Source organism: Emys orbicularis, chromosome 11 (assembly GCF_028017835.1).
Source record: "Emys orbicularis isolate rEmyOrb1 chromosome 11, rEmyOrb1.hap1, whole genome shotgun sequence".
Lineage (NCBI taxonomy): Eukaryota > Metazoa > Chordata > Testudines > Emydidae > Emys > Emys orbicularis.
Window position 1 is genome coordinate 9,748,806 of NC_088693.1, and position 71,903 is coordinate 9,820,708.

A 71,903-nucleotide genomic window follows, 5' to 3' on the forward strand; every position below is an offset into this window, starting at 1 on the left:
GCAGGAGGAGTTTGGGGGTGTGTGTGGGGGCTCAGGCCTGGGGGTTGGGGTGCAGGAGGGGGTGAGGGCTCTGGGCAGTGCTTAACTTAAGGGGGGAGGCTCCCTGGAAGCAGCAACATGTCCCCCCCTCCCTCAGCTCCTAGCTCCGTGCGCTGCCTCTGCCTGCAGGCACCACCCCCGCAGCTCCCATTGGCCACGGTTCCCGGCCAATGGGAGCTGCGGAGCTGGCAGCGTGCAGAGCTAGGAGCTTAGGGAGGGACATGTCGCCACTTCTGAGAAGCTGGGTAGGGAGCCTGCCAGCCCTGCCAACTCCCCCTCTGCCCAGCACCAGTGGGGGTCCCGGGCTGCTCCCACCCGAGCACTCGCGATGCCCCTCAGACCGCCCCCTCAGCACCTGCAGATCCTCCTAGCACCCATGGTGCCCTCTGGGCCACTCCCCATAGCACTTGCCCCCCATGGCACCCCAGAACCCCCTGGGCCATCCCCCCCGCAGCACTCGCAGCCCCCCCATGAGCACCTGCGGCACTCCCAAGATTTAGTCAGGGATATATAGTACAAGTCATGGACAGGTCATGGGCCATGAATTTTTGTTTACTGCCCGTGACCTGTCCATGACTTTTACTAAAAATACCTGTTACTATTACGTAGCCTTATCTATGTGCATTGTTTCTAAATGGGATTTCAATGCTAATTTCTAAATGGGATGATTTTTCAATGCACTCTATTAGAAATGAGTCTTGTCTACATGTGGACATTCAGGAAAGTTAATCTGAATTAACTAAAGGTGTGAATTTTTGAAGTGGATTTGTTCAACCGCATTAGGTTTTGTGCAAACACCCTAATTTAGAATTAAAGTGGCCTTAATTTGGCTTATCTTAATTCAAAAGTGAATTAAGATAAACCAAATTGAGGCCACTTTAATTCTGAATGAGAGTGTTTCCACAGGGGCTTAATGTGGTTTAATAAATCCATTTTCAAATTCACACCTTTAGCTAATTCAGATTCATTTTCATGAATGTCCATGTGTAGACAAACCCAAAGTGACTAGGGGTACGTCTACATGGTAATAAAAACCCATGGAACCAACTCAGTACCAAAGCATGTGCACAAAATTAATGTGTTTTAAGGTCTGTCCAGAATTGGGATGGTTTCCTGAATTGGGACCTTAACCAGATGCATAAATCCCATTGACTTGTATGGCTGGGGAGAGGGGGCGGGAAAGGGAGGAAACAAAAGCACCCCCAACTTTTAACTGGGCTTCTGTCTATCACCGATCTGTTCACTTTGCTTGTATGCTCTCTCTCTCCCCCTCCCCCCAACTCAACCCCCGGCTCTGTCTTTGTCTCTGTTTTTAGACTATGTGCTGTGGGGACAGGGGCTGTCTTTGGAAATCACCTAGCTCATTTTGGGCACTCCTGCAATTGAAAAATAAACAGAAGTTTCCCCCAAGCATTTGTTCTGTGAACCTACTCTTGACTTCCAAGTACTTTCATTTGCTTAATGAAGAGTTGAGATTCTAAAGCCCAGAGTTTTGCAGAGATGTGATTTTTTTTTTATACAAAACTTTAGTGAATAATCACTGAAAAGCCACAGTTCATACATTTATTTTTAAAAAGTTAAAAAATACATCAGGCACATAAATACATATTTACAATTACTGTACTTGAATCCTGATTCTAGCATCAAACTGGATATAATTTTACCTTGAAGACAGCGTAGATATCAGGTTCTTCTGCAAAAGGAGATTCCTATAAGGATTTTTTATTAAGAATAACAAACCCACTAAAATTAAAATGCCTTTTGATCCTACCTCATGCACAGGCTGGAATGTTTTCTTTCCATACAGTACATACTCAACATGACTGCATAGTATGGCATATGAGTCTGGGTCACTGAATTACAATTTCTTCTGCCTGCTAACTAAGAGGATTTACTTCCACCAATAAAGAGAGTTCCAAATTCAGTATTGAGAGCATCATCAGGAATCATATCATCATCCATGAATTCATCTCCAAGCTTCTTCCACCATGGCCACCGAGTATATTTCAGCATGGTATTATGGGATTGTCTGGCTTTGCATGCTACAGGGACTGACCGACTCATAAAGACATCAAGATATTTTTCTGTGGCCTCCATGAGACTTGGAGCACCTGTAACAAAGAGGAAAACTGGTGTAATTCTATCTGTGGAAAAGGAAAGACTAGCGTAGGTCATTATTCTTGGCTCTGTGCTCCTTGGTGCACAGGGTGACCTCTACTGCAGTGCTTTCAGTGCACCCCAATACCTGCATCACCTCTTCCTGTTGGTCCCACCACAAACTGTGCATACAACAGTTGCTGATTTCCTTGCTTGTGTAGTACTATTCTACAGTTACAGAGTAGGTGGCAGATCTAGCAATATTGTTCAATAACTTATTACATTTTGCTCCACCTGGGTGCTAAGTGGTGTCTAGACTGTGCTATTCTAACCCTTTGATCCCAGATTGCCTTCCTGGGCCCCACCAGGACAGAAGAAAAATCCTACTTGTTCTCATTCAGGTGAGCCTACCCTCCTTGCCCAACGCATGACACCCTCCCATCCCAGAATAGCCCTAGCTCAAAGTTTTCAGCCTCTAAAGCGCCTCACCAGTAGGGATGGGGTTGCTTCCACCATCAGTCCATTTTTGACAAACAGAATGAGGAAAAACAGTCATCCCCAATTCTGCAGGGAAGATGACTATGCAAAGATCCTCATCCTTGGTGACTTAAAAGCAACAGAGATGGCTCTGTGAAAGGGCTTGTCAAGGCTGCTTCCCCACTCTGAACTTTAGGGTACAGATGTGCGGGCCTGCATGAAAACTTCTAAGCTTAACTACCAGCTTAGATCTGGTCCGCTGCCACCACTCCCAATGTGCTAATTCCCTTCCCTGGGTAGCCTTGAGAGACTCTTCACCAATTCCCTGGTGAATACAGATCCAAACCCCTTGGGTCTTAAAACAAGGAGAAATTAACCATCCCCCCTCCTTTCTCCCACCAACTCCTGGTGGATCAAGATCCAACCCCCTTGGATCTAAAAACAAGGAAAAAATCCATCAGGTTCTTAAAAAGAAGGCTTTTAATTAAAGAAAAAGGTAAAAATCATCTCTGTAAAATCAGGATGGGAAATAATTTTACAGGGTAATCAAACTTAAAGAACCCAGAGGACCCCCCTCTAGCCTTAGGTTCAAAGTTACAGCAAACAGAGGTAAACACCCTAGTAAAAGGTACATTTACAAGTTGAGAAAACAAAGATAAAACTAACACGCCTTGCCTGGCTGTTTACTTACAAGTTGAAATATGAGAGACTTGTTCAGAAAGATTTGGAGAGCCTGGATTGATGTCTGGTCCCTCTTAGTCCCAAGAGCGAACAACCACCAAAACAAAGAGCACAAACAAAAGCCTTCCCCCCCACCAAGATTTGAAAGTATCTTGTCCCCTTATTGGTCCTTTGGGTCAGGTGTCAGCCAGGTTACCTGAGCTTCTTAACCCTTTACAGGTAAAAGGATTTTGGAGTCTCTGGCCAGGAGGGATTTTATAGTATTGTACACAGGAGGGCTGTTACCCTTCCCTTTATAGTTATGACAGGGCTGTCATAAAATAACAAAATAAAGCCTTATTACAAATATGTTAGACATCAGCATTATGAACAGAAGGATAGGGCATGTCAATGTACTTCTAGTAATGCATGTCAATGTACTTAACCTATAGGGACATTTAAAAATATACTACTTGTATATATCGGAGATTTCAGTTTTGAAATGTGCTTTCACCATTATTCATGGTATAATCCTAATTTTCTCTACATTAGTTTTGTGACACTGGCAAACCAGGTGCCAGCTTAGGTCAAGGCCCTCAGGCCTCACTTGAATACTGACAAACACATAGCTGGGATCAGTCTGGTTCACCTGTGTGTTAGTATTGTTAAAATAGGTATTCGAATTATAAGAATGTACTTAGTGTTTAGACTTTTTTAATGCTTGTAAGATGCTGCATGCATTAATCCAGGGGTACTCAACAGGCGGACGATGGGCTAAATCTGGACCGCCAGATGCTTTTGAACGGACCGTTATCGTTCTTGTTATTGAGGTGTAAAAATATAGAACTTGACTATACCTTGACCAAGAAATTTGGACCTTGACAAAAAATAATTGACTGCCCCTGCATTAATCTCACTTATGACTTCTGTATCCCATATCATAAGGTAATATCTTAGCATTTGCATTGTAAGCTTCGGTAACTGTGTAAATCACCAGACAGGAGAGACACATTAACTAGTGTGAAATACTAGTCTCCAACAAAAGGTGTTAGGTCCTGCCTAACAAAGAAGGCCCATCAATACCAGACAAACTGTATAGTGGAACATCAGAGGACAAAGGAATTTGACTGCTCTCCCCACTGCTGCATGAAGAGAATATGCGCAAGTAAATTTCTCCCATCAGCCGAATTTGCTACTCGATGCAGCAGCGGGGAAGGCATAAAAACCCCCAACGAGGAACTGTATCTCTATTCTTCTTGGACTCCCGAGCTCAAGATTTCTAGGTTTAAGCAAGGAATCCTCAGCTGTTAGCCTGGGTTAACCCTAAGGGACATACAGAGCTTGCTTATTATACAAGCTTCTATTAGGGTATGTCTACACTACCCACGTTACAGTGTGGCCACAGCAGCGCTGTGATGTGGGCAGTGTAGACACACTTTATCGCTGGGGGAGCACTCTCCCGGTGATTTAAAAAAAAAAACCACCTCGAATGAGGGGTGATGACGCCGGGAGCCGAAGCGCTGTGTATACTGGTGCTTTTCAGCACTAAAACTTTTGTCACTCGGGGGTGTTTTTTCACACCCCTCAACGACAAAAGTTTTTCACTGAAAGTGGCAGTGTAGACACAGCCTTACTTTTTGAAACTTAAGATTGGAACTCATTTGTGTGTGTGTATATATGTTTACCTGCTTTAACCTTGTAAATAACTCTCTTATTTCCTTTTCCTATATAATAAATCTTTAGATAGTTTATTATAGGATTGGCTACAAGTGTTGTCCTTGGTGTGAGATCTAAGGTGCAATTGACCTGGGGTAAGTGACTGGTCCTTTGGGACTGGGAGTAACCTGAATATTGCTGTGGCCTTGTGTATAAGGGACCATCTATCACAAAGGTAAGCTTACCTAAGTGGCAAGATAGATTGGAGTCAAGGGGCCAGTCTGTGACTCCATGATAAAGGCTGTTGGAGTATATGAGGAGTTTACATTGATAATTGGTCAGTGAAATCTACACGAAATCCCAGAACTCACAATCAGTTTGGGATTTGTGCCCTGTTTCCTAACAGTCTGCCCTTAGTTTGGTACCCACGCTCTTGAGCCACAGCAGGATAGCTTGGCAAGTTTAATCCATGTAGTGACCAAAGGAATGAACCTAGAGACAGGCACATACTCATCAACAGCTCCATGTCGGTGTTGACCTGAGCTAGTAACGCCTCTCTGCGCTGTTCTGCTCTGCGATCCAGACTGCTCCTGAGCAGGTACTGTGCCAGCTTTTCCTGCGCCTGCAGATGTAGTTCCTTACTCATTTCTTCTGACATTTGGGAAGCCTGGAGGAAAATAACATCTGTCACTGTTAAGGAACGGTTATCATTTTAAATCCTTTGTGGGCAGATTAATGTCTACAGAACAACATTTGCATTCCTAGTCTATATGTAAATTTAATAATTCTGCTTCCTTCTAAGTTTTCTCTGCAAAGTGATCCATCGTCAAGCAGATACAGTTTTCCAATTAGGCTTTACTTAACCTGTTTTATTACATTAATGGTAAAAAAAATGATCCTAGTATATTACTCTCAAAGACAAATAAGCAGGTTTAATATGCACGCAGCTCACATGGGTTATCCTGAGCACTCCATATATTACTGCATATATTTCATCCCTCTAATGCACTACGGTGGGTGAGGAATGCCGAGCTACAAAAGAGACACACCGGGTGCAGTCTGATGTAGTCATCCATCTTTTGCTGTAATGCTAGTTTCTGTGCACTGGTGAGTTCCTTGGGTTCCTTCCAGGGAGAGAGAGCCTTCCGTTTCCTTTGACATTTCCCCAGGAATTTATGAGCCTGCATGAAAGAAGGTATCAGAGTATGCCATTTACAGGTTAGGGGCTTGTTTTCATGCATCTTTTAAAAAAACCTCCAAAGAAAAATGTCTCAGCACTGCAGCTAGTAAGGTGCAGCTTTCGATTTCACAGTGCAGAGGCAGTACATGAGAGGGCATGATCTGACATAAGCCAATAACTTATTGTCAGTGTTACTGCTTATACGAGCTGCATAGAGAATCCAGCCTTCGTTCCAAAGTAACAGCTCTTCTCACTTTTTCATATGGACTGCACTGCATGTTGCAGTTTACACAGGGTTCTTAACAGCTGATGAAGTTTGGGGCTCTGGTTTGATTTGCCTGATTTTTGACTATTTTAATATTTGGTTGCTAAATTCTGGCAAAGTTGTCATTTCTAGAAGTAAACAAGTTGAGCCTCATAAGGAATTGCAGTAATCCAGTCAATCTTGTCTAACACCCGTACCGAGTTTATATACTTACTGCTCTCTGAATGGTGACAGCTGCCTTATGCTGCTTAAGAGATTGTCTTTGTTGATGAACTTTTCTCCTTGCCCTATATCCCCTCCAGTGTCTCTGGATAGTTAATGCTGCCTTCCCCTCAGTTTCCTGAATGTACCTATCTACCTGACCTAAGGAGATGACAGAAGTTCATAGTTATACAACTGTGGGTGTGATTTCACAAGCACAACAAGGTTTGGCTTTTCAGTCCTTGGAGGAGAAACCACCACTGAAAAGTCAGGCATTGCAGTAAGTAGCATTGGTGGAACAGTAGGTGGCACTCTTTCTTCTGAACCAAAACCTCAGCACACTAATCACGGACACTGGGCTACTGGAGGTACAGTTCTCAGCATAGACATACCACTGCTGTGGGATCTTTAATGAACCCAAAGGGACAGGATCTCCCTTTTACCTCACACCTCTGCAAAGAGAAGAGATTTCAAGCCACCACATCTTTTGATTACCAAGAATTTGAAGAGTTTAGGCTGTTCTCCACCAGGCACTTCGGTCATAAAAAGAGATGGACATGCGAGATTGAGAAATACTTTTGTTTGTATGAAAGATGGTTTTAAGGAAACCTGAGCCCTTAATGCTTTTGATACAGTTCAATATAAATCCTACCAGCATGGACTATTTCCAGTAAAGTCAGTTGCCGTTCATGAAAGAGCCTCATGGCCCTTTGTCTCTGAAGCTGCAATTGTTGTCTGAGGGTCTCGTCTTCTTTCAGCCTCTTTAAATGTTGCAATTCCTGTTTTCGTTTAGCTCTGCAATAGACACACACATTAAGAATTGGCCACCTATAAAACTAGCTATGCATTTCAAAGTTGCCCATCACTATCTAGCAGGTGCCATACACTGTACAAAACAAGATTAGTGCCTTTACTGTCTCTGCAAAATAATTCCCCCCTCCTTCTCTTTAAGGCTGATTTTCTTAAATTGGATAACTTTTGGTGATTGACTTCCAGGAGAAATGCTGACAGGTCGTTCTTCTGCATCAACATTACTGATGGAAGTCTAGGACATAGAGGTATCTTACATTGTGCCTTAAGAGCAGCAAGGCTCTGATTCTTCTTGATCACAAGTTGTAAGGAACATCACAGACGAGGACGCTGCACTGACAGCTCCCTAATGAGACCCTAAAAGTTTAACCGTAGGGACTAGCAATCCTCATTTTCCCCTCCAGTACAGTCCTGTGGAGAGGAGGGCATTCTCTAAGAGAGTGAGGCCCTGGATTTAAAGCTCAGAACCCTGACAGTAACTGCTCAAGGCTGCCTCCTTTCCCCATCATGAGTTAAAGGGCCACATTGCTATTACACCCCTAATTACATTCAATATGATATTTGTAACTTTCCTGTATGTAGCAAAATGGTTTCAAGAAAGGCTGCAATCAGACTGTCCACAGAGGTTTCCAATCCCATGTATCTCTGCTTTAAACTGTCTCTTTGTGTTTCTGATCCAGGAAAGCACACGTTATTTCATGTCTGAGCAGTGTGAAATCTCAGGATAAAAAGGGACTCATGGCCTTCTCCTGACAAAATCTTATCCATGCTCTTTTTCTAGAAATCCTTATCAACTCCACTAGTTGGGAAGCCACACGAGTGTAAAGTCTGCCCTCTGATGGATTCCTCCAATGTATGCCTGTTACACTGTCACTGTTGTATGTTATGCATTTAATAGGTTTCTATTATACTGACTCTCCCCTTTTCTATTACTATGTGTTTTGCAGAATGCTGGCTCTTCATCATTCAGAGGGATATAGAATGAAAAGCCACATCTAGGTTACACAAGAGCACCTCTCACAGGAAAAAACACCCACAGACTGAAAGCTAAACTTCCTCTTACTGGGCATGATTGAAAAGAACTCACTTCTGATCAATAATAAAGGTATCGATAGATACTGATGTATGCACGATTAACACGGATTTACTTCATTGTAACAAATGTAAGATGAATTGGTTACGTGACAGCCTAACCAACTTTGAAGGCAGATTAGCATTTTTTTAAAGATACATTAAAACTGAAAAATCTTTCTGAAACCATACCGTTTTCAGAAGCATACAGCTGGCAGATTTTAAGATACCCAACTGCTATTGCATGTGAGCCACACTCAAGCTATGAGTTTCAGCCCCAACTAAATTTAACCATATTTACTGAGATCAGAGCTTTCATAAAACTCCATAAATATAGTTAAGCCCTGAATTCACAGCCACAGCTGCTGACTGCTGAAGCACCTCAAGTATGCTATATTGACATTCTAGGATGCTTTCAACCAGCAATGCTGACAGGATTCTAAGCAGTATTCTTACTCTTTGGCATAACACTCTAGCTATCGTTTTGAATTAGACTGTAAACATTGTGCGGAAGGATTGTATTTTTATTATATTGTGCCTAGCACACTTGGTCCCTCACACTTGTCCTGATCAGGGCCTCTATGCGCTACCAGAATAGAAATAATTACCATCCCTTCTGATCTGAAACTAACATACACAAAACTGAGAAACTGCTTCAACAAATGACCTAAATTAATATTTGCAACTACTAAAATGCTTGCACAACAAATGTAGGCAGCTAGAGATCCCATCGTTCCCCTTGGCCTCCCTTCAAGTTAGTGCTAAACTCAGACTGTAAGCTTTTGGGGGTCGGGTGCCTGATTTGTTCATGAATACTGGCCCAAAGTGGCCAGTAAGTAGTTGGTGGGAGTAAGTGAGGGAGCCAACATAACCAGAAGCATTCCATCCCCAGTGAGGCCATAGAGAAGACTGGGGTTCCATGGGGTTTGGAGGTCTGGCTGGGCAGGAGCAGAACTAACAAAGCAGCTCTCTGTGGCATAACCCCTCAACTAATCCACAGGCAAATACCCATGAGAATGTATGTAGCCTCCATCAGTATAAACTCTTGTGGGTTCCTCTCCTCCCTCAAAAGGTGGTTTTGGCTCAGGTGTGGAGGAAGTGATAGTGTGAGGGAGCTGTGCTGACAGGCAGGATGTGTGTGTGTGTGTGTGGGGGGGGGGGGTCACCGAGAAGCAGTGTAAAGTGGGTGGCCCTCCACAGATGCCTTGTTATCTGTGATTTCATAAGAATGGCCATACGGGGTCAGACCAAAGGTCCATCTAGTCCAGTATCCTGTATTCTGACAGTGGCCAATGCCAGGTGCCCCAGAGGGAATGAACAGAACAGGTCATCATCAAGTGATCCATCCTCTGTCACCCATTCCCAGCTTCTGGCAAACAAAGGCTAGGGACACCATCCTCCATGAATTTGTCTAGTTCTTTTTTGAACCCTGTTATAATCTTGGCCTTCACCACATCCTCTGGCAAAGAGTTCCACAGGTTGACTGTGCGTTGTGTGAAGAAATACTTCCTTCTGTTTGTTTTAAACCTGCTGCCTATTAATTTCATTTGGTGACCCCTAGTTCTTGTGTTATTTCCCCACAAACTTTGGGACAGCCACACAGTTGAGGGCAGAGGTAAATACCTTCCAACCCAGATGAAATGGCAAATCAGAGACTCTGTTTTCACACCTTGTCTAGGATTTAAGGAGTGTTGTTAGAATGTGGTAGCTAACACATTTCAAAAGTCTAGCATAGACTTTAAAACATGCTAAACTGGTTGAATTAAAGCCTAGTGGGGAACCTCAGTTTTAATTCGATCACTTTAGCATGTTAAAGTCGATGCAGCCTTGTCTACACTAGACTTTTCAGATGTGTCAGTAAGAATGTATTACCTACCATAAGCGAACATCACACCTTAAATCCTGATCTAGCCAGATAAGAATGACATTGATTTGAGCTTCATTCTTTGTGAGCAGAAACAAGAAACCAGTGGGGGGAGGGATGGCTCAGTGGCTTGAGCATTAGGCCTACTAAACCCAGGATTGTGAGTTCCATCCTTGAGGGGGCCACTTAGGGATCTGGGGCAAAAAATCAGTACTTGGTTCTGCTAGTGAAGGCAGGGGGCTGGACTTGATGACCTTTCAGGATCCCTTCCAGTTCTATGAGATAGGTATATCTCCATATATTAAGTATCCTAGATTTTATTCCATGGTTTGCTGGAGGGACCTGAGATACAGCCCTTAGCAAGTCAGTTTGTTACCCTTATTGTTTCTTTTTTTCCATCTGAGAAATGTCAGGCATATTATACAAAATGTGTATAGGAACTTACAGTGCTTTGTGGTTTTTTAAAAATATCTGGATGTTCATGAAGCCCAAGGAGATGTACTTACTGCAACTAGAAATGGATGGTGAAGACTAAATAATCCAACCGAATGAGGTAATCTAGTGCTCAAAAAGACAGAGAAAACTCTGACATTGTGGACATTCCATATGTTGCTACTATGTGTTGCAGTTTGTTATAATTCATAACTGATTTATACATATTTAAATACAGTTAAGAACAATATTGTGTGCAATTTTGTTATGTAGAAAAATCTATTTTGTTTGTTAATATACAGTGTCCTGCATAGCAGTTTCTGAGAGTAGAAACCCTGTTTTCCTGATTCCTGCTTACAAAGGGATGTTTTTTACCTGAAACTTCTTTGTAAGGCAGTCACTGCTATAGGAAGCGTCTTTAATCTTTTCCTGGTCTGAAATCCCCTCCACACAGCCTGGATTAAACAAGCTGCTTGATGCAGTCTCTGAAATTAACAAACCAGTTGACAGAATATATTCTCAGCATATATAAAACGTTTTATTGCTACTTGCTCATTTGGCATAAACTCAGTGTTTGATCAAAACTGACTTCAGTTTTCACATGCCCTGCAGTTCACTGTTTCCAAATACTTGGGTAGATTTACACTCCCATAAATAAATTACTAGCATGAACCCTATATTTGTTACCAGGGCAGCTGCTCAGTTCATCTGGTTCAATTTTCTATCTGTAGTACATAAAGGACTTCACAAAGCAAACTCATTAGCTAAAAGTCTTTTTTTTTTTTTCATAAGTGGAAGGAAGCTGGGAAAAATAATCCAGCTAATGTTTGAATCATAGAATCGTAGGATTGGATAGGACCTCAATAGGTCACCTAGTCCAGTCCCTTGAAATGAGGCGGGACTAAGTATTATCTATACCATACATGACAGGCGTTTGTCTAACCTGTTCTTAAAAACCTCCAATGATGGAGAATCTACAACCTCCGTAGGTAATTTGTTCCAGTGCTTAATTACCCTTACAATTAGGAATTTTTCCTAAAGTCTAACCTAAATCTCCCTTAAGCCCATTGCTTTTTATCCTGTCCTCAGTGGTTAAACAGAACAATCTATCACCTTCTTCTTCAATTATATTTTTACTCAATTACTTTTCAGACTAGAACTGCGCTTTATGATTAAAACAATCCTTGTACAGTTGTAGCTCTTGGAATAACATCTCTGAGAGATCTGAATGTGTGACTCTTGTTGTCCAGGTGGATAAAACATGTACTTACACTCGTCTCCACTAAAGAGCATCTCTTACTGGTCACTTCTTTTACCTAGGCATTTACATGGCCCCCATCTCTGAAGTATGCAAGTGTGTCCTAGGTTAGATCTGTACATTCTTTACACATCTCTGTGAGGTAGGGAAGTATTATTTTCCCTAGTTTAGAGAGGGCTGAACTCAAGTAGAAAGACATTAAGTGACTTTCTCAAGGTCACCCAGGAAATCTGTAGCAGAGTTGCTAAATGAACCCAGATCTCCTGAGTCCCGTCCAGACCTTAACCATGAGATCATTCTTTCTCTATTTCTTGATGGGCATATATCTTTACTGCTGGCAAACTTAGAAGTGGTAGAGTAGAAAATAAAAAGGGGGTAATTTCAAAAAAAAAAGAAGACGTGTCTGAGCAAATACTGTTTGGGGAGTTTGAAAGGTGGGACAAGAGTAAACCCAATATAAGCAAATATAAATCCACCAAAGAGAAAAGTCTCATTAAACATTCAGCACCTGCATTTCTCCTTTCCTGCAGGATTCTGAGTAAAGAAGGTCTGAAAGTTGATTGAGATTCCTGTCAAATCCTTTGCCAGCCCATTGCTTACTTAGCAGAGTTCTCAGTCCTAGGTGAGAGAGAAAAAAAATAAGCATGTTACATTGTTAGAGCTAATTTTTCATTCGCTTGCTTACCAAACAGATTTCAAACTAGCAAACATAAAGCAGAATATCAGACAATCAAATCAGATTGTACGTGTGATGGGCTTTGGAAAGGGACATTAAATCAGAGCTAAATATGAGTACAGGCAGTTACCTTTAAGTTTCAATATAAAATGGTTTTGATGAAGAGCTGATGGTATAGACATCACTGCAAAATGTTATACAATAGTTATAGCTTTGTAGGTACAAGTCATTGACTATCTACAGACACATCTATGTGACAGGCAGATAAGTTAAGTTTTTTGTGTCTGATCAGCTAATCTCTGTAAAGTACTTTGAAGATCTAAAGCACTACATAAATGTTAGGTTTTATTACAAGTGCTTTCATGTTCACCACAGTGAAACTTGCTCTTTCAGGACCTGTCACTAACCACTCATATTATTCTTGAATTTTTCTTCCCTGAGACAAGAAGTAAAGAGACAAACCTTTGTAGCGGGTACTGAGTAACTCCACAAGTTGGGGGTGAGATTCTGCCACTGACAGCAACACTTTTGTAGCAGCATTTCCTGTGACAGGATTGGTGGTAGATGAAAGTTTATAAACAAGTTCATCTAAAACAGAGTGAAGGATCTTTTCATCCACATGGAGTAACACAGAACTAACAAAAAGAGACAAAAGCAGGAACGTTACTGAGGGATGCATATTTCAACAATGGCTTTCTTCTTCTGAAGCATTGGGCACAAGGCAATGCGGGATACATGACTCACTTGACCAATGGCCCAACCCAGTATGGGAGCCGAGGGGACTGGATGACCTACTGGGCCTTTTCCAGCTATGTGTTTTTACATTAAAATGTAACTCTAGCTCATGTAAGGTTTAAATCTCCTTTAATTATGGCTTTGATCCAAGAATGAAACAGACATTTTTGTATTTAAGACTAAAACAATTCCTAGGGGTTGATCCCTACAAGGTGTTGGGCATTCTAGCTCCCATCCAGCACTACACTTATTCACACGCCATTCACTACTATAAGCATGTAACTATTCTCATCGACTTGAGTGGGATTACACGTACACTAAACCGTTTTACTGCAGCGGGACCAGAGTGCTTAGGACCTCGCGGGATTGAGCCCTTAGAGACAATTCTATCCTCAGCTGAACTGCTCCCACTCCTATTGTCAATGGAAGCTGTATTTACATGTCCGAGGGCAGAAATGGGCATTTATATAGCAGTTTACATGTTTGAAACACTATGCAAATTTAGCTAATCCTCACAATACCCCTCCATAGTAGGTTTAAGTATTATCAGCCTTTTACAGAAGGGTAAACTGAGAAGCAGATGTTACTGACTTACCCAAGATCCTAAGTAATTCAGGGCATGTCTACACTGCAATAAAACACCTGTGGCTGGCCGGGCTTGCAGGGCTCAAGCTGTGGGGCTATAAAATTGCAGTGTAGGCTGGGCTTGAGCTGGAGCCTGGGCTCTAAGGCCCAGCGAGGGGGAAAGGTCGCAGAGCCTGGACTCCAGGCCAGGCCCAAACATCTACACTGCCGTTTTATAGCCCCGCAAGCCCAAGTAAGCAGACTCAGGCCTGTCTTGGGTATTTTACTGCCTCAGTGGCAGACCCAGTACTACAACTTGGGAGATAGTCCAGTCCACTGGAATCTAGTGCTGTTCCAGGAACTAAAACAAAAAAAAGTTTATATTCACAATAAACAAAGCAATTTAAGGATAGAGAAAACTGCCCATTTTAAGACTTCTCCAGCAGAGCCTGGTATAAGATATCTTAGGCATGCAGAGACTTTGCTTTTACAAACCCAGTACCAAACTGATCTTTAAATCTAAAATAAATAAATAAAGGAAAATCAGTTGAATGCTATAAAAGCAGCAAACCTGTTGGCCCTCAAAATATTCTGTAACACAGACATCATTGCAGTTGCAGTTTCGACATCATCTGTGATTAGCAACTGCAGGAAATGGTTACTCTGCAGCACTGCAATGAAGGAAAAGGAAACAAAATCAAGAAATAATCAAAGCCAGGGATTTAATGCCAGTTCATTTGTAGTTTACCAAACAGACCTATAAAACACATTTCCAAGCAAGTGAAACGAGGGTCACTGTTTTTTTAGTAAATATTCTTTGCCTTTCTAACTTTTACAGCGAGACAGAATGGGAAAAGAGAATGAGCCTAAGGACTTGTCTATACTGGGGTTTTTCTGCACGGGTGGAAACCTCCTGTGTACTAGTGCAGAAGTGGTGTGAAAAGTTTCAAAGTAGGGTAAGTCACACGGGCACACGTCTTTTTACAGTGGGGCAGAAGCATGGCGCAAAAGTTTCCAGTGGAGAGGACTCCTGAACCTTCACTCTCTTATACCAATTTTATGTCAGGATAACTTCATTGACTTCAATTAAGTTACAATGGAGTGAAATAGATGCTAGAGATTCAGACCCACTGTTTTTATTTAATAATTATCCAGTCATTTGTATTTTTTAAACCCATGTGCTGAAATTTTTGTTAATTTTTTTTAATGTCAAATACTGGGCAAACTCTCTCTGTTACGTTCTGAAGTCAATGGAATTTATACAGGTATAACCGAGAACTGATTTTTGACCGAGTATAGGCCAATTTCTCAGATGTTTGTAAATTTGCCAGCATTGCAGTAAAATGAAGTAATACACTGTAAAGCTTTTTGTTTGGTTGGTTTTTGTGAACTCTGTCTAGGCAATCTCTTGAGCCCATATACAGCTCATTTTAGGACAGAGGTGTGAAAGTTTCAACTATGCATTTATATTAGGAAAAACTCTGATTTTTGTTAAGATCTATAATTAAAAATGGAAGCTGCAGGAAAAAACCCTGTCCAAATCAACAACTTCAAAATGGAAAGTGGCCTCTTTCTTTTATTTTTGCTTTTTGAATGGCCTAGATTGCCTGTTTCATATGCTTATGCTTCTACTGTATAATGCAGAGGTTCTCAACCTTTTTCTTTCTGACCCCCTCCCCCGCCCCAACATGCTATAAACACTCCATGGCCCACCTGTGCCACAACTGCTTTTCTGCATAGCCAGTAGATTAAAAGCCAGGGCCGGCGACAGGGGGTAGCAAGCAGGGCAATTGCCCAGGGGGCCATGGGAAGCTACGTTGCTTGGTCTTGGTCTTCAGCCCTATGCAGCAGGGTTTGGGCTTCAGCTTCAGACCTGCCTGGCGGGGCTCAGGCTTCAGCTTTCTTCACTGGGCCCCGGCAACTCTAACGCTGGCCCTGGTCTCTGGTTTATTTTGGCGGCCCCCCGGTTGAGAACCATGGTTGAGAACCACTGGTACAATGGGTTATTTCAAGAGCTCATTTAAAAGTATGTGATAACTGGATAAAACCAGGACACAGACTGGTTTCAGAATCACTTCTGAACCCGTCACTAGTCATTGTAGTTATATTAAAATTCAAAATTTTTCAGTTATTTTAGGATGCAATGAATTTCCAACCCTTTCTCTTACCACACTCCGTTAGCTGAATATGCCCACCAAACAGCCAGCAGATGGCATCAGTTACTGTCCGGAAACACCGTAAAAATTCACTCTTTTCTTCATCCTGAACAAAATAAATTAAATAAATTATAAATGTGGTCACATATAATCCCAATCTTAGGCCTGTATTTTGTGCTATATCCACAACTCTCAATCAGGATGTTGCACTGTATTTGATCCTTACTGACCATGGGAGATGCAAGTTATACTAACAAGCTAATCCATAATATTATTAGCTAATATGTTGATTTGTGAATGCTGGATATTTCAGCAATTCATTCAGTTTAATGAGGCTTACTTAGAGAGTAAGCCTGATTCTGACCTCATTTACAGTGGTGTAAGCTCAGAATCAGACCGCGTACAGCCAGCACGTACAATTTACACAATATTAAGTATCTGAATATCTTTAAGAGCCCTGACCTTGATCTTTGCAATGAGGGGCTGGTACATAAACAATAGAAACTGTTTGAGTTCTCAGTAGACTGGCAGTCAAATTCAAGGCAAAATAACTCATAATAAGCACTGTGGCAAAGAATGCTGGATGCTTATAGGGCAGGTCCCAAGTGAAGTAAAATGCTGGATCCCACGTCCATACCCCTCCTCAAGAGGGTCAACATCAACTCCTGGCTTCCTCCTCCATCCCCGTGACACCAGATGCTGCAAGAATTCATATTGGACCCTGACATTCAATCTAATGATTGTAAGGAACATGCAAACAATGAGGGTCTCAGGTCTATGAGAGGGACTGGAAGGGTCACTTAGTCATGAGTTGTCTATGCTTGGTGGATTGGGGCTTGCTAAACCCTCTCAGAGTGTGTGGTCAAGGCTGGATGCTCAGTTACCTCTGGACAATATGATTGGAAGTTAAAGTACTGACCTATGGTATAGCTTGTGCTTGCACTCAACAATAAATCCTGCACAGAAGTGGGTAATTCCGTAGCATGTGGGTTGAGGCATATAATAAGAACGTGTGGACAAAATTACACACTGTGGGTAGACAGAAGACTCCAGGGATGTCAATCAGGAACTTTCACAAGCTCTAAATTCACTTAAAAGAATTGAGCAAACAGAATATGTCATACTGCTGATATATAATCACTACTCAGGAAGCATATAGTTTCCAACATAATACTGTACAGCGTATGAAAACTTTGACTAAGTGCAAGGAGTGAGTCAGCCAAAAAGAAGTGTAATATTTAGGGGGAAAGTTCTATTCAGGGAACCCATCAGCATCCATGTGGTTGGTTATTCAAATTATACTATTTGTACTGATCCTAGGGTCTCAGAGTGCTCCTAAAACAGTAGGGAATTTTGCCATGAAATACCCTTTTGAAGTAGCTAAATAGTGGTTACCCTCTAAAATGGGACAAAGCAACACTTTCAGAACTGCCCACTGATTTGGAGTTTCTCAATTTTGGGTGCCATGTCAGAATCAGTGGACACTTTTGGACATTTTGGCCAAGTTCATTTAGAAAGTATATGGCAGAAGAGACTCCAGACCATCTTTCCAAATAGTAACTTCCTCTTCTGAAAATCTGAATAAAGCACTACGAACAGAGCAGTTGCCAAGTCAGATTTAGTCATTTGTGAAGATAAAAGGTAACTCTCATGATTGGTAGACCCCAAATATGATTTTTGCCCAGTTTTGTTGAGCTGTTTTTACTTCTCATTTATTATTGCTTTGTTCTCAGGAACAACCCACTCTCAGCAGCCAAGCTCTTCACAGCAACCCTGCAGTAACAAACTAGTCCATGCACACACAGGATGGAAGAAATATTCTGTGAGGAAAGTTATTCCAGTTTCAAAACTCCAAACGTCAGTTATTGACAGCCATGAGAAAAAAGTCAGTTCTGAAAAACATCCTTTTATATTATGGTGTATCTGTAGCAGAACCCTTCTAATTCAGTAGATGATGGTTGGATAAAAAGCAATGATTTAAAAAAAAAATCGATTTTTTTATTTAAATTGGATTTTTTTGATAAAATGCTTTTTGAGGGGAAAAAAAACTACCGTATATACTCGTTCATTAGCCCGTTCGTTTATAAGCCAACCCCCCCCCCCCAAATGGATAGGTAAAAGTAGCAAAAACTGTATGACCCTTTCAGAAGCCGACCCTATATTTCAGGGGTTGGAAAACTTTGGCTCCCGGCCCGTCAGGGTAAGCCGCTGGCGGGTTGGGACGTTTTGTTTACTTGGAGCGTCTGCAGGCATGGAGCCCCTCAGCTCCCCGTGGCCGCGGTTCGCCATTCCCGGCCAATGGGAGCTGCGGGAAGTGGCAATGTATTAGATATTCAATTCAATGATTCCACAGAGTTTAAAATCATCAAATTTTGGTGTAGACCCGTTTATAAGCCAACCCCCGCTCTTTGATGCGTCACTTTTTAACCAAAAATATTCAGTTTATGAACGAGTATGTACGGTATCTAAAGATAGTTTTAATTAAGATACATTATAGCTCAAAGATATCTCATCGTGGAATAGGGATTATAAATTCTAATTCTAGAGTATGAGACAATATATTCATATAATGTTTAAGAAAAGTTTTGTAACGGAGTTCCAATAGTTCATGGATTAGAGACCCAATCTTATGGGATTCCACAGGCTTCTGTATAGATTATTTAGGTTAATCTTTCTATCTACCCAATGGGACTCAGTGCTCAGTCTAAAAGATACCATCAGAGATGCTTAGTTTTGTAGTTCTCAAACTGTGGATTTGTGTCTCCAGAGGTAACATGCTTGTTAACAGCAAAAATGTTTTTAAATAAATAATATATAGAGGTGAGAAATAACAGACCTCAACTCTGTTGTCCCTTTGTAAATATGTGTACACTGAGTCAATCCCTTACCTCTCTCTAAAAGTGCAAAGTTTCAGAAAGTTCAATGAATAGAAGATTGTTGGGGGCGGAATAGATCTGGACAAGGAGAAGAAGTCTGGAGATAAATGTGAGAAGCGAGGGACAGATGCTTGTTTTGTTAAAATATGATATGTTTGCTGTTGAAGAAAAAAATCCAGAATACTTAACACTGTTGTTTTAGTTAAATGTCTGTCTGGTGATGTTCTCCTTCTAATACAGCACGGCAAGAAAATCCTCCAAATATTAATGATTAACCTGTTGAATTAGAGATAGTTCACCTCCCAATGACTTCATAATATCCGCTTCATTTACCTTTGGTAAATGAAATAACCAATCATTCATTTTCTGATATAGCTGTAAAACTAATCTGAAAAGTTTTCAAAATAAATCACTGTTTAAAAATGTATAGTGTGTACCTTCTAAAAATGAAACCTACATCTATCTCTGACTTGTAAAGAATATGTATTAAGGTTATAACAACCAACAAGAATGCACTTTTATGTAGAAAACCATGAGTAAATCGAATCTTCCTGACTAGTGATTTAAATCATGATTTAATTCAATTTGATTTAAATCAAATCCTCCCTGGTAGAAGAGGTTGGAAACATTGTCAATTGGTTACAAAATGTTCATGGTGCTCTCTTAACCAAGCAATTCGAATACCTTGATTGCTCGGATAAACCGTGCTTGCAGACGTCTTCCCAAAAACAGGAGGTTATCGACAGCTGAAGGAAGTAACTTATTATAAAATTCTTCAGGATCTTCTTTCACCTCCAGTCCCACACAACACTGACTGAAAAGAAAAAGCACACAGATCTGAACCTTGCAGGGTCTGTTGGACAAAAGCAAGTGAATAAATGCCATCAGAGACTGAAAGATAGACAACTATTGCAACTAGCTCCAAGACATCTACCTCAAAGGAAAAGAATCATTAGGCTGTTGGAGAGAGAGAATTTGTTATCTATGACGTCGTGTCTTGGCCAAAACCATATCTGGGTCACATTGCCCATTAGCTTTCTGGGACCTGTTCTGATCTGTTCTACATACCCTCAATGCAATGCTAAGATACTATGATACCATTAAAAAACCAGGACAGAGACAGATTAAAATCAATCTGGAACTGGAGGCAGGTTTTGTAAACCAAAAAATACCATGCAAATAAAAGCACAAATTCACAAATAACTGGGGGGATACTTTCTGCAACCTTCCTCTTTTTTAAGACTGGGGGTGAGCTAGGAATCAGTATTACAGGTCTACACTTTAACCCTCATCCAGTATTACTGTTTTGGGCATCTTTGGAGGAATCTTTTTAGAAATAATTACTGTCATATAGTCACATAAGTGGGCAATTTTTTTATTCCATGCTCTTCACTAGAGCTGGGCAAACAGAGGAAAATTATTCATGACCATTTTGTGAATTTTGCTTTGAAATGCACCTCCACCTTCTTGTGTGCAACCCTTTTTGTTAGCTTTCCATGAATATTTGTGCAAATGAGTGTAGTTAATCTGAACCGTGCACGGAAAGCCAATGCCAGGTGAACCACTGAGATTCATTTAGTTACAAGAAGACTTGCTTTGTTACAAAATTAATTAATTTTGTCTGGAAGCAGAATCAGTTTATAAAGGTTGGATCATGCAGTCGGAAACAGAAACAATATCATGTGGCTTTGGTGCCTGATCTTGAAGCTTCTAGCAAATTTCTAATATCAAAAACTCAAACCTAGGAGATGGTATTAGAGAGACAAAGCTGATCTAAGGACCCCACCGCCTAGGAATTTGCTCCCTACTTAATCCAAAACTTCAGGGTAATTTGCAAGGTTTATCATTTGACCCAGAATTTAAAAGTTTGGGGGTGAGGCGGGTAGAGATTGTATGAAGGCGATTTGAGTTTTAAGTTGCCTGGCTCATTGGTGGTGATTTTATACTAGGTAGGATTATTGCATTTAGATATATTTGTGGTATATTTTTATGTGATGGCCAGGGTACCTAGAGTGTATGGATAATGTCCATTTTTAAAGCATTTCTACACATCTAAAATAAAGAAAGAACGATTTGTCAATGACCCAGAGACTGAAGTTTGATTGCAAGAGCATGTGAACAATTCTGAATAAGCAGTACATTGGTAAAAATCATGATCTACTTGAGGACAATTTATAAACAAACAAGGGTAAATCTGACATATTATTTGTTCCCACCGAATAATCCGCCCAGCACGTTGAAACACAATGCAAATGAGTTAGGCTTTGCCTGACCTCTCTCTGCCCTTGACCGCTCCCTGCACTCTCACCCTGACATTTTCTGCGCAACAAGCCTTGTTTTGGATGTGAGTCAGTGTAGAACAGCTTGAAAAGAAAAAAGCGAGAGGAAAGATGTGAAGGAGAACAAAAATAAAACTTTGCTGCTGCTTTTCATTTTACCTTAGTATCTCTGATAGCTGGGCAGCAGTAGCCCAGCCCCCAGGCAGTCGAGAGTAATCTTGTTTAAGGACCACCATACAGTATTGAGCAAGATTATAATAGTAGAGGTCCTGTTTAATTTTCTGTGATTCTTTACTTCCCAAAGATGTACTATTTAAAATTTCTGGGGGGGAAGAAAGAGGAAAAAATTGTGCATATGTTTCTGATCCATAAGAAAGTTATTTTTCAAAACATAAAAGGCTGAGTATAAATATACATCTGAGATCAGTGTTGTTAAAAAAAAGCCCAGTAACAATAATGTAAAACATACTTTAAATGACTATAATTTGTTAACTTGTATGGTTACAGATACTATATCTAATTAAAGATCATATTCCTGCTTTCTAGTTACAGATTTAGAAGAGTGCAGCAAGAGTATATGTATGATCTGGCAGGTAGCCCATATGTATGAATTCGCTAGTCCATATAAAACCAAGATGAAAATCTATTGTGAAAACCCTTATTAACTTGATTATAATAACAGTCAAATTTCAGAGCTGGACCTAGCTCACACACCCTACCCACCACCCATGTGCAGAAGGAACACCACCAGGGTAAAACTTGCTGGAGGCGCTGGTGGTGTGTGCGCGTGTGCGTGCGTGTGTGCGTGTGTGAGAGAGAAAATAAATAAGTGAATGTTCGGCTTTTTTTATGTCACTTCCAGGCAATCATTCCCAACCCCAGGGCCGGCTCTAGGCACCAGCAAAACAAGCTGGTGCTTGGGGCGGCACATTTTTAGGGGCGGCATGGCCGGCGCCAGAATGCCGCCCCTAAAAATGTGCCCCGGCCGCCCTAGCTCACCTCCGCTGCCGCTCGCGCGCCGCTACTCGCCCTCCCTCCCAGGCTCTCAAGCCTGGGGGGGGGGGGGGAGATCCCGAGCGGCCGTTTCGCGCGCCGCTGCTCCCCCTCCGTCCCAGGCTTGAGAGCCTGGGAGGGAGGGGGAGAAGCGGCGCCCGCGCCGTGGCCACTCGGAGTCTCCCCCTCCCTCCCTCCCAGGCTCTCAAACCTGGGAGGGAGGGGGAGATCCCGAGCGGCCGCGGGGCGCGAAACAGCCATTTCGCGTGCCGCTGCTCCCCCTCCCTCCCTCCCTCCCAGACTTGAGAGCCTGGGAGGGAGGGGGAGAAGCGGCGCCCGCGCCGTGGCCACTCGGAGTCTCCCCCTCCCTCCTAGGCTTGAGAGCCTGGGGGGAGGAGGCAGGGCTGGGGATTTGGGGAAGGGGCGGAGTTGAGGCGGGGCCGGGGGTGGGGTAATTAAAGAACGGGGGGGGGGGGCGGCCAAAATTGTTTTTGCTTTGGGCGGCAAAAATCCTAGAGCCGGCCCTGCCCAACCCCACTAACTCTGTGCCCACAAACCCTCACAGAAGGGATTTTAACCAGGTGCAGTGTTCCTGCCCACAGTAGCATGGCTTTTGCAGGAACTGTACTGGCAGCAGGGGATAGGCAGAGAAAAAGTCCATAGGGGTTAATCCTCTACTGGCCTGAGGGTTCTCTTCCGTTCAGATCCCAGCCTCATCTGTGGTTCCCAAGTAAATCGTCACTTTAGGAAGATTTACAGGCAGTTCTATGTTACTGATCTTGTGGAGGCCCTGGTGGATATACTCAAAGGAGGGAACAATTTGACTGTCAGTTATATAGGTTCATGAAAATGACTGTCTACACTTCTGCATTCCCTACTTATACCTTAAGAATCAATTATTTACCTTTTAACTTCAACAGCAACACAGGAACATCCCGATCAGAGCTTTCAGTGACCTGAGCGGCCAGTGCCAAAATTCTGGAATCCACAGCTGCTGGCTTCATTTTATATGGGTCAGCTATATTTTAATAAAAGAAGTCAGTAAACAAAAGCAGCTAAGCACAAAACTTTTTAACATGCAGTGCTTTGTAGCTAATATATATCATACCTAGACTTGTTTAACAAAGGGAGGATCAGTAATGACATTGTGCACAGAAGAGGTACTAGTAAATCTGCATTTGGTATGTATGCACACAGGGCATATTTGATTCACAGGGGTTCTTATAGGATTTTTGGCCAGGGGCATGGTGGAGAACAGGAACAACGAAGAAACAAGATTGAGCTTTTATCTCATCCTCCTAAGACTGTCCTGCTAATCAAACTTTGACATATTTGAGAGAGGACAAAAATCACTGGGAAAAGCAAATGTATTTTGAGCTTCTAACAGGCTGTGTCTACACATGCATAGTTCATTATTATTGATAGCAGTTATGTTATAGAACACAATGGACTCCCAAGACAATGCAATAAAATGAGAATGTTAAAACTGTTTGGGACAGGGTTAAGTTCACAGTAACTTTCAGCACAGCTTGCCCTTCCTTCATCATGGGGACTGAGTGGCACAAATGGGGACAGGTGCTACTTAAGAATTTGTTCTCTTAAAATGGATGAATATTGGCACTTGTCCATAAAAAAAATTAAGTGAGGAAGGACAATCTTACGGTTAAGGAACTGAGTGGGGACTCAGGGGATCTGAGAATTCCTAGCTCTGGGAGAGAGATCCAGTGTAACTTTCAGAAAATAATTTAATCTCTCTGTGTCTCAGTTCCCAGCTATAAAACAGGATGAATACTTCCTTTCTCCCACCCTTTATCTATTTTATTTATTTAAACCCCAGCCCTGCAAAGAGAACTGCATTAGCTTAGGCTGCAAGCCTCTTTGGTGCATGGACTATCTCTTAATATGTGTTTGTACAGTGTCTAGCACATTTGGGGCCTGGAGAGGTGTGGGGTCTTGAAGCACTACTGTAATAAAAATAATGACTGTTCTGATGTAAGGAAAATGTGGATTAGATTAATGTTAGGTTAAGCCTCTTGCACTTTTTAAAAATAAATGTCCTGTTATTTTGGGGCTGCGGTCATTGAAAGGTATGGCTTAGTTCCATGAAAAACTGGCTTTATAAATACATTAGAGGTAGGAACACATCTCAAAAAAACAAGCAAAATGGCTTCTGTCTCCTTTCAGCACCTTGCTCCACACAAACGTCTCTCCCTGAGGAAAAAAACAAATAAAATCCACCCTCTTCTTTATCATGTCTGCATTATAAAAAAAAAAAGTTCCTGGCAACTGTGGGAACAGAACTCAGATCATCCTTATCCAAAAACATGAATGAGGAGAATCTGCCTTACTGCCAGCAACTGGGTGGTTGTCCAAGACACACATTTGGACAATTTTGGCTCTATTCCATACAAAACAGTGGTGACACACGCACACTTAGCCAACTCATTACATTAAAAAAAAGCGGTAACTGGCAAAACAATGATTCTACAGAAATAAAATTTCAAAAAGAAACCTTTGGCATTGCAGGTTTATTGTGGGGAAAACTAAAAATAAGATAACATCTCAAGTCAGGAACGCATGTAAGGCTGAGATCCTCAAAGGTATTTAGGTGCCTAAGGCTCAGTTCCTCAAAGTTAGGCTCCTAACTACCTTTAAGGATCTGGCCCTAAGTCTTTAGAAACTCTCCTATGTAGGCAGCACATTTCCACCTTCACCTTTCAATAGACAACCAGTGGGGCATGTCGGTGTCAGCCAGCCTTAGGCAAGGGCAACTCCAATGGATGGCTTGGCTCTCACAACTCCTGGGGCCAGGCTCCCAATGGAAGGGCCAGAGGTGAAATCTCCACCAACCCCTACTCTGGGATCAGACGCAGCTTGGCCCTGAAGATGCTGAACCCAAAGAGGGAGGCACCTGAGGATCCAAACCCCCTTTCCCCCCCCGCAGCAGCAGGATTAGACAAGGAGGCAGCTCCTCATCAAGCTCCCTTGTGACAAGGCCCAGGGGAGAATAGGGAGATTCCCAAGGGCGGGTGCTTGGCATGAGTGAGCATCGGGCCCTGCAACCAAGAGCCCCAGCTAGGGACTTATGTACCCTCCCCGCACCCGATGATGGGCGGGGCCCTGCCCCTCCCCCAGGATGGCAAGAGCCCTAGATAGCCCCTCCCTCCAGGAGAGGGGGAGCCCTAAACGGCCCTATCCCATTAGGGTTACAGGCCCCGCGTCGCGCGATTCTGGGCTTCGCCCCGCCTCCGGGATTCGAACCTAAGGCCCCAAGGCGTCGCGTCGCGAGCACGCACCTGGGCGCGCTGCCTCCCCCGCCCGACTCTGCCAAAACCGAGGCCAGAGGGTTGTAACGACCGGTCGTGAGCCGCTCCCCTCCCCCCCAGCTATGAGGTCACAGCGGTCTTTAGCCAACCGCAGCGTACCCCTGCGACTGTAATTTGCATATCCGCGTCCTGAGCCCAACCGCGCGGAGAAGGGAGCCGCCAGACCTACTCTCACCCTAACCGTCCCTCTGTGAAATCTGCATACGGATGCCTCACGCCGGGTCACGACCGTGCCGCAGTAGCTTCTGCCCCACGAGTGACGAAAGCATGAGAAGGGCGGAGCTAAGAAGCAGCAGCCAGTAGGGGGACTGGGTGGGCGTTACCCGTTCCAGGCTCGATCCCTCCCCTCGGAGGGGGCGGAGCCAGAGAAAGCAGCTTCCAGTAAGGGGGCTGGGTGGGCGTGGCCGGTGCTAGGCGGTGCCCCGCCCCCCGGCGGTGAGGGGATGTTCCGCGGCGGCGGGGGCTGCGCGGGGTCCCGATGGTGTGAGGCGGCTCGGGGAGCCGCTATGAACGGGGCGGCCCCTCAGCTCTTTGACCCCAAGGAGCGTGTGCTGAAGCTGGGCGAGAGCTTCGAGAAGCAGCCGCGCTGCGCCTTCCACACCGTCCGCTGTGAGTGGGGGGGTATCGGCCGGCGCTGCCCCGTGAGGGGGTCTCCCGCCGCGCTGGTGGGGGGGGCAGCGGGGGCGGGTCTGGGCGCTAGGTGCTTGACCCTCTCGGAGTGAATCACCTCCCCCACGCCCGTGGGCCTGGCTGCTCATATTTCCCAGGGGAGGTCAGCATCTTCCCCCCCCCCCCCCCCCAGGCACCCCGTGATCCCCCCCCCCGGCCTGACTGGTCGTATCTGGGGGAGATCAGCGCCCCCAGTGCAATCCCTTCGGGCCTGACACCGCCTGGCTAGTCACACCAAGGGGAGCTCAGAGTCCTCCTGGCAGCCCTGTGACCCCCCTCCCCTAAGGGCATGGCAGCGCCTGGCTGGTCATATCCCCAGCACCCCTGTAACACCCCCCCCCCCCCTTGGCATGGCACCGCTTGGCTGGCCATACCCCCAGCACCCCTGTAACACCCCCCTGGGGCATGCACCACCTGGCTGGTCACACCCCAGGGGAGATCAGAATCCCCCCAGCACCTCTGTGACTCCTCCTGGGGTATGGCACCGTCTGGCTGGTCACACCCCAGGGGAGATCAGAATTCCCCCAGCACCTCTGTGACTCCTCCTGGGGTATGGCACTGTCTGGCTGGTCACACCCCAGGGGAGATCAGAATTCCCCCAGCGCCTCTATGACTCCTCCTGGGGCATGGCACCGTCTGGCTGGTCACACTCCAGGGAAGATCTGAATCCCCCTGGCACCCCTGTGCGCCCTCCCCTGGGGTATGGCAACGCGTGGCTGGTCATACCCCCAGCACCCCTGTAATCCCCTCTCCCCCGGGGCATGGCACCACCTGGCTGGTCACACCTCCAGCACCCCTGTAACCTCCCTTCCCTGGGCACGTAATTACCTGGCTGGTCACACCCCAGGGGACGTCAGCATCCCCCCAGCACCCCTGTGATTCCCCACCCCCACCTCCCATGGGTATGTCACTGGCTAGCTGGCCATACTCCAGGGAAAATCAGCACCCCCCTCTTGGCACCCTTATAACTCCCACAGACATGGCACTGCCTGGCTGGTCATACCTCAGTGGAAATCAGAACCCCTCCCGACACCCCTGTAACCTCTACACTTGTCTATCTATGTTGTATAAGTGCCCTCTGTGCTGGCAGATGGAGTCGAAGGAGATGAACTTGATAATGGTTGCAGATGGCTCCTTCTTTGGGTTGAGAGACGGGCAGTAGATGGAGAGGCAGATGCGAGGAGCGGGGGTTAATCTCCCTTACCCTGGCATTTTCCTGTTGTGAGGTTGAGAGTGATGGGAGGGTAGATCAGGAGTTGAGGAGATGAAGTCATTGGGGCTGCTGGGTGGAGTTAGAGTAGGGGAACAGGCTGCTGTTGGTGACTGGGAGAAAGAGAAGATGGTGATGGGGCAGAAGGAGAGCATGTTGGATCTTTTCGAACTTGCTTTTGAAAAAGTTGGCATGATGCAGCATGGAGAGCGAGGAGGGCACAGGGGGAGGGCTTTGGATAGGAATCAAATGTGGCAAAGCTACTGCACGCTTTGTTTGTATTATGGTAACACCTAGAGCCTCTGACTAACATCAGGGCCCCATTGAGGTAGACGCTGTACAGACATTTGGTAAGAAACAGTTCCTACCCTGCAGAGCTGACAGTCCAAACAGACAACAGAAAGAATGAGAGAAAGGGATTTAACATAGAACTGAGGCACAGAAAAATGAAGCGACTTTCCTGAGGTTATACAGGGAGTCTGTGGCAGAGCTGGGAATTGAACCTAGGTGTCTCAAATCCAAATCCAGTGTCTTGAATATAAAACCATACAGTTCACAGCAGGTTGCAGTTATTGCTCATGAGAGACTCCGAGCTAGACTAATGAGCAGATGTGTTGCTGGTAAAGTTTGGGGTAAAGTTCCCACAGTGCCGCCTTCATCTAGTTCTTCCTTTTATGTGTACTAAATTCATGTACCATGCATTAAGGTATATTTTGGGAAACAATAGTGTCTTGGCACAATGCTACAAAAATCTGAGTTTGGGGTGAAGCTCTGCCCTTTGCCTCGGCAGGGCTCTCAACAGTCAAAGATTAAAGGCAATATTTCTCTCAAAGCTAGTGTGCCCTTCCTGAGTACATAATAACTACTATCCTGGGAGGTGTGTTCTCACAGATTCTGAAGGTATCTAGGAAACAAATGCTGTTAGGATTATGGTTCTGTTAATTTAGGGCTGCAGCTTTTGTTCTGCTGTCTCATTATTTATAGAATGATCCCCAAGGTTCCGTGTCTCACATGTTCTCTGGAGATTATCCTGTGTGCTCTCATACAGTGAGATGAGATAGATAATGTATATTCTGTGAGCAAGTGGAATCATATTTAATAAAATTGGCCACATCTTTGAGGAGGAAGGTGTGAGAGGAACCTAAAAGCTGTGAGTGTATTTAAAGGGGTGCTGTAACTTGCAATCTGTTCAGTATATATATAAAAAAAAGTAGTAGTAAAAATAGGCTCTAGTACTACACCTGCCTTTAAGTTTTCCTGCTGACTTTTGTGGTTTTACAATCCCTTTTTTCTGTTTCAAAATGTTTTTCTTTCCTGACACTCTGCGAAGAAAGACACAAGGAAATCAGCAAAACTGACAGTGCTGTCAAATGCACAAAATAAACAGAAAAGCCATATTTTTCTCTAACCTTTGTTATTGTAATCTTAGCTTTTACACTTCTTACAAGTAGGTAAACTGGACATTTATTTAGTCAGCCATTTCTGAAAAGATTGGCCAAAATGCTAATTACCCAGCAGCACCCACTGCAGACCGGCATAATCTCATTCTTACCACAAGAAGGACCAGAACTGTGGTGCTTAGCTCTGTAAGGTGCTGCTAACAGGAGCTTGAGACCGTTGGCTCTTGTTTAGGACCTTGGAAATAAATTATGCTAGCTGGGTAACAATCATTAGCAGACCTTGTTGGCAGGGCTGACAACTCTGATGAAACAAACTAATGTTCATCTCTAATTTTCCAGCTCTTTGAAACATGCAAAGAGGGGAAATCCATATCCGCACAAATGGAGACATTGTTAGGTTTCTAAGAATGACTGCTAATAAAGGAGATTAAAATAAGTATATGATGGTGGCTTTTAACAATTCCATTTTAGAGAGAAATAGATGTACTTAAAAATAAAAACAACCATCACAACCTTGCTAGTGCATATGGTTTTGCCTTTGATGCTGTTAATACAGTAAGAGCATGCTATAGTTAGAGCTGCATATGTATTTCCAGTCTACTCTCCTGTTTTTAGTCACAGCTGTATGCAACTTCCATTTTTTGGGCTGAAGTTTTCCAGGGTTGGTCTCAACCCAAAAGTAATTCTGTGGCTTTTTTGGAGGGTTTTTCTTTAAGTATCAGCAAACTAGTTTGGCCATTTTTTGAATGTGAGATGAACAGGAGAAACTTTCCTTATTAAACAAAATCTTTCAACTTTTTTTGAAGAGCTCCAACACCAAAACTTGATGAAATTTAGGTTGAATATCAGGAAAACCACCTTCACTATGAGCTCTATGGCTTATGGAAAAATCTGCTAAGGGAATGGTGGATTCTGCACTAGCAAAGCTACTACGTTGTTGATTTTAAATGCCCCCCAAACTCACCACCTTTAGATTTTATGAAATGTGTGTCAGTATTTAAGGGACTCATGAAAATCAGGGTGTTTTTTTAATTCGTAGATGACTTCAAGCCTGCATCTATTGATACATCCTCTGAAGGAGACCTTGAAGTTGGCAAAGGTGAACAGGTGACAATAACGCTGCCAAACATTGAGGTGAGGGCTGAATATCATTAGGGGATGGGAAAAGGAGAGGCTGCTCTTACTGAATCACCATATATGTTGAATATAGAAGCGTTTCACATTTCAGCATTTTCAGTTGGCTGTTGTTTCGAGACTGTATGCATGTAGCTTTTAAAGCATTGGGACAGAAATAATCGCACCAGAAAATGCAGAATTACAAAGGTCAGGTAATTATGCTGTGACATTAAGTGAATTCACTATGCTGGAAATATGCTGTAATTGACAACCCTAAAATTCTCTGTCTATAAAACAAGTACAGCACGGACACTGGCTGCTGTGCAACCTTCCCTTTGCTGCATTGACATTATGGCACAATCCCAAAGGAGTAGGAGTGCATGCACCACCACTGGGGAGGAGAATTCGATCTCCTGTAATCCCAGATTGCTCTTCTGATATTGCCAACAAGCATTCTAGTTTTGGCGGTAGTTTTGTGATGTGTGTGCCTGTTTGTTAAAAACTGGATTGAGATTACTGGTTTATTTCAAACTGGCTGGGTGAAATCAAGGCCACATTGAAGTCAATGGCAAAACTTCCAGTGGCTTCAGTAGAGCCAGGATTTCACCCCTAGTTACTACTAATCTGAGTTTAACTTGAATTAGTTGGTAACAGATTTTAAAAGGCTAGAAATGATCAGTTACAATGAACTTTTCATACTGTAAAGGCTCATTTTGTGTTTATACAAATAAGTCTATTGAAATAATGCTAATTAGATATTTTTTCCAATTTAAATAGGGTTCAACTCCACCAGTAACAGTTTTCAAGGGCTCCAAGAAGCCTTATCTAAAGGAATGTATCTTAATTATCAATCATGACACTGGAGAATGTCGACTAGAGAAACTGAGCAGTAACATCACTGTGAAGAAAACCAGGTAGGTGGTTTACAAAAGAAACTGCTATGTCCCTAACTCATTATGAAAATGGTTTAGGGCTGGTCTACATGGTCTTTTGGGTGCACACCAGGTGGGGTGTAAATTCTACTGCACACCAACATGTCGTGCATTAACTGGCCACGTGGACCCTAGTGCACATGCATTTAGTACGGTTTGAAACAGGACTATGTCAACACACAGTAGAGAACTTTTAGTGTGCAGTAGGGACCATATGGCCACTTAGTGCACAACTCACAGGTGTGCACTAGAATTTACACCCTCGCTGGTATGCACCAAGACACCATGTAAACAAGCCCTTAGAAATAGCTGAAAGTCTAAATTGGGATACATACCAACTATTCTTAGCTTTTAGCAAAATTTCACTTTTTCAAACATGGTCCTTACAAAAACCTACCCTTGTTCAATGGAATGAAAAAGCATGTCATTATTTTTCTCAAAAAATGACTTTATAGCTTTCAAGTCTAGGCTGGTAGGGTGGGTTTTGAACAGAAACATTGCATATCCTTGCAAGAGACAATAACTGTTTTCTCATAGTAAGTTTGGAAAATAGCTTTTTGCTACACAAATGAAATTGTTTGCTGCCATTTTCTGACTTCGAACTGTGTAAATAAAATAGCATAAATTCTTGTGAAAGGGTTTAGCAAAATGTTGAGGACCCATTCTCCTCCTACTGAGTATGTAATTCCCATTAACGCACATTCTGATGCTATGTCCACATATAACTCACTTCCACTAGCATTCTAATGAAGTGTTAGTGAATGACTGAAGAAAATGTGAAACAGCATAGTAGAGGATCGGGTCAAAGGGCCAATATGAATGGCATCCATGGATGTTGTACATCAAAAGAATAGTACTCACTGCACCTATATGTTGCTATATGCCAATGTAGTAGTGCAGTGTTTCCCAAATGGTGGGTCCCAAGAAGGTTCTAGATAGATTAATCCAGCCCCTGGATATGGCAACCTATCACTGGGCCCTGGCCTAGGCAGATATACACTTCTCCCAGCCTGGTGTGGAGGGGAAGCCTGGTGGTGTGGGAAGGGCCATCGGGCCAAACTTGAACAGCACTGTGATCCCATGTGTCAGGTCACAACGCCAGGAGTAGGCAGCCGGTTCTGGTCCCACAGGACAGGAGCCATCACTGCAGAGTGAGTGTGGGGTGGGCTCGCTCTCCAGCCCCCCTTCTCCCGAGGCCTTCCCTCTCTACTGGGCTGCACCAAGCCAGAGGTATGGTTGTGGTGTGCTGGGATGGAGAGTGCATATCTGTAATAGTGGGTCACAAAAAAAGACAAAATGCAGTTGGTGGATACCTTGTTAAAAAGTGTGGGAACCACTGTAATAGTGTACTTTGAAATTTAAAACTGTAGTGATACAGTTAAGAAAAACATAATAGCTTCACACACAGCTTAGACTACTGTGTGTTTTTATTTTGTTTAAATATTGTTCTCTGGAATCAATTAAAATTTTTCACCCTGTCATACAGAGCTGAAGGAAGCAGTAAGGTTCAATCTCGTATTGAGCAGCAACAGCAGCAAATGCGAAATGCCAGTAAGACTCCAAACAATGTTAAAAATTCTCCACCAAAAGAAAAGATGTCTCCATCTTCTCCTATGGACGACATTGAGAGAGGTAAACTGCAACTGTGTCATTTTAGTATTTCAGAAATTTTGCAGACTTACATTATAAATAGAGCCAAGGGTTTTTTGAATGAGGTGCACACTAGAAGCTGTTACATGGGCAATGTTCTCTAAAGTTTAATGGATGTCTTGACAAGAGTAGTAATCTAACAGTATTTGAAACCACATAGGATTGAGAATCAAATCAATTCTTAGTCTTATGAAGTTCATGATTAGCATTGCTTTAGTTCTCACTGAGTCCTCCCACTGCTGCTGTCTTAAGCTACTGGCTCAATTGTAGGATTGTGGCACTGAAGCCAAATCAGCCAGTCCTCCACTTCTTCCTCACTTCACCCATCCCTCCTCATTCTTTGTCCTTTGCATACAGCAAATCTTTGGTTAAAATGCTTTATAACTCTTTTAGTTTTTAATAAAACTCTAAATTTGTATGAGTTCATTATCATGTAAATCTAGTCAGAGAGATTCAAATAGCACCCTACTTTTCCAAATCAGATCAGACCTGCAGAAGTGGTTCCCTATATGGTAAGAGACAACTGAACACTTACATAAATCCCATCCTTGAGAATAATGCCACATGCTATGTTCTTGGGAGACTGTTTCGGTAGGAACCTTTGAATTTAATTCAGTAGGAGACACACTTTATTTCCTTTTAGTGGAGGGGGGGGAGAAAAGCAGGTGTTAATCGCTTGCTGTATGAACACTAACAGGTGGTAGCTTTATTGATCTGAATTGATATTGGCTCTCAAGGGTGCTCTGGATTCTTTTAAGCAGTTTTTTCCCCCAGATATCTCATTATGCAGATGTCTTTTCTTTGTGATTTAGACAAACTTTGACCAGAGTGTCTTACTCCACAAAAAGGCAATTAAAAGTACCTAAGGCTGCAAAAGAAACAAAGTGTGCTCAAGTGCATGAGAAACCTAAGACTTTTTCTCCATGGTTTGTTTGTTTTGTTTAGAACCTGTTCTGAGTGCGTCACCAAGACTAACATATCCCAAAGCCCTGTCCCTATGTGCTGCCAATCAGATTTACTTGTTTGGCCACAGTAAATTGTGTGCTGGGGTCTGGGTGGTTTCCTGCTAGCTATTCTAAATTCTTTCCAGACCTATAAAAAGAATCAACAAGGATTTAATGAAACTGTTCCATAATTTTAAAATATGGGCAATCGCTGCAGGTATCCCACAATGCTTAATTTGGGATTGAGAACAATTAATGTCTAGACAATCATGTACATGTTGTTTATAATGCCAAAATTGCTGCCAGCCGTTGCTGCTGCACCTTCAGATGTTCCACTGACCAATTCCTTTTTTCACTATCTGTCCCTTGAGTCTAAGTTGAGTTATTGACTCCTGTAAGACATCTGTAGAGGTGTTAAACAAAGCCTGAAAAAAGAGACTTACTAATCAGAGACAGATATTAAGGGTAAGTTAGGTTGTGCTGCCCACTGAAGTGTAGGGGGCAGCACCTTAGCTGGCAGCCTTATCTGAACCCTAATGCATCTCTGCTCTGAAAAGCATGTGGCCTAAAAGTAAGACAGCAAGGAGTGTAGGAGAGGAATACAGCATACAAGTAGGGTGATCAGGTTGCTTGTGTCCCACACTTCACTTATGACTTGTAATAATATTGTGACATTCACTACAGTCACTTGCTTGTGCAGTGCTTCCCTTGTTGCCATCTCCTTTAAACTCGGAGACACCTCTTGCTTTGTTTCTCAATTATTCTACATCTTATTTTCAGAGCTAAAGGCCGAGGCTAGTGTCATGGACCAGATGAGTAGCTCTGATAGTTCGTCCGAATCAAGAAGTTCATCATCCTCCTCATCCAGCAGTGAAAATAGTTCTAGTGATTCAGAAGATGAGGGGGCTAAGCCGTCTTTGCCTATGTCAATGCCGTACTTGCAGCCACAGCCTGCTATGTCTGCCATACCACAACAGGCTATCCGTGACATGGATGCCAGTCATAACAAATCTCAAGAGAGTGGTGGCCATATGATGAATACACTAAGTAAGTACAGAAGACAGTGCTCTAAGAAAAGAACAATCTCATGCTTTAGGAATCTAAAAGGAAACCAGAGACTCTGTAACTATGTCTCTATTGTAATTAAAATTGTGGGAAGAGATGCTGGGGTTTCATTGTTCAGTTGAGTTCTGAATTAGAAGTTGGGCTAAAAGTTACTTGACCATCAGAGATATTAAATTAAAGCTGATGCAGTTTAAAATATGTCATAGGCCATACTGGCTTCCTCCCAATTGCATACATTGGGACTATAGAACAGTAATTTGTGTTGAAAATGCTTGAACGGCTTAGGCACTCCCAAAACATATGTGTATGATTTCCTGAGTAGATGATACTGGAATATTATCCTGGTAATACTCAGTTACAAGAGGGGGTTATCCTAATCCAGTGGTTTTCAGCCAGGGGTACATGTACCTCTGGGGATCTGCAGAGGTCTTCCAGGGGGTACATCAACTCATCTAGATATTTGCCTAGTTTTACAGCAGGCTACATAAAAAGCACTAGCAAAGTCAGTACAAACAGACCTGTTTATACTGCTCTGTATGCTATACACTGAAATGTAAGTAAAATATTTATATTCAGTTTTATTTTATAATTATATGGTAAAATGAGAAAGTAAGCAATTTTTCAGTAATAGTGTGCTGTGACACTTTTGTATTTTTATGTCTGATTTTGTAAGCAAGTAGGTGAAACTTGGGGGTACGTAAGACAAATCAGACTCCTGAAAGGGGTACAATACTCTGGAAAGGTTGAGAGCCACTGTCCTAACCCACTCAGAAGTCTTGTGATTCATGGAGGCTTTTCTAACCTATAAGGTGCCAATCCCCTCCTATGTATGTAGGGAAGGGAGGGTGTTTCATACTTTTTCCATGTTGAAGGAATGGGAGGATACCAACAGCCAAAACTAATTCACAGTGTTTTGATTGAAGAAAATTATGACAAATTTAAGGTATTTAAAGTACAACTGGGATTTTTTTAATATATATTGTTGCCTAGAAAGAAGAGTATCACTGGTTTGAACAGCAGCAAGCAACCACCTATGTAAAGGTCTCTAAACTTAGCACCAAAAGAAACCGGGCTTGATTTTTCAGAATTGATGAGCACCCACCACTGCTGTTTGAAAACAAAGCCACACTTTTAATTACGTGCCTAACTTCAGGCTCACAAGTTTGGAAAAACTTGGTCATAGGCCCTAATTTACATAGTGATAATATATACTGAAGTTTTTTGACAGCTTACACTGGTTATAGTGAAAATATCTCATACACAATATATATGTCCTCTTGTGTTTCACTATTATAAGGAATTAAAACTGGTAACAAGGTAGTTGTATATTGTGATGATGTAGCTAAGGTTACAATCAGGTTTCTGTTATTAGCCTTATTTCCACATACCATCTCCTTCACAGGAATAAGATTAGACTGAAAACATCTGATTATTGTGCAAGAGGACTAAATTTTTTGGTTTAACTTCCATGACCTAAAGCAAATAGGCTTCATATTACAATCAGTATATCTTTAGAAAGTTCCATATACGTCAGTCCCTTTGCTCAGACATGGAAATACTTTCAAACTTGCCATTTTACACACATTTAGAAAAAAACACTTTTGAGAATAAAATGGAACCATCTTAGTGGCTAGTTCACAGCTGCAAAGCTCCCATTGAAAGATTTAAGTCCAAGTACAGGTGGCTGATGCCACCAGTTAAAACTGTCATAGTGAAACACCCTGATGTCTTAAACTTGCAGAAATACCAAAACCGCAGCAAGGAGCCCAGGAACCCTGTGGGACTTAAGAGCTCTGCAGGGAGGGAGGTGGGTCCTCGGACCCTTGTGAGCGGTCTAAAACTTCATGCTGATTTAGCTATAAACCTGCTTAGAATTTCGCTCTAATCCAGTTTACCTCTGTTACTTTAACATTTTAAGCAGCTCTGTAGATCTGTGCCATCTCCAGTTCCCCACAAATGCCTTTAAAATGTGAACTGCACCATAACAGGGTGATGATCTGAAATGAAAAGGTACTACACACTGGCTGCTGTGGGGAGCATGTTTCTCCAGCTACTCTCCTGCTGAGCTCCTGAGGCAGTTTAGGAGCACAGCAGGAGAGGAGAAGTAGCAGTGAAAGCAAGAGAAGCAAGGACAGGTAGCCTGTGGACTCTGAGTCTTGGGAGATTTGCTGGTTGTTGGAGTTCAGAGTCAGGGGTCCGGCATAGAAATTTCTTCCATCTCAAACAGTATCTTATATAAACAAATGTTTAAAACAGCAAATCTTAAGATCAAGCTGTTTGGTGGTTGTCCCAATTTAGGTGTGACTTCAATGGGGCTACTCAAATGCATACATTTAAGCATGAGCATGTCTGCAGAATCAGGGCCCTAGGGGTTAGTTGGGTATTTTATTATGTGCAGTCCTAACGTTACCTTAAATTTAGTGGCAATTAGAATTTGTGGCATAGGGGGTTAGACAGATCATTCTCATTAAGTCATACAGCTGAAATTTTGCAGAATGCTGAAAATGTAGGGGTCTATGTCTGGAGCATGGGTACCTCTTAATATTGCCATGTGTATAGAACCTACCTTTTTAGATAGCAAGGAAAGGGCAAAGTCTTTGAGGCCAGGCTATGAGCCTTGTCCCCAAAATAATTCCTCATCTACTTTTGAAATGTGATTATGTAGGCCCACAACTTGTGTCACAACATGGTCTGCAAATGGGTGGTCTAAGGTATCTGTAAGAGAATATTGCATTTAAAAAATAGTGGAGAGCTATTCTGTCAGCAGCTGCTCTGTTTAATTTCCTTTTAAACAGAAATTACTAACTGAGAACAAATGAAAAATTCCTTTAAGGAAGATGCCCAATGACTTGCTATCCCTGAGATCTCTTGTTTGCTCACCCCTATAGTGCAGCTTTCATCCAGATATTTTTTATTCCAATTGCAGAAGCACTTAGGAGCCCCAGTCATGGACCAGCCCCCACTGTGCTGGGCGCTATACAAACACAGAACAAAAAGATGTCTCCTTCTCCAAAAAGCTGACAATCTAACACTTCTCCAAGAACTTATTTTAAAAAAGCTAAATACCGTATGGGATCACTGATTAATATCCCAGTACATGGTGCACTCTAATGAAACCTACGTAACATCTTGATAGTGTCAACCAGCCCATCAGCATTGTGAAAATTGACTGTTTTCCTGAAATTATTTCCCCACTTAACTTCTGCTATTCGTTAAATTGGTTGAGCCTAAGTAATGTAGGTGTTTCCTTAGACCTGGTCTACATGGGGGGGAGGGCTGATCTAAGTTACGCAACTTCAGCTACGTGAATAACGTAGCTGAAGTCGACGTACTTAGACCTACTCACCGCGGTGCCTTCACTGTGGTGAGTCGACAGCTGACACTCCCCTGTCGACTCTGCCTGCACTTCTTGCGCCGGTGGAGTACAGGAGTCGACGGGAGAGCGCTCGGGGGTCCATTTATCACATGTAGACTAGATGCGATAAATCGACCCCCGCTGGATCGATCGCTGCCTGACGATCCTTAGAGTCCTGGGTGAAGTTAGCTCTCCATGTTTTTGACATGTGCACCAGCCAATCTATCTGAAACTTCTTATGCTGGGATCATGCAGACTAGAAACTTTCTGGAAAGTTTGAGGCAACTATGAAAAGGCCTTTGCAAGGCATGGGTACAAAATGGAGGTGGGTTTAGTTTCAGGGTTATTTTTCCAAACACTTTTTTTATGGGAGAGGGGGGGAATTTGTCTTATTGCGGATACCTTGGCTTGAAACTCCAGATTTGTTCCAATCTCTTGGATTTCATGAGACTGTTGTCTTTAGCGAGCATTAGATGGCTTGTTTGAGGAATAATATAGTTTTTATGAAATATGTGGAAACTGCTTTTGAAGGCTGTGACCATGTGGATGGCTATGACCTGTTTTTTTGGAGTGGACTGTGGGGAAGAGGGAAGAACAGCAATTGGGGAACTAGATGGGTAGAGGGGTAAAGGAGACTATTTTGGAGAACTACATGATTTAAAGTACAACTGTAGCCACCCTAATGATACTTCTCACATTGAAATAATACTTTTGAGTAGATTCTTAGCCATCTCTGCTTTTTAATGTAAAAATAAAATGCAGAAGATTTCAAATGATATAACCAAGTAGTTAAGCTTAAATTTTGTGTCTAATATTTATAATCTTCCAATCCCATCTGTGCTTTTAATCCACCTCCTGCACTACAAGCAAATGTTTTTCACTGTTAATGTCCGACACAGGTAGAGTGTTGTGTGTTCTGCTGCAAAGGGCCATGCTGTAACCATTTCCAGAGATAAAGCTTGCTGAGAACATGGTGCAAAACAAAGGAAGTGAAAACACAAAGCTTTGTTAAGGGGACTCCCATCAACTTCCGACACTCTTATCTGAAAAGCTCTGACCTACCAATTGGGAGGTACCCATCCATGTGTGCCCTCTCCCCCATTATACTGACCCCTTGTTCTCATCTCCCTATAATGACCTCTGAAGTAATACTGAAAATTGCAGTAACTGACAGTACTTTATGTATAGTTGCTTTCATTAGCCGCTTTCCTATTTGTTTAGGCATTTCTCCCAGCAACAAGGGGAGAGAGATTCTTTCCTTGTTTCCTTTTTTTTTTTTTTTTTAATAAAGGAAAAATGCAGTTGTATAACCACCAATTTGGCAGAGGAATAGAAGGGCTGATGCAGTATCTGAAATTACATCTAACTCATTTTAAAAAAATATAGATTTGCTGTTGACCGTATCCCTTTAACCTCTATCCTATATGTAGGAGATGGTGGAGGGGAGTGGGAGAAAAACTGCTTGTCAAGTTGAAAAAAAATAGCAGGGAGAACTTATTTTCTGTTATGTAGACAGCTGTTGGAAGCCCTGGATAGTCACTTTTCTTGTGTCCCATTTTAAAATAACTCCCATTTAATTTTTTGGTGATAGCATACATAAAAAGCAACAAAGGGTCCTGTGGCACCTTTAAGACTAACAGATGTATTGGAGCATAAGCTTTCGTGGGTGAATACATGCGTCTGACGAAGTGGGTATTCACCCATGAAAGCTTATGCTCCAATACATCTGTTAGTCTTAAAGGTGCCACAGGACCCTCTGTTGCTTTTTACAGATCCAGACTAACACGGCTACCCCTCTGATACTACAGCATACATAAATATTTCCTTTGATCTTTTGTTTGCTGTCTTGCTCCACATCCTGATTATTTTTTCGAAAAGGTGCATCAAACAGCTTGTTCTTACCTTGATTTGGAAACTGCTTTGCTCTCAGACAGATCCAAGAGGCATTTAGATACATGCAAACAACAATATCTCGTATCAGATTTTTTTTTTTTTTTTTTTTTTTAAATGAAACTGCATTTCCCAGCAGCTTCCCTGCTGATCAGGTATCAGAAGGTGGATGGGAAGCTAGCTAGTCTGCTGTGGCCTGCTTGCACTAATTCCCGTACACAAACTCATTCAATCTGGTGGGTTAAATGTGAGTAATGCAGGGCTTTCAAAGGTCACAGATAAGTGATGTAGCCCTAAGATTCCCACTCCAGTAGTTAAGACAACAGATGAGTGTTTAGACATATAAAATGTTTTGGTGTTAAATTCCTAATAGAAAATACTGAATGGGTGAAAAAAGAACTTTTCTTGGTGGAAAACTAGTCTTAGTTTAATGGAACTAATACAATGACTTTATCTTCTATTTTAGGAAATGACTTGCTGCTGAGTGAATCTGGAAGTGACAGTGATGACTGAACAAGATTTTGGCCTTAATAAAGATGCATCACCTCTCTTTGCTAAAGCGGTCATAGCATCTATTTTGCACTAAGATTAGATTACCCAAGATTGAAATGAATGTCCTCAATTTTTGGAAATAGAGACATCTTAATTTTCTACTGGCACATCAGGTCTATGGTACAGCAGCGCTCATGTCTAATCACTGCTCTGGGTACTTGTTTGTCTCTTCCAAATTACTGTATTACAGTATCGGTTCTTATGAACGGATTCTGATTTTTGCCTCAACCACCTGTTGTACTTGAAACTGACTTATAACAGCTAGTTACTTTATATAATAGATATGGGAATGGGGGAATTTCTAGTATTTATGGAGGCAAGTTTCCCTCCTGTCCTTACAGTTTAATGCTGATTTCATAACTTTTTGTTGTTGTTGTTGAGAGGGATGGGATGGAAGGAAGAACAGCTGAGATCTGCTGTGTAAGCTACGTTGTTGTTCTGTTCACAGTTCATAATTTTAAGGAAACTGCTGAATGGTATGGTCCACTCTTGCAGTTACAGTTTACGACACATCATTGAATTTTTAGTTTCATTGTATTATAGGACTTTTTATATTTCTGAGCCTTACGTCTCTTAAGGGAACTCGTCCTTTTCCCTGCCTTTACTTGGACCAGCTGGACTCCTTACAGCCTCTTCCTATCTGTATTTAGAGAACTACAAAGACAGCAATGAGTTTCCTTCATTTAATTCTGTAACTGAAATCATAGAATTCCTTTCTAGGAGTTTAATACAATTAATTTAATAAAGCAATATTATTTATAATTTTAATGGGACTGATTGTTATGATTATGAGAATTCTTAACAAGAGGTAACATGGACTGAATTTTCTTTATGTCGTAGCCTTGCCAGTGAGCTAACATTTAAATTAGAGAGCGGTGATGCAAGTGAGTATGAAGTCTAAAATGTCTAGAAAACAACATGAAGAAAGAATCTCCACATTGGCATCTTACACATTTGTATATTATAAGGCCAGAAAGAACCACACGTTTTAGAATGGCAGATGATATGCACAGTTTATCTGAGTTGCCAAATGTATAGATGTAGGAGATAGCCACAAGAAACATCAGGCAGAGAAGTACTATAAACAACTGACTCAGTGATTACAATAGTGATACTGTGCGCTGATAATTTCTCATAGTGTGTGCCATGAGTGTGATCAGTGTATGCTATTGTATCTTATCTGAAGGAGGGAGGAAAGAATCTGCATGTCCAGTCTTCTTATAGTTGAATATGTGTTCATGCTTGTTGAATAACTTCTTTAAAAGCCCTGAAAAATCTGTAGTAAGGGGTTCAGAATCCCGCCCTCTATCTACAAAACTGTCCTTGGTGCTAGCCAAGTTAAATATGGCAAATGTGTGTGGAATATACTTTGACAAGACAAATCAAATGAAATCTCTCTTGTCTGTCAGACTAAGAGATGACTTTCAATCACAGCCCCATGACTACATAATGGGGTAAAATTCCATATGTAAACCTAGAGCTGTTGTGAAGTGAAATGCACATTCAGTTCACATAAACCATATATCTTATTAGTGCACAGGTCTTAAATTGCTGGGAGCGAGTATCAACTCATGGGTGCTCTGTGGCAGGATTGTTAAGGAGTCATATGTAGGCCTACCACTTACAAATGGACTTCTGCAGTGTTGCCAGCAGATGCTTAAGAATTAGTAGCAGTATTTTCTTGCACTGAATTCTTCTACCTCTTCCCCACACCAATCTTATCCTCCTTTGCTCCTCTATTAGATCATATATTGCTTATCTTCTTGGCCTACCGTAGGTAGAGGCATTGCTCTCCATTTGTACAGCACGCTGAAGTTTACTAGGTGGGTTATGGATTGTTGAAAAGAAGATAACCATGATCCTTACCCTGAGGATCTTACCCTCTGTCTTTGTAAAATTTTTGATGTATGTCTACACTGCACCTGGAAGTGAGTCTCCCAGCACAGGTCCACAGACTTGTATTGGTGAGGCTTGCACTAATGGGCTAAAACTAGCTGTGTAAATGTGGCTCAGACTGGAGTTTGGATAGGTGGGCCTTCACAGCTGAGCTCCGGCGCAAGCTGCAATGTCAAAGCAATGTCTACACAGCTATTTTTAGTGCGCTAGCATGAGCCCCACTAACACAAGTCATGGACCTGGGCTGGGAGGCTTGTTCCCAGATGTAGTGTAGACATATCCTGAGTGATAGCAAATCATGGGGGGGCAGGGCAGCAGAGGGTTACTGGATTCACTTGAGAGGGAAAGAACATAAGAACGGCCATACTGGGTCAGACCAAAGGTCCATCTAGCCCTGTGTTCTGACAGTGGCCAATGCCAGGTGCCCCAGAGGGAATGAACAGAACAGGTAATCATCAAGTGATCCATTCTTTGTCGCCCATTCCCAGCTCCTGGCAAACAAAGGCTAGGGACACCATCCCTGCCCATCCTGGCTAATAGCCATTGATTGACCTATCCTCCATGAATTTATCTAGTTCTTTTTTGATCCCTCTTATAATCTTGGCTTTCCAACCATCCTCTGGCAAGGAATTCCACAGGTTGACTGTGTGTTGTGTGAAAAAATACTTCCTTTTATTTGTTTTAAACCTGTTGCATATTAATTTCATTTGGTGACCCCTAGTTCTTGTGTTATGAGGAGTAAATAACAATTCCTTATTTACTTTCTCCATACCAGTCATTATTTCATAGACCTCTATCATATCCCCCCTTAGTCATCTCTTTTCCAAGCTGAAAAGTCCCAGTCTTATTAATCTCTCCTCATATGGCAACCATTCCATACCCCTAATCATTTTTGTTGCCCTTTTCTGAACCTTTTCCAAGTCCAATACATCTTTTTTGAGATGTGGTGACCACATCTGCACGCGGTATTCAAGATGTGGGCATACCATAGATTTATATAGACACACTATGATATTTTCTGTGTTATTCTCTATCCCTTTCTTAATTATTCCCAACATTCTGTTTGCTTTTTTCACTGCCGCTCCACATTGATGGATGTTTTCAGAGAACTATGCACAATGACTCCAAGATCTTTCTTGAGTGGTAACAGCTAATTTAGACCCCATCAATGTATATGTATAGTTGGGATTATTTTTTCTAATGTGCATTACTTTGCATTTATCAACATTGAATTTCATCTGCCATTTTGTTGCCCAGTCACCCCAGTTTTGAGAGATCCTTTTGTAGCTCTTCGCAGTCTGCTTGGGACTTAACTATCTTGTGTAGTTTTGTATCAGCCAATTTTGCCACCTCACTATTTACCCCTTTTTCCAGATCATTTATGAATATGTTGAATAGGACAGGTCCCACTACAGACCCCTGGGAGCAGGGCCGGCTTTAGGCCGATTCCCCCGAATCGGGCCCCGCGCCTAAGAGGGCCCCGCGCCCTAAAGAAGAGCGCCTAACTTAGGCACCTTTTAAATTTTTTTACTCACCCGGTGACAGTCCGGGTCTTCAGCGGCATTTCGGCGGCGGGTCCTTCAGTGCCGCAGAAGACCCGGACCACCGCCGGGTATTTGAATCGGGCCCCGCACTTACTAAAGCCAGCCCTGCCTGGGGGACACCACAATTTACCTCTCTCCATTCTGAAAACTGACTATTTATTCCTACCCTTTGTTTCCTATCTTGTAACCAGTTACCAATCCATGGGAGGACCTTTCCTCTTATCCATGACTGCTTACTTTGCTTAAGAGCCTTTGGTCAGGGACCTTGTCAAAGGCTTTCTGAAAATCTAAGTACTCTATAGCCACTGGATCCCCCTTGTCCACATGCTTGTTGACCCCCCTCAAAGAACTCTAGTAGATTGGTGAGGCATGATTTCCCTTTACAAAAACCATGTTGACTCTTCCCTAACAAATTATGTTCATCTGTGTGTCTGACAATTTTGTTTACTATAATTTTAAACAGTTTGCCTGGTACCGAAGTCAGGCTTACCGGCCTGTAATTGCTGGGGTCAATTCTGGAGCCTTTTAAAAAAAATTTCATCACATTAGCTATCCTCTAGTCATTTGGTACAGAAGCTGATTTAAATGATAGGTTACAGACTACAGTTAGTAGTCCTGCAATTTCACATTTGAGTGCCTTCAGAACTCTTGGGTGAATACCATCTGGTCCTGATAGGTCCTGAAAGGGCTGCTAAGCAGCCAGAAGAAGTGAAGCTGTCTTCAGGATATAGCAGTGTCTGTGTTTCCCTCAATCCTAGAATGTTCCAGGACCAAAAAAGCAGCAAATGAATGTGTGGGGAGAAGAATGTAAATGATCACTAGGAATGTGATGAGAAGGGGCAAGACAGTCAAGGAGAACTTATTCATAAAAGGTGGGGGGATGCTTCCTTTCAGTTGCCATAGGTCATGTGAAGCTTTCTAGTTCTTTACCTTCAGATGGTAAGAGAACAACCTAAAATGAACCAGAATGTTTGCACTTTTCTACTCTGCTCAGTTGTAGGTGGGTCTCCAGCAACTCTAAACCCTACTTGCTTATTTCAGAAATTGTCCTTTGAGGAATATTTGGCAATATTGGCAATGTTGCGAGAGAAGTGTCCTCTCTCTGGCAACTGCTGTGAATGAAAGCTGCTAGCTCAGAACAACTAATGTGAGATGCTACAGATAAAATACTTAAGGGTAGTAGACCAGCAGGGCTGGCGTGGCTCTGTGCCAGCCCAAACCAGAAAGGAGAATGAAAAGGAAGCGAATGATAAGCCCAAGCTGCAGACACAGAAATGAAGGCTCATTCTCTTACCCCCTCCAACAATTTTTTTGCACTCTACCCTTCAAGCCGAAGTGGACTACTCTCTGTTGGGCTGTATGAAAGTTGTGCTTTTTGTGGGGGAATGTTAGTTTTGTGGCTGGCCCTGACTTAGGAGCTACTATCCAATTACTGAAAGGTACCAAACTAAGAAACTTGTCTGGCCACACCACAGCAAATACTAGTCTTCACTGTGTGCATGTGTTTTGTCATGTAATTGCTCCCTCCCTAGGCGTGCCCAAGGTAATTGCCCAGCTAGGAGTAGATTGTCTGGTTCAGCTGTTACAGCTGGTATTTCTAGCATTCACAGCAAATATAAAGAGTGGGAGGAGTTGCTTTTAAAGGCACATTGCTCTGATATAAATTGTGTGTGTATATATAGATGTTGGCTTATAATATCTCATTGTTTCTTATGTTCTCCATGTCTGTTATAACTACATGTTCTACCCTAGCCCTTGATTCTGCAAACACTTATGCACATGCTTAACTTTACCATCTAAGTAATCCCATTAACTTCAAAGTTCTTCATTCTTGAGATTGTTCATGGTAGTAAAATTAAACATGCGCTAGTGTTTGCAGGATCTGGGCTTGAAAATGTAAGGTCTTTGGGGACAGAGACTGTCTTGGTTATGTTTTTGTTCAGTAACTAGCACAACGTGATATGGGGCTCTGAGGGCATGACCCCAATACAAATAAGTGTGTGAGTTAGATACACCTCTACCTCGATATAACGCTGTCCTCGGGAGCCAAAAAATCTTACCGCGTTATAGGTGAAACCGTGTTATATCCAACTTGCTTTGATCCACCGGAGTGCGCAGCCCCGCCCCCCCGAGCACTGCTTTACCACATTATATCCGAATTCGTGTTATATCGGGTCACGTTATATCAGGGTAGAGGTGTACATATAGCACTGCAGACTAATGGTTTTGATTGATACCTTAATTGACCTTTCAGATCATTCTGTTAACCTGTTCTTCTCTTTAAAATTCAAGGTGGGAGATGATGAAGGCCTGGACAAAAGTTTTAGCTGTGGGGGGTGAAGAAAAGCCAAACCTTAGAAACACTGGGGAGGGGAAAGTTGCAAGAGCTAGGCCCAGCCTGGATGTGTGGGGTATGGGGGGAGAGAGGCATTAGAGATGACTCCCAGTTTACAGGTTGGAGTGACAAGGAAGATGCAAGTGTTGTGAACATAGGTAAGCAATTAAACCATAGAGCCTGACTAGATCTGTTGTTTTTAAGAGAAAGGAGAAAGCTTAGATTTGATGTCTACACATCTGGCTCCTGTCTGATCACTTTTCCCAAGAGGGCACTTTTTTCCTAAGGATTTTTGTATCGGCACCTCGGAGGTGCTGAGCACCCACTAATCCAGTTGGAGTCAATGGGAGCAACACGTGCTCAGCACCTCTGAAAAATCAAGCCCATAATCCACAAGGTTGGTAATTTAATTGAGGTCAGGGTGATCTGGCCGGGCCCTTTAAGCAGGTGGGGGAGGCCGAGGACTCAGCCTCACCTGTGCCAAGTTTAGCCCACCTCCCCAGGGTGAGAGAATCAGAACCAGGCCTGCTTAGGAGATAAGGGCAACCTGGAAAGCCTCCTGGGAGAGAACTGTGACGGATTGGATCACAGAAACCCCCTTGGGACTGCCAACTGATGTGTTGAGACTACCTTTAAGCCTGTTTTCCCTGGCAGCTTGGGACTTCAGAACCCTGCCTGGTTGTGCCAGACACGCTAGCCTGCTACAAACACAGACCCAGGTCTGAACTACGTCCCACAAACTGCAGGCTTACCTGAAAACAGCTTAAGAAAGCTGTCTCCAACTTTGGTCCTGTCTCCAACACTCAAGTACCCAGCTCCCAATGGGGTCCAAACCCCAAATAAATCCATTTTACCCTGTATAAAGCTTATACAGGGTAAACTCTTAAATTGTTCGCCTCTATAACGCTGATAGAGAGATATGCACAGCTGTTTGCCCCCCCCCCCAGGTATTAATGCATATTCTGGGTTAATTAATAAGTAAAACGTGATTTTCTTAAATACAAAAAGTAGTATTTAAGTGATTCCAAGTAATAACAGACAGAACAAAGTGAATTACCAAGCAAACTAAAATAAAATACGCAAGTCTAAATGTAATACAGTAAGAAAGTGATTACAGATAAAATCTCACCCTCAGACATGTTCCAGTAAGTTTCTTTTACAGACTAGCCTCCTTCTAGTCTGGGTCCAGCAATCACTCACACCCCTCTGGTTACTGTCCTTTTTTCCAGTTTCTTTCGGGTATCCTTTAGGGGTGGAGAGGCTATCTCTTGAGCCAGCTGAAGACAAAATGGAGGGGTCTCCCAGGGGCTTAAATAGACTTGCTCTTGTGGGTGGAGACCCCCTCCTCTCTCCTATGTAGAATCTAGCTGCAAGCTGGAGTTTTGGAGTCACATGGGCAAGTCACATGTCCATGCATGACTCAGAAATTTACAGGTGGCAGCCATTGTTTACATGCTACCTTGAATGTCCCCAGGTAGACTTCTTATGTGGATTGGAGTCTTCCAAGGTCCATTGTCCGTTAACTGTTTCTTGATTGGGCACTTAACTTGCAAATTCCTTTCTTAAGAAGCTGCCCAAATGCCTTACTAAGGCTACTTAAAATCAAACAAGTACACAGCCAATATTCATAACTTCGAATACAAAAATGATACATGCATACACATAGGATTAATATGAATCAGTAGATCATAACCTTTACAGAGATATGTTACATGGCATATGTAGCATAAAACATATTCCAGTTATGTCATATATACATTCATAAGCATATTTCCATAAAGCATTATGGGGTGCAACGTCACAAGAACATTCCACAAGTGAGTGGCAGAACAGTCAGGAAAGGGCTCGTGAGGAAGTCTAGGCTGAGCACGTAGGAAGAGGCCCTGAGAAGGAAAGACAGGGCAGTGTAGCTTGGCTTACAAGGGTCCTAGTGCTGAACACATGGAGTCGAGGAGGATGGGTACCGGTTGCTCTTATGCTGCTACTTTAGGGAGGTGGTACAGCCGCTGCTATCAACAAGGGAAAGAAAGGACCAATTAGAGCTCAGTAGGGCAGGCAGCTGAGCCCAAGAGATAGGTAAGCTGTCCAGTAGTGACCCCTCTAAGTCATTCTCTGCTCTATCAAGAGTCTCTCCATCTTATAAACCTGCTCATTTCTAAAGAGCAGAATTTTGATTTTAATCTAACTGTCTTTTTATTTGACATGTTTTAATAGTTTTTTTTTGGGGGGGGGGAGATGTAATTAAATGAGCAGAAAGATGATGAACTCTTCTCCCAGTTTGGGGTGTGACCTACATTAAAACATACTTAGAATATTTTTAATCTCTCTCTCTTTCCCACCCATCCCCAACCCCCAGACTCAAATCTTAGGCAAACATCCATGTACAAGCTGAGTTCTATATGTTGAGGACTAATAGAAGTATGGATTTCTGATAGTACTTTATCTTTTTATAATGTAAACTAGTTTAAGTGAAACTTTAGTGACCACTGATCATGTATTGTGGACTAACTGCTATTCTCACTTACAACTCCACATTAAGAGGGAATGAAATAACTTTGTATGGGAACTTGGTGTCTTTCAAATATTTCATATTGGAATAGCCATAGGCGCCGACTTCAGGGCTGGAGCACCCACAGCCGAAAAAATAGTGGGTGCTGAGCATCCACTGGCAGTCCCCCTATTAGCTCCCCCCCAGCGCCTCCCACCCATGGGCGGGCCCCATGGTTCAGGGTCTCCCCCTCCCCGTGCCTTCCGCCCGCCATGATCAGCTGTTTCACATGTTCAGGATGCTCTGGGGGGGAGAGAGAAGGAGCGAGGACATGGCGCGCTTGGGGGTGGAGCAGAGGCGGGAAGAGGTGGGGCAGAGTGAGGCCTTGAGGGAAGGGGTGGAGTTGGGGCAGGGCCTGGGGCAGAGCCAGAGGTCGAGCACTGCCCGGCACTTTGGAAAGTTGGTGCCTATGTGGCACCTCCATGACCTACTCGGAGCAGCTGTAAGTTATCAAATCAGTGCATAGCACACCCAAGGATGAGTTACAGGAAAAGCTCTAAAAGAATCTTCAGTAACTGTTGCCTTTCTTTCATGGCTCACAAACTCCATTGTGGCTGGAGGGGGCTTGCATACTATAGAAACTGGAATAGCACGTAGATTTCCTGGTGGCAACTACTGTAGAAGTGCTTATAGATAGAAATATTCAGATCCTAAATGATGAAGGGATGCCAAACTGCCTTGGGCTTCTCACAAAAATACATTGCATCTGCTCCTGCAGAAGTCAGTGGAAACAGGATGCAGCCTCTTGGGATTGGCCAGGGCCAGAGCTTAGTTCTTTCAGTTGCTTTCTGAAATCCAATAAATAAATAAATGTGTTCCTCACATTTCCTTTGTTGAAAAGAAAACCCCTGCACTGTGGTGTAAAAGGAATGGAGATCAGTGGCAGAGATGACAGAGCCTTTCATTCAACAGAGGAAGCTTTGTGAGTTAATAGTTGAGGCCTCTGTTGACTTGTTTTAGGTTGGGGCCTTCATTATGGTACCTGTTCTCCATTCTCTGTTTCCTCTGTTGTCTTTTCTATGCAGTTTGGGTTACTCTCCTGAGAGTTTGTATCTGGTTTGTTTTTGCTAGTGTGCTCACTCATGCTAGAGAATTTTGTTCACTCCAAGAAATGAGGTCCTCTCCATGCTGTTATTTAAAGAGAAGCAGAGTGTCTTAGAAGTCCAATTTAAAAAAAAAACACTCTTATTCTTTAATCATAGAATCATAGAAGTGTAGGACTGGAAGGAACCTCGAGAGGTTATCTAGTCCAGTATCCTGCACTCAAGGCAGGACTACGTAATAACGTGACCATCCCTGACAGATGTTTGTCTAACTTGTTCTTTAAAATCTCCAGTGACAGAGATTCCACAACCTCCCATGGCAATGTGTTCCAGTTAACTACCCTGACAGCTAGGAAGTTTTTCCTAACGTCCAGCCTAAACCTCTCTTGCTGAAATTTAAGCCCGTTGCTTCTTGTCCTATCCTCCGAGATAAATGAGAACAATTTTTATCCTCCTCCTTCTAACAGCCTTTTATGTGCTTGAAAACTGTTTTCATGTCCCCCCTCAGTCTTTTCTCCAGACTTAAAAAAAACCCATTTTTTTTCAATCTTTCCTCATTGGTCATGTTTTCTGGACATTTTTGTTGCTCTCCTCTGAACTTTCTCCAATTTGTCCACATCTTTCCTGAAATGTGGTGCCCAGAACTGGAAACAATACTCCAGTTGAGGCCTTATCAGTGTGGAGTAGAGTGAAAGAATTACATCTTGTGTCTTGCTTACAACACTTGATGTTTGTTATTTTGCAACAGTGTAATCCAGTTGGCTCATATTTAGCTTATGATCCACTATGACCCCTAGATCCCTTTCTGCACTACTCCTTCCCAGGCAGTCATTTCCCATTTTGTATGTGTGCAATTAATTTTTCCTTCCTAAGTGGAGTACTTTGCATTTGTCCTTATTGAATTTCATCCTATTTACTTCAGACCATTTCTCCAGTTTGTTCAGGACATTTTGAATTTTAATCGCATCTTCCAAAGCATTTGCAACCCCTCCCAGCTTTATAAGTGTACTCTCTATGCCATTATCCAAATCATTTATGAAAATATTGAACAGAACCAGGACCGATCTTTGCAGGACCCCACTCAATGTGCCCTTCCAGCTTGACTGTGAACCACTGATAACTACTCTCTGGGAACGGTTTTCCAGACAGCTGTGCACCCACGTTATAGTAGTTCCACCTAGGTTGTATTTTCCTAGTTTGTTTATGAGAAGGTCATGTGAGACAGTATCAAAAGTGTTATTAAAATCAAAATATACCACATCTACCGCTTAGCCCCTATCCAGAAGGCTTTTTACCCTGTCAAAGAAAGCTATTAGGTTGGATTGACATGATTTGTTCTTGACAAATCCATGCTGACTGTTACTTATCACTAATCTCTAGTTTCACTTCCCAATGCTGCATGTCTTGTTCTACCAGTTTCAAAAGCCTTGCAAAATAGTTGCACAATCGTTTCCTCTTAGCAATCAGCATAGTTAAATGTGAGATCACCTAATCGGATATATCTTGCCTAAGATCCTAGGCGTACTGAATTTCCAGTAAACTCTGCAAAAAATCTTTCATGTTTTGCCTGCATAAGAACAGCCATACTGGGTCAGACCAATGGTCCATTTAGCCCAGTATCCTGTCTTCTGACAGTGGCCAATGCCAGATGCTTCAGTGGGAATGAACAGAACAGGACAACTATTGAGTGATCCATCCATCTGCTGTCGTCCAATCCCAGCTTCTGGCAGTTGGAGGTTTAGGCACACCCAGAGCATGGGGCTGCATCCCTAACCATCTTGGCTAATAGCCTTGATGGACCTATCCTCCATTAACTTATCTAAATCTTTTTTGAACCCACTTATACTTTTGGCCTTCACAACTTCCCATGGCAACCAGTTCCGCAAGTTGACTATGTTGTGTGAAATTACTTCCTTCTGTTTCCTTTAAACCTGTTGCCTATTACTTTCATATGTTTATGAGAAGTAAATAACACTTTCACTTTCTCCATACCATTCATGATTTTATAGACCTTTATTCTATACCCCATTAGCTGTCTCTTTTCTAAACTGAACAGTCCCAGTCTTTTTAATCTCTCCTCAGATGGAAGCTGTTCCATACCCCTCATCATTTGTTGCCCTTCTCTGCACCATTTCCAATTTTTATATATATCAATCATATTTAAAAGGGGTGACCAGAACTGCACTCAGCATTTATGGTGTGGGTGTATCATCGATTTATATTATATTATATTTTCTGTTTTATTATTTATCCCTTTCCTAAAGGTTCCTATCATTCTGTTCGCTTTTTTGACTGCCGCTGCACACTGAGCAGATGTTTTCAGAGAACTATACACAGTGACTCCAAGATCTTTCTTGAGTGGTAACAGCTAAATTTAGACCCCGTCATTTTGTATGTATAGTTGGGATTATGTTTTCCAATGTGCATTACTTTCCATTTATCAACATTGAATTTCATCTGCCATTTTGTCTCCCAGTCACTAAAGGCTATTAGTCTCAGTTTTGTGAGATTCCTTTGTAACTCTTTGCAGTCAGTTTTGGACTTAAGTACCTTGAGTACTTTTGTTTTGTCAGCAGATTTTGCCACCTCACTGTTCACTCCACTTTCCAGATCATTTATGAATATGTTGAACAGCACAAGTCCCAGTACAGATCCTTGGGGGACCCCACTATTTACCTCTCTCCATTCTGAAAACTGACAATTTATTCCTACCCAGTTTTCTATCTTGTAAGTAATTACTGATCCATAAGAGGACCTTTCTTCTTATCCCAGGACTACTTATTTTGCTTAAGAGCCTTTGGTGAGGGATCTTGCCAGAGGCTTTCTGAAAATCCAAGTACACTGTATCCACTGGATCACCCTTGTTCACACGCTTGTTGACACCCTCAAATAATTCTAATAGATTGAGGCATGAATTCCCATATTGACTCATTCCCAACATATCGTGTTTATCTATGTGTCTGATAATTCTGTTTTTTACTATAGTTTCAAGCAATTTGCCTTCTATTGAAGTGAGGTTTATTAGCCTGTAATTGCCAGGATCGCCTCTGGAGCCTTTTTTTTTTTTTTTTTTAAATCAGCATTACATTGGCTATCCTCCAGTCATCTGGTACAGAGGCTGATTTAAGTGATAGATTACCTACCACAGTTTAGTAGTTCTGCAGTTTCATATTTGAATTCCCTCAGAACTCTTGGGAGAATACCATCTGGTCCTGGTGACTTAATATTGATAAATTTATCAACTTTTTCCAAAATCTCCTCTGTTGATACCTCATTCTGGGACTGTTCCTCAGATTTGTCACCTCAGAAGAATGGGTCGGGTATGGGGATCTCCCCCACATCTTCTACAATTAAGATGAATGCAAAGAATTCATGGAGCTTCTCTGCAACAGCCTTCTCTCCCTGGGGTGCTCCTTTAGCACTTTGATCATCCAGTGGCCCTGATGACTTTTTGGCAGGTTTCCTGCTTCTGATTAACTTAAATTTTTGTGTGTGCTGTTTTTATCTTTTGCTAGCTGCTCTTCAAATTCTTTCTTGGCCTGTCTTATTATACTTTTACTCTTGACTTGCCAGTGTTTATGGTCCTTTCTATTTTCCTCACTAAGATTTGACTTCCAGTTTCTAAAGGATGCCTTTTTGCCTCTAACCTACTCTTTTACTCTATTGTTTAGCCATGGTGGCATTTTTTGGTTGTTACGGTTTTGTTTTGTTTTTTTAATTTGGGGGTATACATTTAGTTTGAGCCTCTAGTATGGTGTTTTTAATTCGTCTCCATGCAGTTTGCAGGCATTTCACCCTTGTGACTGTTCCTTTTAATATCCGTTTAACTAGCTTCCTCAGTTTTGTGTAGTTCCCCTTTGGAAGTTAAATGCTACTGCGGTGGGTGGCTTTGGCATTTTCCCTTCTACAAGGATATTACATTTAATTACATTATGGTTGCTATTATCTCTTGGACCAGATTCTGTGCTCCATTTAGAACTAAATCAAGAATTGCCTCTCCGCTTGTGGGTTCCGGGGCTAGCTGCTCCAAGAAGCAGTCATTTATGGTGTCAAGAAATTTTATCTCTGCATTCCTTACTGAGGTGACATATCCCAGTCAATACAAGGATAGTTGAAATCCCCCATTATTATGACATCTTCTAAAAGCCTCTTAGAGTTATATTATTGGCCTTCTACTTAATCAGTCCTTCTGCTGACCCAAGACCTGAAGATGATGTAGAAAGATAAAAGTGAGCTCTTTGCTAACTTCCTTTTGGAGCTTTGTTAATTGCATCTGGACAGAGGTCAGTTTATGAAAGAACTTGGACTTTCCCCTGAATTTGATAAAGCCATTTACACTAATGTCAGGAAATCACCATATTTAGATCCCTGGTGGACCTGCACATTCTTAGAACTATTCTGAAGACCAAATTCCAACTAATTAAGAACTCCTGTTCAAATGAAAACCATTTCTGTGTCTGCTTCATCCTCCCTTAGGAATAAAGTGGGAGTAGAGACAAGTGGCTGGATTAAGCAGCTTCCTTTAAGTATTAGGATGGCTGGAGTCTGGCAGGCTACAGCATAGGCAAAAGCAGAGCATGTGAAGGGGCAGTTACTTAGCTGTTTTGCTGTAATGCCCAGAAGCCCAAATTGGGAACTGGGATCCCATTTTGCTAGGTTCTGTACATACAGAATGAAAAGACTGTCTCTCCCCCAAAGAGTTTATAAATAATCAAGGCACAAAATGAGAGGCAATAGCTGGAAACAACAAACAGAGGGTGCACAAGGCAACAGCCAATGCAGAGTATTATAATGATCCAGCAGAAGCCAATAATAAATCTGGTTAAAAGAAATGCTGGGCCAAATGCAGCCTTAACATAAGTGAGCACAACTCCATTCAGATCGGTAGCTGGGTTCCCTTTGGTCTCTTCCTTTGACTGCTTTGCCTCTCTCAATCTAACAAAATATGAGGGGAAATCCTAACCTCAGTGCAATCGATGGGAGTTTTGCCATTGACTTCAATGGGGCCAGGATTTCACCTCGCAGTCGTTAGAAGAGCGCGGTTTCTGCTATAATACCGAGGAGGAGGGCAGGTGGATTCGTTCAGCCCTGGAGATCAGATTGTTATCTAAAAAGGTTCTTCCCGCACTGAGTTTAGATTAGAAAGTACCATCTGGAAGGAGAGCCCTGAACACACTGGGGATTCCCCACCCCCAATTAATTTGTAAAACAAAGCCTTGTGCTCATCTCTCCCTTTGTGCTGACTTTGTTTAAATCTTGACTGATGATGAAACACCAGCTACTCACAGGTGAGTCACTGAGCTCCCTGAGAGAGAAACTCGTTAACTTTTTAATAAGGCCCTGGGTATATTTATAATAACGTGGAAAGTCTCTGAGCTGCGTAAGCCAAAGCGATTGCTGTGCTACATCAGAGCCTTTGATCTTCGGGATCTTGCTTCTAAAAGCTCTCACAAGCTTACGTCTCTCTAAATCGAACAAAAAATCAGGTGTGCAAGTCAGTCGGACAGTGACTGGCCAGTGAGAGGCTGCAGCTTCTATTAACCCATGTCTGCTCTGTGGGACAAGTTGATAAACCAAGTTCCCAAGCCAGCAAGCTGGTTTGTGTGGTTGGGACTCAGCATCTCTGCAGAACCCCACTGAACTCAGTGGGGTCTGTCCATGAAGATTAGCTTGCAGGATTGGGGCCTTGATCTTGGTGGGAGATTCCTTCCGGCAATTGATTGCTGAGTTGGGCATGGGGCATGTTCATCAAAGCGGGTGGTTCAGGGGGGATAGCTGGAAGGGGGAGGGGCAATTCTAGCTCTTCTGATGGGCTGTGGTATGGCTGAGGGATTAAATTTACCTTCCTCTGTGGCTTCCAAAGCAGGGCGGCTTCTATTAAAGTCAGGCACGTTGCCAGCAAGAGAAGAAGGCAGGGAAGACAGCTGTCCAGTGCAAGTGTAACTTGTGTACTTCTTACATTTCATCATCAACTCCCACAACACTGGGCCCTCCTGCAGGCCTGGATGGTCAGTTGTAAAAAGCCACCTGGCAATCATGATTCCCCACCTTCGTTGTCCTGATACAAAGAGGCGGGGACATAGGCTTGGTGAATTATTTTGGACTGCCATGAGAGCTGTTTTTTTAAGTATAACACAAGCTAATGCCCTGGTACAATTTGTGGCACTTCCTTAGTGGCTGTCATTGAAGTGGGGAGGGATAGCTCAGTGGTTTGAGCATTGGCCTGCTAAACCCAGGGTTGTGAGTTCAGTCCTTGAGGGGGCCACTTAGGGATCTGGGGCAAAACCAGTACTTGGTCCTACTAGTGAAGGCAGGGGGCTGGACTCGATGACCTTTCAAGGTCCTTTCCAGTTCTAGGAGATAGGATATCTCCATTAATTTAAAAGGATCCCAAAGCTCCTTGTTAGCACTAGTGGATTGAGTCTTGCAACTTGCAGACCTGAAAAAGAGGTCAGTGGAGCTCTAAAGCTCTCTAATGTGCAGGAGAAGCAGGGAAATAGAAATATTATCACTACCTGAGGAAAGTGAGGCACAGGAGGATGAAGTGACTTGTCCAAGGTCACACAGTGAATCAGTGGCAGATATAGGAATAGAAGCCAGGTCTCCTGATTCTTGGACCTTCCTGGCCACTCGCAAGCATTGCTGTGAGGGGAATCCAAGCCTCTGTGCTCTGGATTCCCGGGGTTTGCTACACTCCTGGAATCTGAACAGAGGCCAGCCACTGCCCTGGTCTCGGAGTCTCGAGGCACAGGCCTTCTATTTGGCACCACCCTCTGACTGTTGGAACCTGCGGTCCAGCTGCCTAGCCCCTCTGGGCACAGAACTGACTCTTCAGGCTCCCTGATACACACTCCACTCCTAGAACTCCACCCCAAAAGCTTCTGGTTTATAGTTTAACTCCTGCAGGGGCATGCAGCAGTTCTGAAGCAGTTGTCTCTGTCTGTCTCTTTCCCTCTCTGCTCTTTTACTTAGCCAATAAAGCACGGGCGCGTGCAGATCACACAAAAACCCCTGCCATGTTCCTTACTAGCTCACCTCCGTTGGGAGTCCTTGTGTTCTGTCAGGCAGGCAGACAGGAAGGGTCCTCCACCCCCTTGCCGACCCTGCCCCTGCAGCAGCCCCTCTCATTTTAATCTGATGCAAGATGACTCTCTCCCACAGCCTCCCCTCCCTGAGTCCCTTTATAGACTCCTTCCGGGGTCATCTGCTGCTTTTGTTCTGCCCTTTGGTAATTACTCTCGCCTCCTCACCCCCCTTCAGACCAGAGGCTGAAGTGTCTGCTCTCAAGTAGATCAACCCCTTAACCCATTGTCCCAAGGGGTTTCACTCTGAATAGACCGGTTGGGTGCTGATCACTCCTCATTGTCTCTGGCCTGGTGGAGATATGATGCAACCCTGCTGACGGCTGTGGGATCCACATACCTAGAGGCTTTCCAGGACACAGTAATAGCATCATATAATTTCATAAAATCATCCAAAATTCAGCAGTGATACAGACTGAACCCACAACTCGTCACACCTCTGCTGTAGATGGTGATGCCGCATGGTGCACAGCCTGTTTAATCTCCTCATTGTGTGGGCACCATCCTTGCAGGTAGCTGTGGAACAAAGTTCCACGGCGAAGCACAGCCATGTGGTCTCAATCTGGTTCATCTTCCATCCTTGCCCCATGGCTGCCAGGCCGCCCCCATTCTGCAGGCGAGAGTGGTGCTCTGGGTGACACGGGCCCATCCCCACAGCTCTCCTTTCAGCACCTGCCAGCCTAGCCCCACCACCCACTGACTGACTTGGACTGCAGCTGGGCTTCTCCCCGAGGGTTGCCAGTTCGGGTTGGACGTATTCCTGGAGGTGTCGTCACGTGACCTAATCTTTAATTAAAGATTAATTCTTATTTCCTGGAGACTGCCGGGCAATCCTGGGTGGGTTGGCAACCCTATAATCTCCAACACACCCACGCACATTCTGCTTCAGGACCCGGCCTGTGGCTGGGAAGTCCTGAGCGTCAGGGTAGGCTCGGCCAAGCACCTGCTCAGGGCTCCTTCAGGCAGATATAAGAGGAGTACTGAGTGAACAACACCAACACACTCCCTACTGTGCAGAGCAGGAGCCTAGCAGCTTCCCGCCCTCATGGGAGAGGATAGCAAAGAGCTCACACGCTCTTGGCCAGCTGCCTTCAGGGGAGAGTGGTGAGCTGTCTCCTGCTGCCCACAGCTTCCTGGCTTCACTGAGGCCTGCCCCACTTGGCCTCATGGGCGAGGGCATGAAATTCTGCTCCCCTCCTCCGCCTCCCTCATTAGCTTTCCTGACAACAGGGCCGGCTCTGGCTTTTTTGCCGCCCCAGGCAAAAAAGCCTCCGCCCCCCCCCCCCGCGGGGGGGGGGCGGGGGCGGAGCCCGGGGGGGCGGCGAGCCCCGGCGGGGGCTCCGCTCTCCCGCCGGGGGGAGGGCGGCCGGAGCCCCGGGGCGAGGGTGGCGAGCCCCGGCGGGGGCGAGGGTGGCGAGCCCCGGCGGGGGCTCGGCTCTCCCCCCGGCGGGGGCTCGGCTCCCCCCCCCCCCCCGGCGGCCAGAGCGGCGAGCCCCGGCGGGGGCTTGGCTCTCCCCCCGGCGGCCAGAGCGCCGGGGGCAGGGCGGCGAGAGGGCGGTGAGCCCCGGCTGGGGCTCGGCTCTCCCCCCGGCGGCCAGAGCGCAGGGCGGCGAGCCCCGGCAGCCGGGGGGAGGGCGCGGGGGGGAGGGCGGCCAGAGCGCCGGGGGGAGGGCGGCGAGCCCGGCTGTGGCCCCGCTCTCCCCGGCGGCCCGAGCGCCGCGCCGCCCCCCTTCAGGTGCCGCCCCAAGCACCAGCTTGGTTGCCTGGTGCCTGGAGCCGGCCCTGCCTGACAAACACCCCTGCCAGGCCCCCACTCTCAGCCTGAGGCTGGAGGGAGTGCACAGGAGCTGGGGGTGTGGAGGGACACAGGAGGGAAGGGCCGTGTGTGTGTCAGTGTTATGTTCCCTGCTTTCCTCCGTGTCATCCAAAAGGACTGTTTGAGGAGGCTGGTAATGAAGTGGGGAGGAAGGGGAAGGGGAAGGGATGAGGCGGCCACCATCCCCTAACCAGATCCCACCACCTTTTGGGTCCCGGCCTGGGTATCGCTCACATCTTCTCTGGAAAGTTCTGCCCATGTGCCTTTGCCCCTCCCCCTTTGCACTCCACCCCCCTGCCCCATGGGGTACCGTAAGGATCAACCTGACACTGGGAAAGGTCTAATGGGGTGACCACTCAAAGCCTAGCAGCTCTTAGAACTACTGTGCTTTGCTGTGTGCAAGGGGTTGTGTATTGGATTCCGGATAAAGGATGATAGACTTCATAAAGACTTGGCCTCCATGGGATCAGCGATGCTCCCATGCTTAGCTAGAGCCCTGTGCTGTGGTAGCATGCAATGGGCCAGACTCGCCCTTGCCCTGTTCAAGTGCAGTCACTCACACCAGCGCAAATGGGAGTGGCAGCATTTTACACCAACGTTGTTTTCACGCTTCCCTGGTGTACACGACTGGGCAAGGTGCGTGGCAATGAGGATTCAGGCCCAGCATATTTAAAGGTGCCACACACAAGCCCTGTAAAAGACTGAAGAAGATAGTGTACCTCCCATGACCGAGCAGAAATTTGTGTTCAAAGGGGAACCCTTATGCAGCCCTTTCCATTTGCAAACTGCTTTTAGGCACCGACACAGCCTGGCAATCATGTCAGGACATAACCCGCCTAGGGCGCAGGCTGCCCAGCCTTTTGTCATCACCCGTTTGTAAAACAATCTAAGGATGCCTTAGTCACCAAAACTGACTCTCCCCTGGTGAGCAGAATTGTGCAAGGCTTTGTTGACTAACCCTCCGCAATGCACCTGGGAGCTAGGCACGTATTATCCCCGTTTTACAGATGGTGAAACTAAGAGGCAGAGGTGAAGTGACTTGATCAAGGTCATACTGCAAGACATTGTGGAAGTTGCTGGCTTCTGGTCCTATGCACGATCCACTAGACCATGCTGCCTCTGAGACTAAATAAGGGCCTGATCCTGCATTTTCTTGTACCTCTGCCAAGCCCCAAGACAGCTTGTCCATGTGCAGTGAATTGCAGACTTGGGACATAAGGTGTAAATTTTTTGACAGTGAAGGTAACTAACTATTGGAACAATTAACAAAGAATCTTCATCGCTGACAGTTTTTAAATCTGGATTTTTTTTTAAATGATCTGTTCTAGGAATTATTTTGGGGAAGTTCTCTGGCCTGTGTTATATTATAGGAGAGCTGAAGAGATGATCACAGCGGTTCCTTCTGGCCTTGGAATCTATGACTCTGCAGACATTTCTAGGTCTGATATACATCAACTGACTAGATATAGTAACAGATTGTTGTAAGGCATGTATTATTTATTTGCAGCCCATAATGACGCTTTAGGAGCTGTTCCAAGCTATTCATTAATTCCAGATAGTTAAGTTTTAAAAGGCACATACATCTTAATCTATTTGACAGGAGTAACATTTCATACTGTATTACAGCCTGCTCTATAAATATGTATTCAGGGCCTAAAATTACTGTTCACATTAAACATGTTCTAAAAATCATTCCAGAATGTGGGGTCTATCCATGAAGACTTAACCATTGTTCTGATTTTAATATCTTGGAACTGCTTTTAAAGTTTTGAGTTCTTAAACGCCAAAGTAATTAGAAAGTAGAGTAGAACTTTCTCTAGCAACTTTCATCTGAGGACCTGAAAAGATGATAAACATTTGAATTGAGCAAGCTTCAATTAGAGCAAGCCCTGTGACGCCCCATAGATTATGGATAAAAATCTATTCATCCACCACTGTAATGCAGCCACCTCTGGAGTAGAACGTGGTATCAGTGTACAACATTAAGGCCCATAGGTGCTGACTTTTATTTTTCCCTGGGGGTGCTCCACTCCTGCTCTGTCCTGAGGCCCCGCCCCTTCCCACTAGGCCCCACCCTTGCTCCACCTATTCCTGCCCTTGCTCCGCCCCCTACCTGAGGACCCCGCTCACTGCTCTCCAACCTCCCCCAACCCCTCCCCCCCAACTACTGATCAGCTGTGGCTGGTGGGTGCTGAGCACCCACTATTTTTTTTCTGTGGGTGCTGCACCCATGGAGTGACGCCTATGTTAAGGCCTGGTTTACACTAGAAAACTAGGTCAGTTTAACTACGTCAGTCAGGAGATGTGAAATATCCAGCCCCCCGAGTGGCATAGTAAAACCGACTAAGTCCCTGTATAGACTGCGCTTGATCAACAGAAGAATTCTTCTGTTGACCTAGCTTCTGCATCTCGGGGACGTGGATGAGAGAATCCCTCCCTTTGGTGTAGGCCAGGGGTCCCCAACGCGGTGCCCGCAGACGCCATGGCGCCCGCCGGGGCATCTATGTGTGCCCGCGTACTGGCCGGCGGATGAGCATCCACTGAAATGCCGCTGACAAGCAGCAGCATCCAGAGGCATTGCCGCCGAAATGCCGCCGATTTTTGGCGGCATTTCGGCGGCGACGCCTCTGGATGACGCTGCTTATCGGCGGCATTTCGGCGGCGACACCCATTGACGTTGCCGCTTGTTGGCGGCATTTCGACGGATGCTCGTCTGCCGCCACGGTCCGCCTTGGCTCGTCGTCTGGTGCCCGCCAGATGAAAAAGGTTGGGGACCACTGGTGTAGGCAGTATCTACACTGAAGCACTACAGTGGCACAGCTGTGCTCCTGTATCATGTTTAGTGAGACAAGCCCTAAACAATGGTTTCGAGCAAAAAGTTAACACTGTATCTAGTTGAGACATCAGGAGGAGTTTAGGGGGGTCGGCATGTAATTATCACGAGAGGAACTTACAACCTGTTTAGTGCTGAAAAATAGATACATCAATACAAAAAGGTAGCTTGGCCCATTACAGCAAACAGTATATGTAACTGTGTTCTGTGACCTGGCTGCTCTGAATTTCCAAGAATTAGCTGGCAAAATATTAGCTATGGCAAGATAAAAGCATGTGTCAACAAGACCTGCTGTTAACTCTTCTGTGTGTGTGTGTGTTTTGAAATGTAGGTAGGTAGAAAGAAACAGCTTTCAGCACAGCTGATTTTGTTTCTAACTTCTGCAAGGATCGGAACGGTCACACAGCAACATAACCCACTGAAAGCACTCCTCTTTTTTTTTAATTAAAGGGGCCAGGGCTAATAAATTTATTTAAAACCACATCAACTCACCTGTTTTCAATGCCTTAGATCACTAAAATCCTGGGCCTACTGACATCAACTGCAAAATTCCCACTGACTTCAGTGGGACTTGGCGTTCTCATGTCTAGCATGGTGTGATCTCTCATAGTATTTTAATTTGTCTCATGTATTTGCTTTTTATTTTTTCCCCCCCTAAAAATTGCTCCACTTGAAGTTTTTTTAAAAAGACCCAGAGGGGATCAGAACTCTTTTGGGAGTGTTGCTCCCTTTGTGAGGCCCAGAGGTGCTTGTGTCTGCCTCCCCCACTACACCAAGAGCAGCTGTTAAAGATAAGCAGAACGAAATTTCCAAAGAGTCAGTCATGTGGAAAAAACCTTTATGCTGCATTTTTGTTGCTTGTAATTGACTACTTACTGCCTCTGTTTCCTGATGTCGGTTGCAAATATCTAATCCAAACTGTCATGTCAATCTCTCCTTGACAGAGCTTGTGTCAGGGGCAGAACACACCTTCCTGTTTTTAGGTAATCAATAACCAAATCTGCACTCTTGCTGTTAAAGGGTCATTCAGGCTAAAATAATATTTTTAAGAGCGGTCCATCAGCTGTTGCTAGCGACTGCTGAGGATATTAACACTGATACAATTTTAAACTTCCAAAGACCTGATCCAAAGTCAAGGGAAGGATTTCAGTGGGTTTGGATCAGGCCTGTATATTTATAGTCCATTTCACTTTCTGGTTCTCCATACAGCTCTCTGGCTAACAGAAACCTTGTTCTCTAACTGCCATAAACCCCATGAAGCCAGTCGTTAACAAACGATTGGCATTTTCTTTAGAGGTTAACTTAAATTTATTTACACGTCTACCAATCCCGTATTTACCTCAGGGCAAAGGTTTGCCTGCCTGATACCTCTATATTAGAATTATAAGAGCAGTTTTCTTGGGGAGAGATTGCACCCTCTTGGATCTAATCCCTTATATGAAAGGCCTTGTCGACACGGGATATTTCTGCTGTTTTCACACCACCTGTTCAGACCCTTAATGCAAAAACTCCTTTAGATAGGGTGACCAGACAGCAAATGTGAAAAGTCGAGACGGGGGTGGGGAGTAATAGGAGCCTATATAAGAAAAAGACCCCAAAATCGGGACATCTGATCACCCTACCCGTAGACAGGGTGCTGGTAGCTGCCAACATTTTAAGCACCATCTTGTGGAGACCTCATAGACTTTAAGCTCAGAAGGGATCATTGTGATTATCTAGTGGTCTGACCTGATCTGAGCACAGTTAAAACAGAGAGAAGTGCCAGTAAAGCTGCCTTAGTGTAGACGTTCTGTGAACAATCAATCCCTCAATAGTGGGAATAGACAAGGATGGTCATGAGGTTAAGGCACTAGACTGGAATATAGGAGAACTGGTTTCAATTCCCAGGTTTGCCATAGACTTTCTGGATGACCTTAGTGAAACTACTTAACCCCGGTCTGCTTCAGTTCCCTGTCTAAACAGGGATACAACTTCCTTTGTCATGTCAATTTAGATTCCAAGTTCTTTGCGGCAAGGACTGTCTCACAAAATATGTATGTACAGCACCCAGCACAGTGGGGCCCACCCCACCTCAACTAGGGCCTCTAGGCACTGTTTTTATATAAGTAAATAGCAATAATAAAGAGGCTGATTTCTAACACTATAAATCTATTGTTTTCTCAGCCTGTAATTTTCAAATGGTAGGGCTGGAGAATCCTGTGTGTACTTCCGAAAGGAGGAAACACCTTTTATATACAGGAAATAAAACTATGAAAAACCACTTGTGTAATAACTGCTTATTGGTCCTTTATCTAAGACTAAATCATACACAGTAGCATGAATAGATGACCTCAGAGAATCAGTCATAGGGGAAATCTTTCCCCAGCATATTTGCTCTGGATACATCAATAGTTTCCGTTCCAGCTGGTTTGCTCAGGATACCTTTTCTCTGATCCTCTCCATTAGGACACTTACAGTGTTTCCTCTTGGATTGGAACTCTGCTGAAAAGTTAAATAAAATCCTTTCCATCCGCTCCATAACCCTAAGTATATTTGCTTCTAGAAATTGTTGAATGATAAGAAAACAGCGCCATCTGCTGGACTCCTGTGCACTGAACTTTGTGCTCTATATGCTTTCTTGTGCTAGTCACAGGGCCAAATCCCCAAGTGGTAGTGTGCAAATAGAGCTGAGCAAATAAATGATTTGTTTGTTTTTTTGGTTCAGTGACTGAATCAAAAATCCAAAACCAAAATTATTCTGTCAGTCCAAAAAATTTTTGGTTTTCTTGTGAAAACGAAAAACTGAAAACATTTCATTTCAGGTTCGAGCCAAACCTGAACTTTTGTTCTGAAACAATTTGTTTTCCATTTGTTCTGTTTGTGTGTGTTTACTGTTTGGTTTTAAAATAAATCTAGCCAACTTTCAAAATGAAATGCTGTTTTGAAATGAAAAGTCAAAACATTTCAGTTTGAAAATGTGGAAACATTTTGATTTTTTTTCTATTTCCCCCCTGAAACTAAGAATTTGCAAATCGTTTTGGATGACCTGAAACTGCATTATTTGGTGAAAACCTATTAGTCTGAACACTTTTACCCAGCTATGTGTAAAGTGGTGGAAGTTAGAACTCCTTATACTAACATGGCCTCCATAAACTTATTGACACCTATTTTACTGAGTATTAGTTGGTATAACGTATACACTGAGGAACTGGGGTAGGTCAGACCAACTTAGATCCCCTTATGCTCAGTGGGCCAGATTCAGAACTGCTAGGGGAATGTGAGTTATCTGGTGGTAAGAGGCCCTGAGTCTAAGCCTAAGAATACACTTTTGAGGGAGCTGGAAAATTTCCTGGAGATTTGCATGGTCTTATGACTGATTTTTGGCACAATGTGTTCAGAGTCTGACAGCACTGGGCAGGAAGCACCCATTGCAATAACAGAGTACTGAGCAAAGTGGAGTGGGTGAAATGTAATAGAGAACAAAGGCAAAATCACTACAGCCCAAGGAGAAATGACGGCAATAGCTGAATGCAGGGAGTGGGGAGACTGGGCAAGGAGGGGAAAGATAAGGACTGGAGGGGAGACAGGAATTTGTGGGGAGTGGAGAGGGCGAGGGAGGAAGAGGTGGGAACTGGAGAGTGTAACCTGGGGTGGGGGAAGAAAAGGTGAGGACCAGAGAGGGAAGAGTGTGTGTAGGTGGTGGTGGTGGAGTCGAGGAGGGGGAGAAAGATGACTGGAGAGAGGACCTCGGTGTGGGGGAGAGGTCCAAGACTAGAGAGGGCAGCACAGGCTTGTTGGGCTTGATGAGCCTAATTTGACTTATTGGGTGGCCGTGTAGTGGCTCATGGTAGGGAATGGTGTGTGGGGGGGGGGGCGGGGGGGGAAAGTAAAGAAGTGTTTCCCTTCCATCCCTCCCCCACACTCCCAGCTGCAGCATAGAAATGTAGGACTGGAAGGGACCTTAAGAAGTCATCAAGGACCAAGTAAACCTAGACCATCTCTGGCAGGGGTTTTATCCAACCTGTTCTTAAATCCTCCAATGATGGGGATTCCACAACCTCCCTTGGCAGCCTATTCCAGTGCTTAACTGTCCTTAGAGCTGGAAAGTTTTTCCTAATATCTCACCTCAATCTCCCTTGCTGCAGATTAAGCCCATTACTTCTTGTCCTACCTTCAGTGGACATGGAGAACAAATGGTCTCTGTCCTCTTTACAGCAGTCCTAAACATATGTGGGGGCTATTATCAGGTTCCCCTCAGTCTTCTTTTCTGAAGACTAAACATGCCTAGTTCTTCCAGCCTTTCCACAGGAAAGGTTTCCTAAGCCTTTTATCATTTTTGTAGCTCTCCTCTGGACTCTCTCTAATTTGGCCGCAACTTTCATAAAGTGTGGCACCCAGACTTGGACATAGTACTCCAGCTGAGGCCTCACTAGTGCTGAGTACAGCAGGACAATTAGCCCCAAGACTTTCATATGACACTTCTGTTACTACGCTCCAGAAAGTTATTAGCCTTTTTTGCAAATGGATCTCATTGTTGGGTGAGCAAACACCTAATCAAGCACTCCACCACAGAATCCAGTGACTTTTCACTTCCATGGAAAATGTGGTCCATTTCGAAGCACATCTGCCATGTGATGTGGAGATGAACCTACCTCCTCTATAAATGGGGACTGGGACACAACCCTATTTGTGATAACGGAAACAGATTTCAGACTATGGAGTGCTGTGTCCATCAATGTTCTAAATAATATCCTGGTGATACCTCTGCCATCCACTCTGCTTCACATGAAGCAATCAGCTGGATCACCAACCTAGACTTGAACATCCAACATTGCTGTTTTTAAGACATACAAAAGAAGTAAGAGTACTACTGCTGAGGTAGTTATTCCCTAATTTGTAGCTGTGCATTTCATTTTTACTTCATAAGTGTAGTACTTTGCACTTGTCTTAATTGACTTTCCTCTTGTTGATTTCAGTCCAATTCGTCAAGATCATTTTGAATTCTAATCCTGTCCTTCAAAGTGCTTGCAATCCCTCCCAGCTTGGTGTTACCCACAAATTTTATAAGCATGCTCTCCACTCCATTATCCAAGTTACACTGCTCTACAGCCAAAATGCTTCTGAAATAAATGGAGTCAAACTTTACTAATTCTGGGTCACTGAGAACGAAAATGATGCTTACAATTGTTGATTGGCTCTAGTTTTCAAGATACGCTATTGGGTCAGTATATACGACCCTTGACTTGGGAATGGCAGAGGATAAGTGAGTTATAAAGGGAAGGGATCTCAATTTAAACCAGAAATGACTAAAATACATCTTTGACTGGATCTATGAATAAATCTATGACTGGGTTTGGACAGTACTTGCTTTTTAGGCAAAACAATGAATGATGCAATCTGAAGCTGGTATTGCGTCATACATGATATGAATTGCATCATGTTATTCCTAGAAGTCATGGATGATGCAATCATAACAAAGCTTACATCACTCTGCTGAACAAATTGCCCTATATCAGCTCTAGAAATCATACAGTGTCGTGCTCTCTTATTTGTCAGTGTTTGATTTTGCAAAGGGACACATTTCTGTTTAGCCAAAGTGAGCAGAGATGCCTCGTACTTGTGTGAACAGTGCAGATAACTTCTGCTATGTTTGTGGTGAAGTGACTTTTGCATCACAAAAGCGCAGTATAACCACTATGGTTAAGAAAGCCTATCAGCTTTATTTTGGCTACAAAATTGGAGATCAGGACAAGAGGTGGGCCCCACACATATGCTGCAACACTTGTGCAACAAATCTTCGCCAGTGGTTGAACAGGAAAAGGAAATCTATGCCTTTTGCAGTGCCAATGATTTGGAGAGAGCCAACAGATCATACCAGCAATTGTTACTTCTGCATGGTGCCTCCAGTTGGGAAAGGTGTGTCAAAGAAGAAAAAGTGGACTGTGCATTATCCAAATATTCCATCGGCTATACGCCCAGTACCCCACGGAGAAGGACTGCCGGTTCCTGATGCACCAGAATCATTCTCACTTGAGTCAGATGAGGAAGAGGAAGAGGATGAAACTTCTAGTCCTGAACCATCAATGTCACAGGACCCACATTTTCTCCCATCCTCCTCCTCTGAACCACACCTCATAACACAAGGTGAACTGAATGACCTTGTCAGGGATTTGGAACTACCCAAGAGTAAGGCAGAGCTGTTGGGCTCCAGACTACAGCAGTGGAATCTCCTGGCAGGTGATGTTAGGGTTTCCATCTTCCGTGACCGTCAAAAGGATCTTGTCCCATTCTTCTTCATGGAAGGTGATTTTGTAGCCTGCAACAACATCGATGGTGTGATGGTAGCCCTCAACATCGTTCACGATCCAGATGAGTGGAGACTGTTCATTGATTCATCAAAGACGAGTCTTAAAGCTGTTTTACTGCATAATGGCAATGTTTTGCCATCAATTCCAGTTGGTCATGCAGTCCATATGAAGGAAACCTATGACAACATGAAACAACTTTTGAGGTGCATAAACTATGACCAACATCAGTGGCAGCTTTGTGGCGATTTGAAGGTTGTTGCTCTCTTGCTTGGTCTGCAGACTGGATACACAAAGTACTGCTGTTTTCTCTGCGAATGGGATAGTCGTGCAAGAGATTCCCACTACATCAAGAAAGATTGGCCACTCCGACAGTCATTGGAGCCTGGGAGGAAAAGTGTTCAGCATCCACCACTTGTTGAATCAAGGAAGATTTTGTTATCACCCTTACACATCAAGCTGGGTCTGATGAAGAACTTTGTCAAGGCCATTGACAAAACACAAGCAGCTTTCAAGTACCTCAGTGGAAAATTTCCAAGGTTAAGTGAAGCTAAGATAAAGGAAGGTGTCTTTGTTGGTCCTCAGATTCGTGAACTTCTTCGAGATGATGCATTTGACCATGCACTGCGTGGCAAGGAAAAGACAGCATGGAAAGCCTTCCAGTTAGTGGCAATAAATTTTCTCAGAAACAACAAGGCAGACAACTACAGGTTGTTGGTGGAAAACCTCCTCAAGGCATACAAAAGCCTTGGTTGCAACATGTCACTAAAGATACATTTTTTGCACGCTCATCTAGATTTTTTTCCACTGAACTGCGGAGCAGTGAGCGATGAGCACGGCGAGCGATTTCACCAGGACATTGCAACAATGGAGAAACGCTATCAGGGCAAATGGAGCCCATCAATGCTTGCAGACTATTGCTGGACAGTGACAAGAGATGCTCCATTTAATGAATACAAGAGACAAGCCAAGAAGCGCCGAGTAGACACTGAATAGGACTAAACTATGTACATAATAGTTTTTTGCCTTTTGTTTCATAATAAATTTTATTTATATAACCCTTTTGCTGATTTTTAAAGTGTTACTTAAACAGGACAGGTGAAATATTATCATGTAAAGCAACCATAAACACATGAAAAGACCTAGGTTTACAATTTATGATTAAAACTCTACTATCTACACAATATACATAGACATAAAATGTAAAAACTTAAATATCTTAGAAACAGTAGCCAATCAGTTGTTTTAATTGTCATATTTGAATTCAGCACATCAAAATACATAATAAATAGCACATTTTATCTCTGAAGCAGACGACTTCTCAAAAATTGTAGACCAGTGTTATTAATGCACATGTTGAAGAGTACCGAACCCAGGTCAGAATAGTACCAGACCCAGGCCAGACCCCGAAGGACCCCACTAGATATATCTTCCCAGTTTGACAGCGAACCATTAATAACTACTCTTTGAGTAAAGCTTTTAAACCAGGTGGGTATTTTTACACCCACCTTATAGTAATTTCATCTAGACCACATTTCCCTAATTTGTTTATGAGAATGTTATATATGATTGTGTCAATAGCCTTACTAAAATCAAGATATATCACATCAGCTGCTTCCCTCTCTATCCATTAGGCCATTCACCTGTCAAAGAAGGACATTAGGTTGGTTTGACATGATTTGTTCCTGACAAATCCATGTTGGCTATCACTTATCACTTTATTAACTCTTGGTGCTTACACATTGTTTAATAATTTGTTCCACTATCTCTCCAGGTATGCAAGCTAGGCTGACTAGTTTGTAGTGCCCCAGGTCCTCTCTGTTCCCATTTTTAAAGACAGGTGCTAAATTTGTCCTTCTCCAGGCCTCATGAGGCTCCCCATGCAGGAGATCTTGGCGCATGAAGGACCCTGCCCCTACTCCTGCTTCCATAGGGCATAAGGAGCATACATACAGTAACTAATCTCCAATCTGTGGCCAGATAGCTAACAGTCACTTTTCTTTTTATACCTGCAGTTTTGTGTCACCAATCAATTGCAGGCATAAACGACAGTGTCGGCTGCACCCCCAGACTGGGCGCTAAACTGATTGCACCTGCAACTGATTGAATATGCAAAGCAAGAGCCTCACTTAAAAACTGGGCCTATATGTCAGCCTGGCCATCGGACTTGCCCATGGTCATAGTATCCTGGCTCCTCTTCCTGGCTCCCTTGGAATGTCATCAGCTTTACTAACCAGCCACCAGCCAAAGAGTGGCCGATGGCCAAAAAAGCACTCAGTGTTTTTCTCCATAATCTGGGCTTTTATTCTTGATAGATTTTTGTCTTCATACATCTCAGTTCAGGTTCAAAGGTGCTGATGTGATATAGTATAATAGCATGATATTGAAAAATGTGTTGTGAATTGATTACACAACAGTTTGTGATGCTATTTCACAATCATTATGCAGCCACAGAGAATCATGGTCAGCATGTCCTTGGAACGCCTCATAGTTTTATTCCTTCCACTTTATAAAATCGGTCCAGCAAAACGCTAAGTACAAAGAGGGCTGCATATCCCATTTGTGTTTCTTACCTAGAGAGAAGGACAAAGAAGTAGTGATGGCTGGGTGAGTCGCGTTGGCAAAGTGTGAGGCGAGAAAAAGAAAAAAAGCACTGAATGGTTGGTGAGTGTGTCCTTTTTAATCAGGCTGTGCCAAAGCCTTCCGTCCATCCGCCTCTTGAGCACCCCCTCATGGGCAGAGGTCACTCTGCAGTGCCCTCCCACCAATTTCTCCCCTCTTCAGGGCCCTTTAATAACTCACAGTCCACAAGTAATTAAAACATTCCCTTCCTGGGATCCCTACATACCAGCCCTCCAGGGCCCAACCCCCATCCAGTGACTCCCTCTCTTTACATCGGGAGTCCCCAGCCCTTCTTCCCAGAGCTAGGTCCCAGGGCAAAGTCTCTCAGGCTTTACCTAGCTGGACCTCAGTCTTCTTCAGCCCTTTGGCTTCCAGGGCCCCAAACCCTCCTCCCAGTCAGGGTCTCTAGTAGGAGCTGGGCCCAGTACTCCCAGGCTTTACCAAGCTGAAACATAGAGCATATAGTGGCAAAACACCAATTTAGACTCCATGATTCAAGGTAGAGATAGAGAACCCAGCTCATCTTAGTCATATGCAATATCCTGTGGACTAGTGGGGTTACTTGTGTGACGAAGAGCTGGCCCCAGAAGGGGAAGATGTAAAACTGAATTCAGTGCTAAAGGTGAATTGGGACCTGGTGAGAAGCCAATCACCTGTCAAAAGGGACTGAGAGGGTGTGACTCTACCCCCCCCCTCCTCCGTATTCACACCCTACACACCTCTGTAATAATCTTTGTACAAGGTATGCCGTGGGAGGTATCCTTTGAAAACTAATAACTCGCTGGTCAATAATATCATGTTAAAATGTGTTCAGCAACACCATAGGCAAAGTTATGAGTTTCCCCTGTACAATGTTACTAGCACAGGCTCCAGACCAGACAGCCTAGCCTAGGTAAAGGTGTTGAACGGGTCTGTCCTAAACAAAGGAATGTGGGTTTACCTCAATTTACATATAAGCAGTAAACAGGGCCATCAAACTAACAAGGGGAGGAGACTGCAGGAAACAGAATAATTTGCATGTTAGCAAACACCAACTTCCTTCACTACCAGGCTCCATGTCACCTTCCTCGCAGCTTGAATAAACTTTACTTTGAAGGGTAGCCTTCAGAAGAATCCATTTGAAAGATCCACTGGACTATAAAAGGAAGAGGCCAGAACCCCAGGTTGTCTTTCATCTAAGAAGACAAAGGAACCAGTACTTTGGTCTCCTAGATTAAGTTTTAAACTCTTAGATGCGTTTTCACTTTTATTTGCTTGTAACCGTGTCTAACGTTATTTCTTGTATTTGAACTCACTTAGACGCCTATCTTCTTTTGTTAACAAACTTGTCTTACTTTTAATGGCAAGCAACCCAGTGCTGTGTTTGCTTTAAGAGAATGTTCACTCCAGTTAGTGTGGGAAGCTGTTGAGTTTTGTTTCTTTAAAGGAGCAAACGGATCTGCTGATTCCTCTGAATGTTGCAGGAGAGGGCTGGGCCTTGCAGAACACACAAGTTTGGGAAA

The 71,903-nt window shown here is 43.6% G+C and overlaps 2 protein-coding genes across 2 annotated transcripts; one reads left to right on the plus strand and one right to left on the minus strand.

The window, feature by feature from the left end:
• Positions 1-1,920: 1,920 nt before the first annotated feature.
• IQCB1 (IQ motif containing B1) lies at positions 1,921-25,818 on the minus strand. The gene is made up of 14 exons (XM_065413637.1): positions 25,797-25,818; positions 23,194-23,307; positions 21,456-21,618; positions 19,702-19,831; positions 16,154-16,247; positions 14,557-14,656; positions 13,149-13,321; positions 12,519-12,628; positions 11,128-11,237; positions 7,228-7,370; positions 6,589-6,737; positions 5,979-6,110; positions 5,440-5,596; positions 1,921-2,150 (listed from the first exon to the last, which is right to left on the minus strand). Exons 1-14 carry the CDS (start codon positions 25,816-25,818, stop codon positions 1,921-1,923), a joined length of 1,827 nt encoding a protein of 608 aa, XP_065269709.1.
• Positions 25,819-26,058: 240 nt separating this feature from the next.
• On the plus strand, positions 26,059-40,399 carry EAF2 (ELL associated factor 2). Its single transcript, XM_065413730.1, has 6 exons — positions 26,059-26,224; positions 29,934-30,028; positions 30,788-30,924; positions 32,429-32,574; positions 34,317-34,583; positions 40,313-40,399. Exons 1-6 carry the CDS (start codon positions 26,059-26,061, stop codon positions 40,357-40,359), a joined length of 858 nt encoding a protein of 285 aa, XP_065269802.1. The 3' UTR covers positions 40,360-40,399.
• The last annotated feature ends 31,504 nt before the right edge of the window (positions 40,400-71,903 follow it).

Excerpts from the sequence above, each read along its gene's own strand:
- EAF2 (XM_065413730.1), top strand. The coding sequence starts at position 26,059 with ATGTTCCGCGGCGGCGGGGGCTGCGCGGGGTCCCGATGGTGTGAGGCG. Across the intron at positions 32,575-34,316 it reads TATGGACGACATTGAGAGAG|AGCTAAAGGCCGAGGCTAGT; the intron begins GTAAACTGCAAC and ends TCTTATTTTCAG. Across the intron at positions 34,584-40,312 it reads CCATATGATGAATACACTAA|GAAATGACTTGCTGCTGAGT; the intron begins GTAAGTACAGAA and ends CTTCTATTTTAG.
- IQCB1 (XM_065413637.1), bottom strand. The coding sequence starts at position 25,818 with ATGCAGATTTCACAGAGGGACG. Across the intron at positions 23,308-25,796 it reads GCAGATTTCACAGAGGGACG|CTGACCCATATAAAATGAAG; the intron begins GTTAGGGTGAGA and ends ATTAAAATATAG. Across the intron at positions 5,597-5,978 it reads ACTACATCAGACTGCACCCG|GCTTCCCAAATGTCAGAAGA; the intron begins GTGTGTCTCTTT and ends ATTTTCCTCCAG.